General features: G+C 38.8%; 1 protein-coding gene and 1 long non-coding RNA gene across 4 annotated transcripts; one reads left to right on the plus strand and one right to left on the minus strand.

Moving 5' to 3' along the window:
• Positions 1-343: 343 nt before the first annotated feature.
• On the minus strand, positions 344-52,017 carry ITGB1 (integrin subunit beta 1). 3 transcript variants are annotated; one of them, XM_039478901.2, is made up of 17 exons: positions 51,933-52,015; positions 30,361-30,427; positions 27,344-27,429; positions 24,852-25,074; positions 23,172-23,342; positions 20,672-20,910; positions 18,110-18,265; positions 16,440-16,535; positions 16,055-16,144; positions 14,134-14,274; positions 13,775-13,974; positions 12,014-12,252; positions 11,573-11,795; positions 10,380-10,612; positions 8,537-8,703; positions 7,219-7,299; positions 344-1,652 (listed from the first exon to the last, which is right to left on the minus strand). In XM_039478901.2, the coding sequence occupies exons 2-16, from the start codon at positions 30,425-30,427 to the stop codon at positions 7,225-7,227; spliced, it is 2,406 nt and encodes an 801-aa protein (XP_039334835.1). In that variant the 5' UTR covers positions 51,933-52,015; the 3' UTR covers positions 344-1,652; positions 7,219-7,224. The 3 variants fall into 3 exon arrangements, with proteins under 3 accessions (XP_039334835.1, XP_074261353.1, XP_039334836.1); XM_074405252.1 differs by lacking the exon at positions 51,933-52,015 and adding an exon at positions 51,049-51,066; XM_039478902.2 differs by lacking the exon at positions 7,219-7,299 and having other exon boundaries at positions 51,933-52,017.
• A 101-nt stretch (positions 52,018-52,118) lies between these two features.
• Positions 52,119-53,084, plus strand: LOC141585479 (uncharacterized). Its single transcript, XR_012519033.1, has 2 exons — positions 52,119-52,610; positions 52,826-53,084. It is a non-coding gene; the product is annotated as an uncharacterized LOC141585479 (long non-coding RNA).
• The last annotated feature ends 19,005 nt before the right edge of the window (positions 53,085-72,089 follow it).

The raw sequence follows: 72,089 nt of genomic DNA on the forward strand, positions 1-72,089 counted from the left end.
ATATATCCTTTCAAACACAAACCAAAGCCAAATAAAAGTACATTGTTCCTTATTTTCCTATCAGAAAAGTTAACGATTCCCTATATATAATCTTAAACAAAATAATACAATTTCCAGCACCTACTAAGGGTTCTAAGATGATGTTCATAAAGTTAATTCTGCTTAATATCAGGATGAAACCTACCTCCCAGCACAGCAGGATAAAGATCTATCCACCATTATACAGAGAGCCCAAGGACAGTCTTCAAGTCTGTATTTTACCATACCACTCTCATGTCCCTGGTACATTTTTTGAAAGAATTATGTTTTAGCTTCATTAAGCGAAATACCCACCAACCAGAAATGCTTTTCCTCAACTTTTTTAATCTATAAAAGTTTCATGCACACAATCTGACAAAATACATCAGAGTCAAGACATCCGATTTAAGTATTTTAGGCATATTTAATAAATAACTTCAGTAAATAGCATTGTAAAAAGTGAACTATTAAAACTAAAGGCACTTAAAAAAAGAATATGACTAGTATGAAACAAGATGGACAACTCAAATGGTGAGAAGTAAACATACAGTGGTCTGTTATGGCACTAATTCAAAAGTAAGACTCGCATAAGTGATAGCTGTTGCATAAGCCATGGTACTTTACATGTTCATTAAAAAGGCAAATTTACAGCTAAAACGTCAAAGAAAAAGTACTGATAAAAAAAGTCTTACCCTCAACTTGCAAACAAATACATTAAAAGATTAGGTGATTAAAAGCACCGATATTAAACAAAATAAAAATAATAAAATAAATTCAACTCAAAAGGTCCCCATTCAGCAAATACTTCGTAAAGTATGGCCTTTATGTAAATAGTGCTAAATCAAGGACTTTTTAGCAGGAAATTGCTCAGTACTTTTATCTAAGGCTTGAATTCATAAAGGGAAGGTGTAAAAGTTACCAAATATTAAGTAACTCTTAAAATGGCACACAGGTTTTAAAGCTATTGGTTTTTCCTTCCTAACTCTGAATTTTTCCCATGGCCTTCATAGATAGACTATTTCAAACCTACTTTACACAGCAACTCTCAACATACTTGTTTTTCAGATATGTCATCAGTCATGATTAACAGGCTAAGAGCAAACTGATAGATTTAAAACAATGCTTAACTAGCTGGCAGGCCATTTACTTTGGATTCTGCATAACTGCAATCTGACATATTTGTAAAGCTAAAAATCAGTTTTAATACATGATTAACAGAAACTCTCATCATGCTCATTACTTTAACTATTGCCCTTTCAATCGCTATAGAAATATCACTTAATCCAATAAAAGCTTGATTTCAATAGTCCAGGAAGAAAAGGTCAAAAGGCACAATGTGACCTTAGCTAACAAGAATAACCATCCTGTCTCAAGTCTTTTGTCAGTCCCTGGCATGAATAACAACATTATTTTCAAAATAATAAAAAAATTTTAAAAATTATACATTTGTACATTTTCAAAACCTGCATATGAGTAAAACCATGGCAATACTGCCCTAAAGCTACCTAACTGTGACTATGAAAATTGCTACTTTGCATTCAGTGTTGTGAGATTCGCACAGGTAGTACTCATTTTCCCTCATACTTCGGATTGACCACAGTTGTCACGGCACTCTTATAAATAGGATTTTCACCCTAAAAAAAAAAAAAAAAAAAAAAGTGAAAAAAATTATGAGTTACTCTACTAAAATCATGTAGCATCATTTTATAAATCAAATCTAGAAGTTGCAGCCATTTTAAGAAGTCATTTCTATTTTATCTGTCCAGATATCACAGTTGTTTCAAAGGCATTAATAGCAGCTTATATATAAAAATGCAAAATGAAAGCTTCGCTTTACAAACCAAATGATGCCCCTGTTATCTGGTGCTATTTCATTACTGAGTCCTTCCTCCACTGGTGGCTTGATTTAAGAAAGTTCTCCATGGAACAGAATGTGCTGTCATCGTGGATTTTCTCCTTTGAACTAGCTTGTAGTGCCTGCCTTAAGGAAGCATCAGCTCCGCTGTCATCACTGTGTGATTCTTATCCCTTTATTGTGTACAGAAGGCGCTTGCTAATCAAAATGGGAATCCTTGGCTTTCACTGCTGGGAGGGAGGTGTCCTTCTGGGCTCTCCTACATAAGTTACCAATTTAGAGAATTCTCAGGTAAGGCTGTCATTGTGTCACGAATGGCACTGAGCCCCACGAAGTCACACTGCCAATTTTGCTTAGAATGCTAGATAATTACCATTCCTTATGAAAAAACTGTTATTCTTCACTATCATATTGGTGAAATGTCTTATTGCAATGCTGTAATTTAGTAAACAGGTCTGAAGTCAAGCCTAGCAAGCAGACCCCAAGCCATAAATGCAAGAGGTCTTTCAAGATCCAAAAACATACTGACAGTGATGTTTTAAGCAGAAAAAAACATGTAATTCCATATCACCATTTTCCTTGAAAATTATCATATATTGTAAGTGCTACATTTTAATACTTGCTATAGCATTCTTTTTTCTCCTGTTCTTATAAATTGAAAGCAGGCTTGAAAGCCAAATGAGACGTGTGACCAAATGACACTTTATCAGAGAAAATTACAGTGAGTACAAATCAAAAATACTTATTAACTACCAGGGAAACTTTTTTAAGGCAAAAATTAAGATTTTAAAATGTTGCTTAGTTTTATATCTCACTACAGAACCAATTGCAGATGATTTTTAAAAATTCATAGAAAGCATCTAAAAGCAGTTTTTGATCTAAATGTAATTTTTGTTTTTAAATTTTATTCATACTTCATTGCAGACTGTATTTGGATTGCCTTTTGGTGCCACAATTTCTGCCCTCAAGGAAGGTGAGAGGCACGAAAATAAGGCACTCTGATACAGTACACAGCAGAGTTACAAACATAATCTGGGAATAGTATGAGAAAAAAGTGATTAATTTTATCTGAGAAAATTAAGGATATTTTCATCATGAAATTGACTATAAACTACTGGTTGATACATAGAAATCTATGCAAAGTTAAGGTGTAGGGAAAAGAATGGGACATTTTAAGTGGAAATATACACAGTTCACAGTTTTTAAGTTGGGGAAGGACAGGTGCCTTGGCTCATGCCTGTAATCCCAGCACTCTGAGAGGCCAAGGTGGGTGGATCACTAGAGGTCAGGAGTTTGAGACCAGCCTAGCCAACATGGTCAAACCTCATCTCCACTAAAAATACAAAAAATTAGCCAGGCATGGTGGCAGGTGCCTGTAATCCCAGCTACTTGGGAGGCTGGGGCAGGAGAACTGCTTGAACCCGGGAGGCAGAGACTGCAGTGAGCTGAGATTGTGCCACTGCACTCCAGCCCAAGACTCCATCTCAAAAAAAAAAGGAAAAAGAGTCAGGGGCATATGATTTGAGATGAGGAGACAACAGAAGAATGGCCCTAGAAGCCTTGCTGTGAAATCTGAACATCATCCTGCAGGTGGGATACCACTGAGGGAAAATTAGTATCCCACCTATGGGATGAAGGAAAAAGCCAGACACTTGTGTAGCTGCCTTCTGCAAGACACCAAATAAACCACTGTGATTTCAGCTCAGCAGCTTGTGTGATACCAGTCAGAACCCGACAACATGCCTCAGCCCTCGGTCCCCTTTCCTCAATATACACCTTGATCAGGTGTTTCAGAAACATGGAGAAACTCAGGATCCCTCAGAGACAAACAGCATATAACGTGTATGACAAAATTGTGCACATCAAACTCTCAGCTCTAGTCCCAACTGAAGCTAATACATCATACAGTTGTGACAGCAGACATTTCAAAATGGGGGTCAGAAAACTGGATTCTAGCGACTACCATCTTAAAAAGCCAGAGCACAAGTAAGTTAGGCTCCACAATTATATCCTATCTGATTGGAGGCTAAGTGCTATTCATTCCTTCAAATATGTTGGGAAAATAAACTATTATCTAATTAACTTTCTTTAAAATAATGTATTTGCTAAATCTAGTATTTAATACTCAAGAATTATAAGGGAAGGACAAAATAATAATAATAATAATAATAATGAAAGAAAGCCCTACACAGATGAGTCCAAAGTGTAATTTACGTGGTAGAACTTACCTTTGGAGAAAAATCTATCTTGTCATATACACAAACATTTGAATTTATTATTTCAAAGTCCATCCAAACAAAAGTTTAACATGCAAGGTTAGAGGTAAAATTAAGCTCACTATCTGCATTAGGCATCATTTTAAATGGAGGTAAACTAAAATAATTCAGATTAGTTTCCATCATTCAGAGTGCAACACCACCCAACCCCAACAAAACCCGCATCAAGAGAACAGGGTTATATTACGGAAGGAAGCCCTCAGTGCTCAGTAAAATGTCACCTTTGTGCTCACTCTGGAATAGCTTCTATAACGTATTAGATATGTAATGCAGAACCGTAGGAGATTTGGGATCCACATTTAAACCTGCATAGCAGCAGATGACAATTTTTTTTTAACCCACTCCAACAGTTAGAAGCTGAGAATGTGATATGTTCTTTTTAACGCTCCTACCTGGGCCAAAGTAACTAGTGCCTGCCCATTATTTCAAAAATATTGATGACATAATTGACGGGCAAACCTCAGTCCATGTCGGAAATTTTTTTTTACAATCCATGATATAATTTCTTGATGCTTATTATTTCAATTTTACTTAGTTAAGTTCTACTTTTTCTTGAGAAAACATCTCAAAATAATCAAATTGCCTGGACTTGAATAATGCAGAGAAATTTTTACCAAACTTTTGCTTCTTGAATTACATTAAATGCTGCTTTTAGCAACATTTTAGCCATATCTACATTATAAACATTAAGTTTAAATAACATTTACTGACAATTTCCTTCAAAACACAATTAAAGGTACAGAAAGGGTCAAAATTTCACCTCTCAGTATGAAAGAAACTTTTTCTCCCATGAAAAATAACCACATGAAATTGTCAGTATTTGACTATTTTTGACCTACAACTAAAGAAAATAATATAAAAGAAAAAAAAAAAAGCCTCGCAATTTCATTGACTAATTAATCAGTTTTCCTCTGAAAATGACTTTCTGTAAAGTACTGAGAACAAGAAAAACGTGTCATCACAGACTAATACAAGTATGTTCCAACTCTCCCATATGTGAATCTGCATATAATTTTCTGCCATCAAATTTAACTTTTAAAAGTCTTATGGTCTACTTAGAAATAAAAATCTGACAAGTTAATGATTTCTCATATTATCAGTACTTCCTATATTGCTTATAACTATTAAACATTCCTGTACTTTAGGCTCTTATTCGTGATCTGTTTGTAAGCACACTTTCAACAGTCAATAAGCTAACTGCAGCACTGGGTTCCATGTATTCAAGTGACTTCCCTACTATGATGTTTACCAACAGAGGCAGTGTTAACTCTGACAGAGGAACAACAAATTGTCAAAACGCTGTAAATCTCTATAAAAGAATTAGCTGGGCATGGTGGCGCACACCTGTAGTCCCAGCTGCATGGGAGGCTGAGGCAGGAGAATTGTTTGAACCCAGGAGGTGGAGATTGCGGTGAGCAGAGATGGTGCCATTGCACTCCAGCCTGGGTAACAAGAGCGAAACTCCAACTCAAAAAAAAAAAAAAAAAAAAAACTGATCTACCTCTTCCTAAAAGGTAACAGGGACTTCTAAAGATACATAACTGCTACCAAGTAGAATATCATAAACAAGAACATGGACTCTGGAGCCCAACTGCCTGGGTTCAAATCTCAGCTCTCTGACTGACTAGCTGTGTGAATTCGGTCAAGTTACATAACCCTTATGTGTCTGTTTCCTCATATGTAAAACAGGTATAAACATCATTCCTTCAACTTTCACTATGAAGATTAAATATAGACTAAGTGTTTACAATCATGCCTGAGACACAATGAGTTTTATGTAAGTGTTACTAACATCGTCTTTAACTGCAAAATAAGGTAGGCAGTGAGAAAATTGGAAATCTTCCAGGCCCTATTACAGTCAGTCAACTGGGAAAGGGAAGAAGAGTTCCCGATCACCAGTCAGGAGAATTTAGTTCTAATCACAAGTAACCTTGGTTATCACTGAGTTTTAGGAGCTTGCATGATTATTTTGAAATATGATGGAAGCATTTCATGAAAATTCAGATAGGAACAGTTTCAAACTTACATTTGAAAATTAGAATCATTCTTACATACACAGACACAGACATATATATAATATACAAAGATATATACATATATATATATAGTCTTCCAGCTTTTAATGAAATTTCAAGTTATATTCAAGAAATTAATCTCAAATCTTCTGAGAACCAATAATAATGGTATTGTAGTTGCATACCACACAAATATCATACCAATTTACATTTAATTTTCTATTTTGCAATTTGGAGTTCGTGATCAGTTTTCACTATCCAAACCTAAAATTTACTCTAACAATTTGTTATTTAAGGATAACACTGGCAGGAGCACAGTGGCTCACATCTGTAATTCCAGCACTTTGGGAGGCCAAGGCGGGCAGATCACTGGAGGTCAGGAGTTCTAGGCCAATCTGGCCAACATTGTGAAACCCTGTCTCTACTAAAAATATAAAAACAAACTGAGCATAGTGGCAGGCACCAGTAATCCCAGATACCTGGGAGGCTGAGGCAGGAGAATCGCTGGAATCTGGAAAGCGGAGGTTGCAGTGAGTGGAGATCAAACCACTGTACCCCAGGCTGGGTGACAGAGCAAGACTCTGTCTCAAAAAACAAAACAAAACCAAAAACAGAAAAAGAAAAAAGGATACTATCATTCTAGGCATAGAATTGTTGTGAGGATTAAAGCTCACAAGCTGATTTCATATACTGGAGTGCATTTGCCGAATACAATTGCCCCATACAATACAGAAGACTGACTCCCTGTGATAGATGAGAGAAGTGAAGTGGCTCAATGCTGTTCTACTTACTAAGTGGAAGAGCTGGAATTTGACCTGAGGTCTGATTGCAAATCACATTCTCTTCTCACTACAATATGGCTGCTGTTTCTATACCACATTACTTATTTTAGTCTTTCTAAACACAAAGTTAACACACAGAAAGAAAAGCTGCAATAGCGATATAAATAAAGCCAGACTTAAAAAAAGAAAAGCAATAGTGATAAAGGGCACACAGTGCAGTAAAAAAAGTAAAAGTTCACATGCAAAGGCAGAAAGTGAAAGAAAATACGAACGGCAATTTAGAGACCAGCTTTACGTCCGTAGTTTGGATTCTTGAAATTATTAATAGGACTCTTGTATATCGGATTTTCTTGCTAAAGTAAAAGAAATAGTTCCTAATGATTTCATCAGAAAAAAAATAGACATTTATAGTGTTCAAACACTATAAAGGGATTTTTTTTTCTATTTGTACCCTTGTGAAATTTATAATTAAAAAAAATTGATAATTTTTTAAAACTCCAGCAAATTGTAGTTAAGTGCAAATAACTCCAATTCATTTACAACCTAAAAAAACCTAAAGATTGTCAACGCTTTCTTGTATCAAAAGATGAATACACAGAGGCTGACATTTGGCTACCCCACCATCTGACTCCATATTTCAAAGCACTAAATGCTAACATAAACTTTCAGTCACTTCGGGCTTTTAAAATTTTTATAAGCCAAGGTTTACTGAGACATAATTTTCATAGAGGAACATATACCTTTTTAAAGTACATAGTTCCATGAGTTTTCAAATACATAAATACATCCACAATCAAGATCATCCCAGGAAGTTTCCTTACAGCCCTTTGCGGTCAACCCATTCCCTCATTCCAGCCCTTAGGAACAACTGATTTTTGCCCATATAGTTTTGCTTTTCCAGAATGTCCCTTAAATGAAATCACATAGTATATAGCAGGGGAATCCAATCTTTTGGCTTCCCTGGGCCACCTTGGAAGAAGAATCATTGTCTTGGGCCACACATAAAATATGCTAATGACAGCTGATGAGCTTAAAAAAGAAAGTCACCAAAAAAAAAAAAAAAAAATCTTACAATTCCTAAGAAAGTTTACGAATTTGCGTTGGGGCCACATTCAAAGTTGTCCTGGGCTGCATGTGACCCACGAGCTGCGAGTTGGACACGCCTGGCATATAACCTTTTGAATCTGGCTTTCACTGAAGGTTCTTTGTCTTTCTATTGTTGTTGTTGTTGTTTTTTAAGAAAGCAGCAGCTTTCCATTGAATAGCTTGCTACACAGGTAACATCATTTAGGATTCTATTTCACATTAGATGAAAAGGCAGATTTAGGATCAAAACTATTAAAGAAATAAAAGTACTGGCCACAGTAACCAGAATATACATGTTTATAATCAATGTTTTGTTTCAATGGGATATATTTAGGATGCTTTCTGTTTTCATTAAACGCAAATTCTTTGAATGAGAAACTTTTGCGGGACCAAAATATTTAAAAGGGAATTTAAAAACCAGCCTGACATTAATAATAAGTAAGTCTTAGGAGTATTACATTTGCTTTATAAGCCACTTTGCTTTTTGCATGTTTTGTAACTTACCGTGTCCCATTTGGCATTCATTTTCTCCTTTTCAAATTTAGCAAATTCCCTTCGGTCATGAATTATCATTAAAAGCTTCCATATCAGCAGTAATGCAAGGCCAATAAGAACAATTCCAGCAACCACACCAGCTACAATTGGAATGATGTCTGGACCAGTAGGACACTCTGGAAAACAAGAAGGTAGTAAGGAGCGCACAAGGGACGGACACAGGCAGAGTCCAGCCACACCCACAAAGAGCTGTGCAGTATCCTATAAAAAACATACAGGAATAAACACCCAAGAGAGTGAATGCACGCTATCCCAAAGAATCTATAAATAGCCTTTGGAACAAGTGAGTTTATGAAGTTGCAGGATACATGATCAATGAACAAAAATCATGTATTTTTCAATATATATATTTCTACACATTGAAAATAGAAATTTTTAAACAGTACCATTTACTACAGAATGAAGAAGCATGAAAAACTTACATATAAGTCTAACAAAATATATGCAAGATCTGCATGTTAAGAATTACTAAGAAATCTTTAAGACTGAAAAAATGGAGAGATATTCCATGTGCATGAATTACAAAATCGAATACTGCTAAGATGTCAATTCTTCCCAACTGGATCTATAAACTCAATAGTATCCCACCCAAACTCCTGGCAGAACTTCTGTTGCAATTAGCAAACCAATTCTAAAATTTACACAGAAGGCAGAGAACGAGGGAAGTGTCTCAAAAACAGTTTTGGAAAGAATAAAGTTGGAAGACTCACATTACCTGCTTTCAGGACAAGCTATAAAGCTACAAGACCACGTGGTATAGCTAACGGACAGACTTGAATACATGGAACAGCAATCAGAGTCAGAAACAGACCTATACATGTAAGGTCACCTGATTTTCAACAAAGGTGGAGAAAGGACAGTCTTTTTCCAACAAATGCCCCTGGCACAAGTAGACACTGATATGAAAAAAACCTGACCCTTTTGCCATACACTAATTCAAAATAGGTTACAGATCTACATGTGAAACCAGAAACTATAATAAACTTCTATAAGAAAACACAGGAGAAAAAAATCTCTAAAATCTTGGGTTAGGCGGAGTTCTTACAGACAACGTAAAAGCAAGATTCACAAAAGGAAAACTTGGTAAACCGTATTTAATCAAAATTGAAACCTGTGGTGTTCAAAACACACTTACAAAAAGATAAGGAGGCACAGGCTGGGAGACAATATTTGCAAAACACCTAGCTGATAATGCAAAACAGTACGAGACTCTAAGAGTCTGGCAGCTTCTTACAAAGAACATATGCTTACCATATGCTTCAAAATGCCATTCTTAGAATTTACCCAAGAGAAATGAAAGCTTATGTTCACACAAAAACATGTACACTAAAGTAGCAAATTCCAAAGAATCTATAAAAAGCTACTAGGAAAACGAAGATTAAAAAAAAAAGTTGCACCTCCGGAGAAGTTAAACAAATTCAACACTTATATATTAACATCCTTTAGCAAATTATCTTTCCCAGTATTCAAGACTAAATCAAGCTCTAATTTTAAAATCATCAATCATAAAAAAGTCTTATTATGCACCTGGTGTCAGGTACCATTCTAAGTGTCTTACATAGATCATTGCATTTAATCTTCAAATTCTCCACTCAGAAAATTTAAAAATGGAACTCTATTTTCCTTATTTCTTGTATGGTTAATTAAATACTATTTTAGGCTTCAAGAGATGAAAAATTTCCCAACTTGAACCTAAAATATTCCAGCTGGAGGCTGTTTCTAGATGTTAGGCCTAAATACGCAGAATCAAGACATAAGATGAAAAGAAGGTTTGAAATCATCAGATTTATACCTGGATTCTCCACAACATGAACCATAATCTCGTTGTTTCCATTCACTGAGTATGTAAAATAGAACCAACAGTCATCAACATCTTTCTCCTTACAGTGGGACACAGGATCAGGCTGGACTGGCTGGGGCAATTTTTCCCGACTTTCTACCTTGGTAATGTTAAAATATGAACATTCCTGTGCACATGTGTCTTTCTTTTCTCCTTTATTGAAGGCTCTGCATTGAACACATTCTCTGTTAAAAAAAAAAAAAATTATATTTTATTATTTCAATAAATATTTACTTAGACATATTTTCCATGCTAAACTCTTGTGATGAAATTGAATAAACAGCTATGAAGGAGGATCTGAACAAATGAAGAGGCACATTACATTTCTGGATGGAGAAATTATGTAAAAATATGCTACTTTCCATAATAAAATATTAAGTTCAAATTAAAACCCTATTAAGAAATAAAAGATAGTAAAACAAATTAGCCCCATCACATAGTAAATGTATAATATAAAAATCATAATAGTTTTTTTTTTTTTTGATGGATTCTTACTCTGTCACCCAGGCCGTGCAATGGTGCGACCTTGGCTCACTGTAACCTCTGCTTTCTGGGTTCAAGGAATTCTTGTGTCTCAGCCTCCCAAGTAGCTGGGATTACAGGCGCATGCCACCACATCTGGCTAATTTTTGTATTTTTAGTAGAGATGGGGTTTCACCATGTTGGCCAGACCGGTCTCGAACTCCTCACCTCAACTGATTCACCTGCCTTGGCATCCTAAAGTGCTGGGATTATAGGTGTGAGCCACTGTGCTTGGCCAAAATCGTAGTAATTTGAATAATATGTTACTAGTATAATAATTCTTCAAGAGGAAAAATCTTTCATTTGGCTCAGCTTTGTCAAAAGATAGTAATTAAATTGGCACTGGTAATGCCAATTTAATAAAGGTTAGCATGTAAATTCAATTATCTAGCAAATTCAGATCAAAATAATAGTACAACTCTCACATGACACACTTCATACCGTGTAATAAATACTAGCTGTTGAGAAAGAACTTTTAGGAATTAAAGAGTAGGCTTCCACATGGCAGGCATTTTATTTATACTATAATCTAATATTGGCACTGTTTTGGTTCTAGTAATAATACAGGCTTAGGAGAGCCAAGAGGAAGTATCAACTATTTCAAGCAATTAGGAAATACTTACTTATGCTCAGCACAGACACCAAGGCAGGTCTGACACATCTCGCACGTTTGCCCTTGAAACTTTGGATCTGTACACTTACAGACACCACACTCACAGATGCCCCGACCATTGCAGATCTGTCCGTTGCTGGCTACGCAAGTACTAGTATCCAAAGAACAGTCACACGCACTGCCAGTGTAGTTGGGGTAGCATTCACACACACGACACTTGCAAACACCATTTCCTGCAATTAAGCATATGATTTCTCAAAATAATAGTAAAAACATACAATCACAGTATTGACTGAAAAGTACAATAAGCAACATGTGAGAAAGTGTATCTAGGGGCAGGGCTGACCCTCAAGCTACCCCTTTTTTACTTATGCACCAAGTAAACTCTTAAGATTTTTTTGAGGCATTAGATGGGATCACATCTTACAACCACTTTGAGCCCTTTACTTACCTCCACAAATTAAGCCATTGGATCTATCACAGTTGAAATTATCACACTCGCAGAATTTGCCAGAATAAATTTCATTTGTATTATCCCTCTTCCTACAAACACACTGTCCACAGATGCACTCTCCATTGTTACTGCAGATTTCTGAACTGTTTTCTTTCCTGCAGTAAGCGTCCATGTCTTCACTGTTGACTTCATCTGTGCTGCATTCACAGTGTCTACCAACACGCCCCTCGTTGCACCTGAAGAAAGATTCCACAATTGCAATCGCTCAAAACAAAAATAATTTAAAAGAGAGGAAATAAAACTATAAAAATATCTCTTCGAGCTACCAATCTATTAGATGGGAGTGTCCATGCCACACGTCACAGATGTGCAGTGAAGTGTACACACATGTGCAAGCAAGGACAAATACACACAGGCGCACATGTACATCCCAGTCACTCAGCTTCTACAGAATATATGCAAGAGTCTAGGAAAAAAATCTCTTCAGGAAAGTAACAATTTTGGTGAAGAAAAAAAATGTATCTAGCAATAAATTATGAACGACACAGGTGGAAAGGCAAAATAAACTTAATTTTAGAGTTACGTTAGTTACATTTTTAAATGGTATGCTATTACATTTCCTATTCTCGGTGAACTGTCTCTAAATTTAAAGCAACAATCTATTAACCTAAATAAGTACAATAAACACATGCAAAACAAAGTGTACAGAAGCTGAAAAAAACATACTGTGTATACCACTTAAAATATAACTAATATACTATTTAAAAATAAATTTATCCTACAAGTGCGGACTTTTCAGGATCCCTGTGTATTTTCAGAACACATAATGCTCACGCACACTGAATGCACTGATTCTCTATCTAGTAAAAATACAAGCAAAGAAAGGCAAAGTATTTTCAAGATAATCTTTTTGGTTAAATGACATTTTACTAAAAATGGGCCTGGCATGAGTCAAACAGGATATGCACAACATGGAAAATTTAAAAATTCTAACATTTAAATTGTTATTTAGCACAGACAATGAAAAATTGATAGTGAGCTACAGCCATGCATTTCTTTCATGGTCAACAGCCCTTCTAAGTCTAGTTATTTGGGGCTGACACTGGATTAAAACACTTTCCCCTCCTCCTATTCTTTTATGGAAAAGGCTGTATTCAACGTATACTCAGTTCTTATTTTTCAATTAAAAAAAGGAACCACAGTGTGAAAATAAAATCTGAAGTAATTTCGTTAGTTTTCTTAATATTAGATTCTACATGCTAAAAATACCATTTTCTCTTTATTTTACAACACATTATTCAAAAAAAATTATTCCAACAATACAGAAGTACGTGTAGTACAAGATAAACATCTTCTATTGCTTCACAATTCCATTTCCCAGATGAAATCGCCATCATCGGTTTTACGTTTTTTCAAAACACTTTTCTGTAAATGTATTTTACACAAGCTTATTTTGTTCTAGAAAATTCAGATTGCTCTCACATGAGAGAAATGCTATGTTAACAATTTGCTGAATATACTTCTTTCATGGCTATAAAAGCGTTTATTTTAAAGAGTAATTAAGAAGAAAAGGCAGGAAGGAGTTTCCTATAAATATCACACGTAAGATCATCGAACTGATCTTGTGGTAAGCAACCATGGTTAGAAAAAACATTTGCTCCAAATAGAGAGAGATTCTTGGACATCCCAAAATATGACCTGCCTCTACTCTAAACCAATGTAGCCCTTTCTGTCACTATCTGACAATGACCAGCTTACCTGCATGCGCCACACTCAAACGTCCCGTTTCCTTCATGACACTTGGGACTTCCGGGGATGCCTTCGCTCTGGCATTCACATTCACAGATGTACTGAAGAATAACCTCTACTTCCTCCGTAAAGCCCAGAGGCCTAATTTTAAAGGTGTCAGAATCCTTTTTTGGACATTTATTTGAAGTTATGCTAATTTCAAATTGAACCTTGAAGGGAAAAAAAAGATCAACAACCAATTAAGCAATTTAAATCTACTAAAAATATTTCAAAAAGCTTCTCACTTAACATTTCTCAAAGTATAAACTAAATCTGCTTATAAATAAGCAAAGTCTTCTTTTCTATAGAAAATGCTTTCTACAACGTACCTCATCTCCAATGGAAATATTGGAACATTTTCTTCCATTTTCCCCTGTTCCATTCACCCCATTCTTGCAGTAAGACTTGTAACTTATTGTTACTCCTTCTGATAATTTGCCGTTTTCCAAAATGACTTCTGAGGAAAGGGACTAAAAGAATGCCTAATTATATGCAGGAAAGTCAACAAAATGCTACTTGAATGCATAAAACCAATGGATAAACTGCTCAGAAAAAAAAAAATAATTTCCATAAAATATTTACAGGCCAAATCCAACTGAGTAACTAGAAAACACAGACCCCAGAGAAACAGGTTTTAATTAGTAAAGATCCAATCTTCAAAATAAAATACACAATTCAAAAGAGTATTCCTGTTTTAATCACTGAGTTAAAATACTCAGGATCACACAGTACAGAGGGCTGTTACTAATTAGGAGGAGTCTTAAGAATGCGGAATAGGCCAGGCGTGGTGGCTCATGCCTGTATTCCCAGCACTTTGGGAGGCTGAGGCGGGTGGATTACCTGAGCTCAGGAGTTCGAGACCTGCCTGGGCAACACAGTGAAACCCCATCTCTACTAAAATACCAAAAAAAAAAACCAAAATTAGCCAGGTGTGGTGGCATGCCCCTGTAATCCCAGCTACTTGGGAGGCTGAGAAAGGAGAATCACTTGAACCTGGGAGCCAGAGGTTGCAGTGAGCCAAGGTTGCTGCACTCCAGCCTGGGCAACAGAGCGAGACTCCATCTCAAAAAAAAAAAAAAGAATGCGGAATAAATAAATGCTGTTCTCCCCATTGGCAAAATGGTGTTTCTGTGGTCCTACCCCTCCAGCTAACTATGGACTAGGGTACACAATCCACAATGCAGTCTGGGAACAAATTTGCTTAAGGAACCATTGTAGCCCAGCCAAAAACCAAAAAACAAAATCCCGCAAGAAGGAGGGATTCAAGCCAGTGCTTGTTCAAAGTATAAAACTATTCAGGGCAAATGGAGCTGGGGCAGTGGCAAGCTATCTTTTGTTTATACCGGTGAAAAGACAGGAGTTAGGAAAATTATCCAAGACCGGGGCGGATGGAAAAGCTGCGGACAAGTGGAATCTTAAAAACCTTTGTAAAAACCCCTCCAAATCAAGCCTTTCCAAAGCATTACGGTACTCCATGGCATGAAGTAAAAATGTTTAAAATTCAAGCTGCCAAAGGGTTAGAGGGACGGGGGCTGACAGTGGTGCATGCAGCACACAGGGTTACCGTAGTATTACAACTGCCTTCAGATTATTTAAATGATTATTAATTAGAGCTAACTGGGCATGATTAAAGTATACTGAATTATGCTAAAAAAGGAGAAGCCAATTCCTCTTTAATTTCAATTCAACATCCTCCCATCTGTGGGTAGAAAAAGAACACTATAAATCTTTTTTCAACTGGTGAATCACGTTTATTGACATTTTTTACAGATTTAGTGGTATATGTATATATTAATGTGTGTGCCTCCTGAAATAGAAAACTATATACTTTGAATATATAAGAAGAGAAGAATTGTGTGGGGGAGGGGGGAGTTTCTAGCATAGTTCATCAAACTAGGTGACTCTATAAAACATATTTTGGGGAGAAAAGAGATTGGAGAAATCCTGTAAAAGTTTAAATGTAAGCTATGTTTTACAATTGCTTTCCAACAAGGAGATCTCTTCCTTAATGATAAACAAACAGATATTTGGAAATATTTCCCACATACCTTTATCATATTTTTGCTTTGTTTAGGCTATGAATCTGCTTTTGTAAGACAATATGTATAAAGCTTTTCCTCCAGATACAGAATTTAAGTTTCTCTGCAGTCCTTTGAGTTTGCCAAAGTGTGCACGAAGTTTCATTTTCTTTGAACAAAGTATTCCCAACAGGGTATTGTCTAAAACTGATCTTATTTAAGATGTACTCACATTGTATGCATCAATGATCAACTGAATTACATTGCTAGAATTTGCAGATAATGTTCCTACTGCTGACTTAGGGATCAAGTTTTTCAGTTCCTGAAATTAAAAGATAAAACATGTAAAATACAACTACTATTCATTCAACCAATTAGCATCTACTGAGCAACTTTCATCTTTAAAGGTCAGTTCCCATGTTTCCTAAATAACTTTAGGGGTGAAACCTAGAAACCAGTTTTATGATATGTGATTAAAAATTAATATAAACCATTTTTGTAAAATCCAGTTTGCCTATCTGGTTGCAACTTCCCACATTTCAATTCTAACATGATTTGTCTTTAACAACTCAACAAAAAATACTTAGGATTTTGTTATTTTTATCTCACACATTTACCTTGTAAACCGGCTGAAATTCTTCAGTAACTGCAAAAATCGTCTGAATATTATTTTCACTGAGTTTCTGGACAAGGTGAGCAATAGAAGGATAATCCTAAGAAATCAAGTAATACAATTTAGTACGTAAATACACCCTTATAACCTATTCCAATTTTCAATCTAGTCATACATACAAGATTATACGTAACTCAATTACAAGACTGCTTTACATAACTAGATTACATAAGTAATCTATATATAGCTAAGACTACATCTAGCTGCATATATATAACTAGATTTTATATATATAAATAGATTATCAGACTACTTTTAAATAACAGTATCATATGTAAATAACTGCTGAAGGGAACAGTGTGTATGTGAATTGCTAATCCTCTTCTCTGTACCTTCATGTATGAACAAAAATTTCCATATGCAAAAAATTTTAAATAGTAAAATTATCTATGTATATTAAATACAAGGACAATGAGATTAAAGAATAACTAAATATTCTGTTATCTACAACTTAAGAAAAGACCAAAATTCACCATTTGGATTTCTTTTAGAACTTGAATGATTTGCCAATAATTATTTTCAATAAAGGCCAAGTGACTGCTTTTAAAAATCGTCTAAGAGTATGAGACTAGATAAACTACTTATTTAGAAATAGTACTGACTGTGCTATTTATTTAGAAATAGTACTGCTGTGGAGTGGAGTTGAGGCAAGGAGTGAAAGTGGCATGTAGGCATCCCTTTCCCACCCCAGTGAAGCCCTCGTCTGAGCAGAAGGAAGCAAATACAAAGCCGCAGCTTCACAAACAGCAACGTTAGCTTTCCCGTGCTTTCTTTTCTTTTCTTTTTTTTTAAATTGTACTTTAAGTTCTGGGGTACATGTGCAGATCTTGCAGGACTGTTGCACAGATACACACATGCCATAGTGGTTTGCTGCATCTATCACCCCGTCACCTACATCAGGCATTTCTCCCAATGTTATCCCTCCCCAACCTCCCCGCCCCCCACTGTCCCTCCTCTAACCCCTGCACAACAGACTCCAGTGTGTGATGTTCCCTTCCCTGTGTCCTAGTGTTATTGTTTAACACCCGCCTATGAGTGAGAACATGCAGTGTTTGGTTTTCTGTTCCTGTGTCGGCTTGCTGAGAGTAATGGTTTCCAGATTGATCCATGTCCCTACAAAGAACACGAACTCATCCTTTTTTATGGCTGCATGGTATTCCATGGTATGTATGTGCCACATTTACTTTGTCCAGTCTATCATCGATGGGCATTTGGGTTGGTTCCAGGTCTTTGATACTGTAAACAGTGCCACAATGAACACGTGTGCATGTGTCTTTATTATAATAGAGCGATTTATAATCCTTTGGGTATATACCCAGTAATGGGATTGCTGGGTCAAATGGAATTTCTATTTCTAGATCCTTGAGGAATCGCCACACTGTCTTCCACAATGGTTGAACCAATTTACACTCCCACCAAGTGTAAAGGTGTTCCTGTTTCTCCACATCCTCTACAGCATCTATTGTCTCCAGATGTTTTAATCAGGACTCCTACTTACCAAAATAGCAAAATCGTCAAACTGAGAAACCCCAAGCCAGTCACCCATAAACTCTGGGTATTAAACATTAAAATCCAACATAAACACATTTGCTGTGTAAGGAACTAAGCACTTACATAATAATGGCTCATTGTGTACATATTGTTTTCCAGGTGACATTGTCCATCATTTGGTAAAACAATGCCACCAAGTTTCCCATCTCCAGCAAAGTGAAACCCGGCATCTGTGGAAAACACCAGCAGCCGGGTAACATTCCTCCAGCCAATCAGTGACTTGAAAAGAAAAGGATTTTAATTTTAAAACACTATTCACAGTAATTCAACAAAAATCCTTTAATTTTCATACAGGCTACCATTGTATTTTTAACCTAATTCTGTATTTTCTCTGTATCTTCTCTCTACACAATGCTAATTATCTTGCTGAGAAATGCACAAAGCCCACTGAATGAAGCTCTTCCATCCCATGTACAACTGTATCTTGCCTGACCATCCATATCTCTGTTCTTTTTAAAAGCTGTTTTGTTGTTGTTGTTGTGGTGGTGGTGGTGGTGGTGCTTATCATCAACTCTCCAGGAGCTAGCATGCCTGCACACTGCTTAGCAAGCAGTAAGCACTTGAGCGTTTGCTGAATAAATAAATGTGTCTCAGCATATCCTTACCTTACCCCACTGCTGCTGTCTTGTCCCCATCCCCCTATCTCTGCTATGCCTTCTTTATCAGCCCACCATATGAGGCTTCCCTTTTTAATAACAGAAATTATTATCTTGTTTAATGATAATTTCACCCATTCGAACTTCTCAGTCAGTACTGTTTAACTGCTCATTTACTTTATTCTGGACCTTTTCCAATAAACAATTTAAAGTAACAGTAAAATCCTCTTCTCACTATGGCAATTTTATAATTATAAATTATATAATTATAGTAATTTAGTTTCTTTAGTTAATTTACTTAATATATCTGTTCATACCTTCATAAGACTGTAAAGTCCTTTAAGGTAGGAATCACATTTATTCACACTGGCAATTTTCCAAAAGTGGAATGTCTGTCTCTTTTGCATCTAGAGACATGGATCAGCATGACCAACACAGAAAAATAGCCACAACCAAAGGTGCTCCGGCTTGTTTGACCCCACAGGTTAAAGCCTAGCTGGAGGCAGCCCAGAGAACACTCTGCTAACAAGCTGCTAACAGGTTCACAAATCAATGGCTAGTAAAACAGGTGTAAGGCCAGGCACTACCTGGAATGCTACTTGCTTCCGCTATAACACAGGGACTAACCTTAAATTGCAACCACTCCAGTCAAAAGTCAAAAGTAACAACAATATAGGAATCAGTATTTGCTGAATGCTCATTGGTACTTTATGGAAACTGCTGCATTTTAACTTAACAAAAGCCCTGTGAGGTCAACACTATTATCATCCCTTCTTAAAGGGAAGAAAACAACCCTAGAGAGGCTAAGTAAATTGCCCAGCATCAATGGCAACAGAAAAATTATTATGCACATTCCTTCACTTATTGAGTATCAATCAGCACCTTGGCAAAAACTGACTGAAAAATAACCATTTAAGAGGCCTCTAAAATCAAAGAAGGCAATCTAGAGAATGGGGGCACTGGACGGAACAAAAATGAGACAACAGTAGGTACTCAGGACAAACTTGATCTCATGATGTTTCCTAGTTTCACCCTCAGCCACATCATTAAAGTGTCATCTCAAAGTAGGCAGCTGCTACATGGATCATAAAATGCCAATTACTGGTCCAACAGGGATGGGCTTGCTACTGAAGATCTTACAATTAAAATTACAAGTATTATATCACTTCTCAAAATACATCTATTCATATAGCTTACAAACTAGGGCTTAAAAATTCTTCCTTTTTGAATTACTAAGACACAAGAGAAAGATGTATCTTTTGAAGACAGTGAGAAGAAAACTGACCAAAGAAAAATAATACAAGATATTCTCCCTTTGAGCAGTTCCAAGGTTCCTGGTGATGATGCCTCAGATAATAACATCAATTCCATCTCTGGTACAAAGCCAGAAAGTTAGTACACCTGGGCTTTTCTCAAATCCAGACCACCAGCTACAGTACAGTGAGGTTGTCCCACTGTTTCAAATGGTTAGCATTCCGGCTTTTAAAAACCTGCATGAGGCCAGGCGTCGTGGCTCACGCCTGTGATCCCAGCACTTTGGGAGGCCGAGGTGGGCAGATCACAAGGTCAAGAGATCAAGACCATCCTGGCCAATATGGTAAAACCCCTTCTCCACTAAAAATACAAAAATTAGCTGGGCATAGTGGCGTACACCTGTATTTCCAGCTACTTGGGAGGCTGAGGCAGGAGAACTGCTTGAACCTGCAAGGTAGAGATTGCAGTGAGCCAAGATTGCACCACTGCACTCCAACCTGACGACAGAGCGAGACTCCGACAGAGCGAGACTCTGTCTCCCAAGAAAAAAACGAGCCTACATGAATAAATTAACTGCCTGGTTTGCATAAAGATTAAATATGCTTTTATAAAGCACTTGTATAGAGGCAATTTATGGGATTACTTAAATTACTTCCCTAAGAAAATCAAATGTATGAAAATTAAGGTCACTTTTTCTACTAACATAGTAAAATCACACTTAAAATTCACATACATAAGAAAACAATATCCCCTTATAAGAAATGAATGCACTTACTCCACAAACAGCAACTTGCATGATGGCATCAAAACCACCTTCCGGAGAATCCAAATTTCCAGATATGCGCTGTTTTCCTACAAGTTCATTAAATACTTCTCCTTTATTAGTAAGACTGAGCACATTTTTGTAGCTAAATGGGCTGGTGCAGTTCTGTTCACTTGTGCAAGGATTCCTGAGCTTAGCTGGTGTTGTGCTAATGTAAGGCATCACAGTCTTTTCCACAAATGAGCCAAATCCTGTAAAGAAAAAAATGGTACATGGATGGATGGATGGATGGATGGATGGATGGAAAGAGATTTGCATTTTTTAAAAAATTAATCTACATGTAAGTGATTATGGACTGAATGTCTGTGTTACCCCAAAATTCCTACTTTGAAAACCTCATTCCCAACATGATGGTATTAGAAAGTGGGTCCCCTGGGAGGTGATTACATCATGAGGGCAGAACCCTCATGAATGAGATTAGTGACTGACACAGTTTGGGTACTTGTCCCTGCCCAAGTCTCATGCTGAAATGTGATCCCCAATGTTGAAGGTGCAGCCTGGGGAGCGGTATCTGGGTCATAGGGGCGGATCCCTCATGGTTTCATGCTGTTCTGACCATAGTGAGTTCTCACGAGATCTGGTGTTTAAAATTGTATGACACCTCCCCCTACCTCTTGCTCCCGCTCCTACCATGTGAGAAACCTGCTCCCCGCTTTGCCGTCTGCCATGATTAGAAGTTTCCTGAGCTTGCTGATGCTAGTGCCATGTTTCCTGTAGAGCCTGCAGGACAGTGTGCTCAGTCTTACTAAGCCAATCAAATCTCTTTTCTTTATAAACTACCCAGTCTCAGATTTTTTTTTTTTTTTGAGACAGAGTTTCGCTCTTGTTACCCAGGCTGGAGTGCAATGGCGCGATCTCGGCTCACCGTAACCTCCACCTCCTGGGTTCAGGCAATTCTCCTGCCTCAGCCTCCTGAGTAGCTGGGATTACAGGCACGCGCCACCATGCCCAGCTAATTTTTTGTATTTTTAGTAGAGACGGGGTTTCACCATGTTGACCAGGATGGTCTTGATCTCATGACCTCGTGATCCACCCGCCTGGGCCTCCCAAAGTGCTGGGATTACAGGCTTGAGCCACCATGCCCGGCCTTCAGATATTTCTTTATAGCAATGTTAAGAAGAGGCTACCACAGTGACCTTATCGAAGAAGCCCCAGAGAGCTGCTGTCCCCCCCTGCTGCTATGTGAGTACATGGCAAGAAAGTATCATCTATGAACCCAGAAGAGGACCCTCACCAGATGCTGAATCTGCCTTGATCTTGGACTTCTCACCTCCAAAGCTATGAGAAATAAATTTCTGTTTTTCATAAGCCACTCAGTTTAACAGTATTTTTTACAGCTGTGCAAACAGACTAAGTCCTAAGTCAACCTTTATATTTTGCCTCCCTACTTTAAAAATAACTCACATTCATTTTCTTGGCATATCAGCCATCAATAATGGCATGTTGAAAAAATGAATAAATGAATATTCTAGAATCCTGGCCATTTTTAAAAAGATTAATTTGGGAAGAGCTTCCTATTACCATGGTCCTTGAATTATGCTTACTCAATAAAAGAATATTTTAAGCAAGTGCTATTTTTTGTTTCCACTAAAATAGAGCTAATTTTTGAAAGGCAGCTATAGGCCTCATGACTGTCAAATCTTTCTACTATTCTGTAGGTAAACCTCTGCAGGAATAGGAGTGGAGAGAAGGAGGCAAAAACAAGGTTAAGCTGAGGATGCATGAAATGGGGAAAATAAAGTTTGGAGAGTGGATCATCATCACATGAAAATCTGGGTCTAAGGTGACATGAGACTATACAGGCAGGTACAGTCACACTAATTAGTAATTAGATAAAATCTGGGTACTCAACACGTTTATAAAATAAGTCAAAAGGCCCAGGCGTGGTGGCTTACACCTGTAATCCTAGTACTATGGGAGGCCGAGGCAGGTGGATTACCTGAGGTCAGAAGTTTGAGACCAGCCAGACCAACATGGTAAAACCCCATCTCTACTAAAAATACACAAAATTAGCTGGGAGTGGTGGCAGACGCCTGTAATCCCAGCTATTCAGGAGGCTGCAGCAGGATAATCACTTCAGGAGGTTGAAGGTTGCAGTGAGTTGAGATCGCGCCATTGCACTCCTGCCTGGCCAACAAGAGTGAAATTCCATCTTAAAATAAAATAAGCCATAAGATAAATGAACAAGTTCCTGTGAAAACAAGCATGCAAGTCATTATCTATGAGGTATAATCTGTGTCAAACAGTAGCACCCCATGACAGAGGAACAAGGTGGCAAGAAGGATTACTAAACATGTGACTATAATATCAGTTTCCACTCACAAAAGGCTAAAAACTGGCATGTTTATCTCACAAGTACATCGTGAGGGACAAAGGAAGAAAACATAAAACCACCTTTGAGAATTGCTAAGACTTAATAAATGAAAATGATCAATGTTCCCAACATTCCTACCAATTCTGAAGTCAGAAGTAATCCTCCTCATTTCGTTCATCAGATCTGTTCCAAGGCTTTTTACATTTTCTAAATCATCTTTCATTGAGTAAGACAGGTCCATAAGGTAGTAGAGGTCAATAGGATAGTCTTCAGCTCTCTTGAATTTTAACGTAAATGTCTGTGGCTCCCCTAATTAGACAAAAGATTAGAAAATAAAACTTGCCTGCCGGCAGTCAAATGCAAATGAGAAAAATCAAATAAATGTGATTTACATGGTAAACACAATAAAACACGTTGTCCTCATTTTTATAAAAACCTGGGAATTCTGTAAGTAACTCAATGGGTATGAACTCAATTTCATTAAACAAATACTTGAAACACCAGGACTTCAGGATGCAAAAATAAAAAAAGACATCCCCAATCCACAGTGGACAAGACAAACAAAAAGTCGGTTTATAACAGAAGAAAACAAATAGAACACCATAAATTAGTCTGGAGAGGGCAAAGCAGAACACATATAGGGTACAACTGACTTCCTAGACACCGAGGTTGTGAACTCTGTTCTGTGTGTAATGGGATGATGCTCTCTGAAAGTGAATAACATGATCCGATTTTCGCTTTAGAAAACTTGGAAGTTTAAAAATAAATTATTGAGGCAAAGAGACTGATCTACAAAAGAAATCCAGAGAGAGATGATGAAGGAGATGAGACAGATACAAGAGATGTTAACATAATCTACTCAGAAAATATAGGAGAAAGAAGGTTTGGATGAAAATGTAATTATAACTTGTAGTTTTCTCTATATAGATTTCTAATAGGCAGCTGGAGAAACGGGTTTGGAGCTCAAAAAAAGTCTGTGTTGCTACAGCATACAATTGGTTTTAAAGCCATGAGAGGAAAACTGACATGCAGGTGGACTACAAAAACTGAGAAAGAAAAAAGACACAAAAAGGGGCCTGGAAAGCAATGGCAAGAGACACAAGGAAAAATACCAGGAGGGTATCACTGATCAAGGCGAGAGCACTTCAAAAAGTACAAAGTGACACTCGGTACAGAAGGGTTTTTTTTAAAAAAAAAAAAAAAAAAAAAAAAAAAAAAAAAAGCCCTGACAAGGATCTCCTAGGTCTGCGGGCTGAAGGTAATGGTGGAGCAGGATGAGGAGGCGAGGCCTGATCTGGCTGAGGAGGGGCCGGGAGGGAAGTCAGGGGACAGGGCCACTCACCATTCTTCTGACAAGAAAGGCTGGAAATCAGAAAAGAGATGAAGAGGCCTTTTTTTTAAAAATTCATTTTTAGATGTGGGACTGACAGACATACTTACAAAAACCTTAACAGCTTAATAATACTAAACAAATACAAAGAAAAAACATAGGTTAAAATGTTGATTTTATAATATATTATGTAGTTAGAGGATGGACACTTTCATTTTTAAAACTCACTAACTCTAATTCATAATTTCTGAATCTTTAACAAAATTTACTTTCAACATTAGGCAACATTTAATATCATTCCAAGTTTATGTGTCTTACAACTGCTGTATCTGCATAAAGTTTTCTAAAATTTAACCAAGTTCATATTTTTGAGTGCCAGTCCACATGTAAAAACGAGCCTTCAACAGAAACTGGTCAGATTTGCATAAAGCTGGTGTCAAATGCCTCAAGTAGACACAGAGGTTATTCATAGCACTGGGCTTCCATACCTGATCTTAATCGCAAAACCAACTGCTGTGGTTGGATCTGAGTAATATCCTCTGGCTTGAGCTTCTCTGCTGTTCCTTTGCTACGGTTGGTTACATTTTTATTTTTCTTTATATCTTTGGAGCCTCTGGGATTTTCTATGTCATCTGGAGGGCAACCTTTCTTTTTTAAGGCTTCTAAGTCATCACATCGTGCAGAAGTAGGCATTCCTTCTTGTAAAAATGTCTAAATGACATATAAAACACAGGTATAAGTATAAATAAGAAGTGTAATGGCCAAACCTTTTTACGTAATGATTGCAAATAAGCAATTAAGTTGCAAAATATTAAATCACATCTAATGTACCTCAGTTCTGCCTTTGAAACAAAATGCTCACTTTATCCAAACTGCAAGAAGTATTCTTGTTTAAAAACAATCATTTCAAAGAAAAGTAATACCTTTCCCAGAACTGACCCAAGTGTACATATTAAATGCTTTATTTTGTAATTCAGAGTATCTAAAGCAATCTTCAGTGAAATCACTAATTGAGCATGGTTAATAGCTACTAATAATATATACATATAACCCAGGTATCAGACCATTTCTCCGAGATTTCTTTAGAAAAGTCCTTACAAAGCCTCTCGTATTACATGGCACTCTCCCTCCCCGTCACAATATGTTGAACAACACAGTGTTTAGGGAAAACAGATGAGCTTTAAAAAAAAAAAAAACTCAATTAATTATGGCATTTTTAAAAAGAAGAAAACGAAATTTAGCACAGATTAAGTATTCCCACAGGTTTGAAAAACTTCAAGTATTAGCTATTATTGTAAATAGATTTTTTTAAAAAATTTAAAAAGCAAAATAGTAATTATATGACAAGGATAAAGGTCCTAATGGCAGATAAATTGCAAAAAAGAAAAATAAGATCGTAATAGCACATGAATGGCTATTTGTAGTAGTAAAATTTCTAGAAAAGACAGAGATTTTAAATGTGCTATCCTCAAACAACCTAGGCAGAAATAAAAATTTAATCAGATAACTGAAAAGTACTTTAGTGAATACAAAAACAGTGCTGTTAAAGATCTATATGAAGACTTTGAATAAAGGTGTTTCATGAAACATGAAAATGGGGGAAAACAGTGACATTATATATAGTATTTATATATTAAATATCCATTTAATGGTGCTGTAGAAAATAACAGTAAGTGAAGATATTTCAATTAAAAAATACACAGTAGTTTTTATACAGGAAGTTTTAAGAGAAATATCACACTAATGAGAGTATTTATGTAATCAACAATTGCAAGGGAATATCAAGAATCAGATAATTCAAAGTTGCACACTTTAATTGATTAAACCTAAACTACTACCTATCAAAACACAAGATCCTGATGAATTACACATTTCTAAATAATAACCAATCCAGGAAACTTTACGTTCATGACACCCAAATAAAATTTCGCTGAATATATTCAGAAAGCCTTAATCTTAACAATTATGCTCCAGCCGGGCGCGGTGGCTCACGCCTGTAATCCCAGCACTTTGGGAGGTTGAGGCGGGTGGATCACGAGGTCAAGAGATCGAGACCATCCTGGTCAACATGGTGAATCCCCGTCTCTACTAAAAATACAAAAAATTAGCTGGGCATGGTGGCACATGCCTGTAATCCCAGCTACTCAGGAGGCTGAGGCAGGAGAATTGCCTGAACCCTGGAGGCGGAGGTTGCGGTGAGCCGAGATTGTGCCATTGCACTTCAGCCTGGGTAACAAGAGCAAAACTCCATCTCAAGAAAAAAATTAATTAAAAAAAAAATAACCCCTTGACCTTCTGATATTAGTTATCCATCCTGTGATAAATTATACAACCTCAAAATGACTTTTCCTTGCCTACTGTTCTGACTTACTCATTCACTAATTCATCGACTCATTGAATATTTAGTGGGCTTTGTGGAAGGCACCATATTTGGAAAAATATAGAGATGACAAAAGTGAATAAAATCCAAACCCTCATTAACCTCAAAGAACTTATATTGGATGCAAATCAATTCTAGTAGATTAACTCAAATATAATTCGGAAGGTTAATTTATACCTACCCACAAAAAAGGGGAAATCTAAAACAGTCAAACTAAATGACTAGGATTTCTTTGAAAGTTCTCCAGTAAAAATATAGTATGTGCCACAAAGGTAAGCTACGTATATATGTATTTTATAACTGTTTAGCAGCCACACACACAAAAAAGAGGAAATTAATTTTAATACTTATAACATTTTAAAATATACAAAAATTATCATTTCACCATTTTTTAATACTAAGTCTTTGAAATCTTGCATTTCTCCAAAACTTAGAGCAATTCTAATTTATTAAAGTCCTCGATAGCCACCTATGCCTAGCAGCTACTGTGTAAGTATTGATTTACATAAAAATTAATCTGTACTTCCCAAGGATACAGCACTGAGCCACACTAAACGACCAGGGAACAAATGGAAAGGACTTGAGGAACAGCTTACTTACTGAATTTGTGCACCACCCACAATTTGGTCCTGCTTGTATACATTCTCCGCATGATTTGGCATTTGCTTTTAAACATCTATTTTCATCTGTCAGAAAGAAGAAAGAACAGAGTATTTTACTTGAAATGTCAGAGAGAAAAATAGTGAAAAATCAGGATCACAATGACAATGCAATATATGTAAATGTCAAATATGAATACTATGACCTAGATAGCATCTAAACTAGACCTTCCCCAAAGAGAGCAGCATTTTTAAATTTAATTTTTAATTTTTGTGGGTAAACAGGTATACACATGTATGGAGTAAATGGGATATAAAACAGGCATACAATGCATAACAGTCGTTCAATAGTAGACGGTGTATTCATCCCCTCCGGCCTTTATCCTTTGTGTTACAAAGAATCCAGTTACACTCTTTTAGTTATTTTCAAATATACAACTAAATTATTATTGACTATAGTCACCCTGTTGTGCTACCAAACACCAGGTCATATTCATTCTTTCTATTTTTTGGCACCCATTAACACTCCTGATTTCCTCCTCACCCTCTCACTACCTTTCCCAGCCTCTTGTAACCATCCTTTTACTATCTCCATGAGTTCAATTGTTTTCATTTTTAGCTCCCACAAATAAGTGAGAACAATGTGAAATGTGACACCATGATTTTGGATCACCTTGGCACTGAAAGCCACATAGAGACACAGTTATCTTCCCTGTCTTCTGTATCAAACACTAAATCCTTTTTTTCAAAGGCATAATTCAGAATTTATCATTCTCAGTTGCCAAAAATGTCATGAGTTTTTTAAAAACTGGGTAAAGTTCTTGTCATTTAACTCATTTCACCATACCCACAAGAATCTTAAGGGCTTTCCCTTCGTTTTCAGTATGCTAACTAATTGGAAAGTCCATATTCATCTAATCCATAATCCCATTATTTCTCAAGCTCTATGTTCAAAGTATGTTTTATGTTTCTTTGCATCAACCTAAGGAAGAGTATGCCTTCTACTTGGTAAGCACTACTACGGACTGTCTCCAACCTAACTTTACTGATTACAGACTCAGCATATGCTTCTTATACAAAATCTGGAAAACACATAAGAGCATAAAGAACAAACTAAAACTTACTAAGAACTAAAGAACAAACTAAATCTTAACTAAAAGAAAACTGTTGCTAACATTTTTGCTAACATTTCTTTCCAGTCTTTTTCCTACACAGATAAATAGCAACGAAGCAAGCATATATGTATTAGCAGATGTATTATTTACATGAAACTGAAGACACACTTTATATATACAGTTAACATAGTTATATACACTGTTTTTAATACCTTATCCTAAGTGTTTTATTCTGGTCATTACAAATTATATTTTTAAATCTAGCTTTTAATGATTATGTAATATTTTAATATATGAGTGTACCCTATTTAATGCTGGACAAATTTAGATTGTTTCCAAATGTATGTGTCCACAGTTCACACATGCTTGCTAACATACACATACAAACGCCCCAAGTACACATATACACATACTGTACTACATGCACACACACTGATGACCATTCTTACATATAAACCTTAGTACACATCTGATTCTTTCCTTGCAACAAATTCCAAAAGAATACTAAGTTGAAGAGTATATTAACATTTCTAGAATTCTCAATACACACTAATTTCTATCCAAAAATAACATACAATTGACCCTCTGTATCTGTGTTTCCAAATCAGTGGATTCAAGCAACCACAGATCAAAAAGGTTTGGGGGGAAGAAAGGGTCAGTACTGAACATGTACAGACTTTTCTTCTTGTCATTATTTCCTAAACAATATAGTATAAGAACTATTTACACAACATTTACATTGTATTAGGTATTATAAGTAATCTAGAGAAGATTTAAACTACACAAGATGGTATGTGTGGGTTATATCAAATATCATACCATTTTATATTAGGGACTTGAGCATTTGTGGATTCTGGTATCTGAAGAAGGTTCTGGAACCAATTCCCCATGGATCCCATAGGGCAACACATACAATCTCCCACAAAATGGCAGTGTACAAATACCATTTTACCACACTCCCAACAAAATAAAGTGCTTAATATTAAAAAAAAAACTGTTGCTGATTTAACAAGTAAGTGTAAATTAGAATATCAATTCAGTGGTCAAGCCTATCAATTTCAGGTTTTACAACTAACCATTTCTTTTATAATTTTCTGTTATGTCTTTTGCAAATTGTTGTTTCTCAGTTTTTATTGGATTTCTACACACATTAATGAAGTTGAACCTCTGTTTAGTTTCTCATCTTGTTTATGATGTTCTGCCACATAATGTTTTTGTTCTTGTTGATTTTTTGTAATTTAAATTTATCAATACTTTTATGGTCTCCTGCTTCATTTTTACTACTTGTAGTAAGTCCTTCTAATCTTGGTATCAAACTGCTCTATGCAGTGTACTTTTACATGATTTGGAGGACAGAACTGAGTACCCATTATTCCAGATATGTAAGTACATCTTTATAGAAGGGTTAAATATATTTTCAGCTTTATTTTCACTGCACTCCTAGATGATGCCAATGTTTTGCCAGACTTTTTGATTAAAGAGTGAGAATGTCTTCTAGAAAGTCAACTGTTCTGTTTTTCACTTTTTAGATAATAATGGGCAGCTCATAATCTTCCATTCTAAACATTTACTTTATTTGCCTCTAAATGTACATGCCTTTGCCTTCCTTCTGTTCACTTACTCACTGTCACATTCTCAAAAGATCTTCATGCACTGTATTCAATCCCTACCATTTTAGTACTTCACCAGTCAACCTGCCTCCCATCATCCTGGGTGGCAGGGGTGGGGGGAGCCTGACCATGAGGGATCCTGCCCTTTCTCTGAGGGAGATGGGGCCACTGCAGGGCCTCCAGAAGGTGCACTATGGTACGACTTAGGTTCTCCCATGAACCTGACCGGTCACAGAGTGAGTGACACAAGATAAAGAAATAAAAAGACAACTAAGAAAACTTTTGGTTTTTACCTGTTTGGCCGAACACACAGCAAACTGAACTGATCAGTCCAATCCAGAAAATCAGTTGTAAATTCATCTGAAATATAAAATATGCCTCATATTAATAATAAAGAAAATGAGAAAATGCATTGAATAGAAAGTATTCCCCCATACCTTATGTTGTTGCTCTTACAAATATGATGTCTCTCAAACTATTTCACTCCGGTCCCTTTCCACAAACCCTTGCCAATCTCCCCCCACAGCTGGTTCCCTCACCTTGCACCTACACTGCAAAAATAACTTCCATACCAGAGCCCCAGAACCCATTCATGCCTTTCTCTAAAGCAAACCGAATATATTTTAACATTGACAGTGCTTAAAAAAAAAAAAAAAAAAAAAAAAAAAAACAACGGAATGTTAGGTATTCCTCAACACCATAAAAGCTACTAAAATCTCAGCCCATTCAATCTCTATCTCCATGATCTCCTGTGGCTCCCAGGGGCCCAAATCAGCATATCCAGATGCCTCAGTTACCTTAATGCTGAACATTAGTTTTCAAAAACCTGATCAAGTCATCCCCCTGCTAACAATGCTTCATCAGTTTTTATTTCTCCTCAGGCTAAGACCAACATCCTGTATAAGACCCCATATAGACTTTTGAACTTGATCTCCTATTACCTCTCTTTTTTAAGAAAATCAACTTCTGCCAGGAGCAGTGGCTCACACCAGTACTCCCAGAACTGTGGGATGCTGAGGGAGGCAAATCACTTGAGGTCAAGAGTTTTGAGACCAGCCTGGCCAACATGGTGAAACCCCAGCTCTATTAAAAATACAAAAATTAGCTGGGCATGGTGGTGTGTGCCTGCAGTCCCAGCTAGTCAGGAGACTGAGGCAGGAAAATCACAAGAACCCAGGAGGCAGAGGTTGCAGTGAGCTGAGATACTGCCACTGCACTCCAGCCTGGGTAACAGAGCTAGATTCCAGGTCAAAAAAAAAAAGAAAAGAAAAGAAAAGAAAATCAACTTCTGTGCATGGAATTAGTAAAATATTCACTTTAATTTCCCAGAGTGTCCAGAATCCCACCCTCCCGCCAAAAAAAAAAAAAAAAAAAAAAAAAAAAAAAGAGGGCATAAGACAAAACTGGAAGTCTTGTCTTCTAGAACTTCTAACAAAAATATCAATATTCTACATATTAAACGTAACTATCCTAATTTCCTACTATTACGTATATATGTAAGTATTTTCCCTGAATCAAAGCTTTCACACTGATATGAATCTATATCTTTGATTTGGTCAAAGATGGCTATGGCGACTGGTTGCTGACCTGATCCCTTAACTACTTACTGCTGTTGGACTGGCAGCCAGTCTAATAATTACATATAAATATCTGTCCCTTCACAAGTGAAAATAGAAAGTTTTTTAACCCAACAAACCGATAGCAGATGGCCGCAAGAAACCAACTGGTAGTTCTGTGAACTGGTACAATTTTTTGGGAAATAATTTGACAATTTACATCAAAACCCATTTAAAAAAATCCTATCCTCTAGTAATCCAGCTACTGGGAATCACTCTAAGAAAATAAGTCAATACATAAAAGGTGACACACACACACACACACACACACACACACACACACACACACATTCGTTACAGTACTCTAGTATATTCACAAGAGCAAAAAATGTAAATATCCTATATCCAATAATAGGGAAATCTAACTGCATCAAGTTTATGGACTATTAGACTATACAATAATAAAATGCAGCAACATTAAAAGAGTTATAGAATAATTTTGGATGCAAAGTACACAATAAGATGAGAAGAAACTGACTTTCTCAAGACAGCAGAAGAAAAAAAGAGAGGAACATAAAAATAATACTAACAGTTTCACCTGAAGATAATAAAGTTATATATAATATAAAGATGAGGGCCATTTGTTTTGCAAAACGTTAGTCTTCTTTCTTTCTTTTTTTTTTTTTTTTTTTTTTTTTTTTAAGACAGAGGCTTGCTCTGTCTGCCAGACTGGAGTACAGTGGTACAATCTTGGCTCACTGCAACCTCCACCTCCCAGGCTCAAGCAATTCTCCTGCCTTAGCCTCCTGAGTAGCTGGGATTACAGGTGTGTACCACCAGGCCCGGATAATTTTTGTATTTTCAGTAGAGACAGAGTTTCACCTTGTTGGCCAAGCTGGTCTTGAACTCTTGACGACCTCAGGTGATCCGCCCACCTCGGCCTCCCAAAATGCTGCGATTACAGGCGTAAGCCACCATGCCCAGCCCTTCCTTTTCTTAATGAAAACAACTGTAGCACAGTTTAACTGTGCGATTCTTTTTCTTGGTAAATTTCCTTTAATAAGAAAACAGTTCACTGAATTCCAAATTAACACTATTTCTTTTACAGACCTCCATCTTCAATGGCTTACACTCCAGGATGCTATTCCCCTACCTCAGAGAGAATGCTTTAAGTTGTGCTCTGAGCACCCGAGAGAAAGGGGCTAAGAGTAACGTGAAAAATCATCCACTTCTGCAATCGTGCTCAGCCAAGCAGGTTGTTATGCCTGAGCTTGCAGTTTTGCTTACATATCACTTGTGACTATATCCAAGAGACCAGCAAAATCTGAGTGTCACAGAAGTGTGAAATGCCTACCAATTCACCTTTCAAGGCCTGCCTAAAAGGTTTAATGTGTGATAAATCCATTAGACTATAATCCTAAGCAAGTCAACTAATGTTATCACAATTCCAAAGCTATGACTACAGACACCTGGAACATTAAAGTTCCTGAGAAAATGCATTACTGTGATTAATGAAGCATGCAGGCCGTTTCCACACAAAGGGAGCAGAACAAATACTTGTTCCATATATGGACAGATACATGTTTCTTCAGGATACGAACTCAGGCTGTTTAATAATCCCTAGAGACTGCTTTGAGAAATGTGTCAACATATCACACATTTCAGACAATCATCACTAAGATGAAGCTATTAGGTAACAGAACATGTGTCCTGACATTCGAGGCCACACAGCTTTAAAACACAGCTTTAAATGTCACTGTCCTTTTCCTTCTATAAACCTTTACAAGGCAAAAAAAAAATCAACCTTCTGAAACCCTGGTGCCTCTGGAAGAGCTCCAAACCCAGAAGCAGGCAAAACAAGGCTTCAGTGCTGAAGAACAGCTGAGAGAACAAGGCCAGCAGCTGGAAACCAGTTTAAGGACAGATGTCAACGCTCCTGTGACTAGAGGGGCACTGGCAAGAAACAGAGAGGCACTGCCATTGGATAATGATGTCTGTAAAAGGCCAAGCTTTCTCTCAAGGAAAGGGAAAGGCCAGAGGATGATGTCAATTAAGAACACAGAAGAGCTACAGGACCAGGAGGCAAGCCACAGACAGCTGGACAGGAAAGGGGAGGCAGAGGGCCAGGCAGCCTCTCTTGCAACACTGCCAGCCTTTCCTTCTGCCGGTACTGGGCACCCACTGCACATGCAAGGCGAAGGGAAAGGAACAGGCGCCTGGAGTCCTATGCTGCAAAGCTCCCAGGGCAGCACTTCTCTCTTTTTTTTTTTTTTTTTTTTTTGAGATGGAGTTTCACTCTTGTTACCCAGGCTGGAGTGCAATGATGTGATGTCGGCTCACCGCAGCCTCCGCCTCCTGGGTTTAAGCAATTCTCCTGCCTCAGCCTCCCAAGCAGCTGGGACTACATGCACGCACCACCATGTCCAGTTAATTTTTGTATTTTTAGTAGAGACGGTGATTCACCTTGTTAAAACCAGGATGGTCTCGATCTCTTGACCTCGTGATCCACCCGCCTCAGCCTCCCAAAGTGCTGGGATTGTAGGCTTGAGCCACCATGCCCGGCCGGCAGCACTTCTCTAAGTGGGCCTAGGAAACAACTGCATTGCGTTTACCTGGATGCCCACACCAGGCCTAAAATCCAGTCTCTGAGCATGGGGCCTGGACTCCGGTGATTCTTTTGCTGAGAAAAGGACTTGAAGGAATTTCCTCCCAACGACATTCCATATAAAACAGACTATGAGGGGACAACAGGGAAAGAGGCCTTTCACATGCTGTCCTAATGCCAACGTTTTGTCTCCTCTTCATCATCAAAGACCTAGAAATAGTTGTCTACACTGGTCTCCATTTCCTACCTACCTTCCCTCTTCTCAACCCAGTACCTTCGTGTGTCACTTAACAAAGAAAGAGCTCTGAGAAATGTGAAGGCAATTTTATCATTGTGAACCACTGCAGTGCACTTACACAAACCTAGACGGTCCGGTCTCCTACACACCCAGGCTCTACGGCAGGCGTCCCCAAACTGCGGCCCCTTGAGGCCATGTATCCGGCCCCTCGCACAGGAAGGGGCATCTCTTTCATTGGTGGTCAGTGAGAGGAGCACAGTATGTGGCGGCCCTCCAACGGTCTGAGGGACGGTGAACTGGCCCCGTGTGTAAAAAGTCTGGGGACGCCTGCTCTACGGTATAGCCTATTGCTCCTAGGCTACACACCTGTCCAGCACTCGACTGTCCTGAAAACTGCAGGCAACTGGAATGCTGCAGTAAGCATTTGTGTATCTACATAGCCAGGCATAGAAAAAGCACAGAAAAAGTATGGTACAAAAGATTTTAAAATTGGTACATCACTATTACCCTGAATAGAGCTTAGAAGCTGCTTTGGGTGGGTGAGTGAGGCGAGTAAGTACACTGCACAGAACACTCACTGAACAGGGCATTACTGACATTACTATCACAGTTCTGTGGACACAAATACGCACACTACATTAGCCTAGGCCTACACAACTGCCCAGAATCAGGACCATCAATGTCACTGTCTTGGGCCTGCACATCCTGTCTCCATGACACAAGGAGGTGTCATCTCCCAAAAGATCTTTTTCTAGACCACTTCCTGAAGGACCTGACTGAGGCCATTTTAACCTTTTTTATAAGAATACTCTCTCAAATAACAATAAACAATATAATGCAGTAAATAAAGCAGTAACATAGCTGTTTATTATCAAGTATTATATACTGTAGTTAATTTAGATGCTATATTTTCATAGGACTGGCAGCATAGTCGATTTGCCTACACCAGCATCACCACAAACAGGTAAATAATGTGTTTCACTATGACATAACATTACCAGGCAACAGGTGTTTTTCAGCCCCATTATAAACGTATGGGACCACTGTCATGTTATTGTTGTCACTGATCAAAACGTCATTATGTGGTACATAACTATATAACTGATGTCCATGCCTGAGCATGTATGTGAAACTACTCTTCCAAAAGAGCCTTATCTTACTCTCTGCCTTCATTCATTCATAAATTTTTTGACTCACTACAATATGAACTTGAAGAAATACATGAGTTTACTACCAAAGAATTGACATAAAGCAACATGTAACACTATTTACCATTGTTTAACACACTCTACTCCCTTGGAGTCCACTGGTTTCCCCCAGTCTTTCTGGAGGTTCCTCTTTAGGCAGCAACTCTGTCAGGTTTTGAGCCATATCAGGAAACACAAGGGTCACTGCTTCAGGGAACTTTCAGTTCGAGAACAAAAATACCAATTATTGTGATACGATAGTTTCAAGGACCAGTTTAGAGGCAGTTTAGTTTACGATAGTTTCAAGGACCAGTTTAGAGGCACCAGGGACATGGCAATGATTCAGCCAGAATTGAAGGCACATAGGAGATGGGTGTGGAGACAAGTGGAAAGAAGATATTCCAGACAAAAAGTCTGCACATACAAAGCCATGAAGTCCCAAGAATTGTAACAACTCCTTCCTAATCTTATTTCTAAGCATATTCATTTGCACACCTCCCTGCAACGCAAAATTGGAACTGTCTCACTTTTCCCTCTCTTTATAGAAAAAAAAAAGACTAGAAAAATATATGTTTTTGTAGCTACACCTTGTTGGTCGAATGAGTGGTTATTTTATCCTTAAAATTTTCTATCGTTAAGTATAAATTAGATTATCTTATAATCTTAAAATATCAAAAAGGCCAAAAGGAATCTTGAAGAATTTCTGAGACACTGAGTTGGAAATAACAGGAAGGAAGACCAAGCAGGCAGGAGGAGCTACATTACAGACAACCTTAAATGCCATCCATGCTAAAAAAGTTTAGATTCCATTCTATAAATAGGAAGAGAACTGAAAAAATTTGGGCAGGCTAGTAACATGTCTACATATACATGGCAGAAACTCAGTAGAGAAAAGGATGGGGGCAAGACAGGAGCTCAAAGACAAATAGGGAATTTACTGCAAAGGTTCAAGTGAGAGGTGACAAATGTCTAAATTCAGGTAACAGCAACAAACAAGATGATGAACAATGATTAGAAGGTAGCTAATGAGGCATCTGCTAGTTACTTGGAGAAGAAAAAGGAATTTACTTTTAAATAAAGAAGACGTAAGAGGGAGAATGGGGTTGGGGGAGAAAACGAGGTTATAGAAAGGTAGATTGTGAAGTCTAGGGAAGATGCCTATTGGGACGCTAAGACGTGAATCAGGATCTCAGGAGATAAGTCAGTTAAGAGTCACAGACATGAGGGTTGTCATAATATAGGTGTCAACATTCTGAAAATGGATGCAATTGGGAAGAAAAGAATACTTAGGAAGAAAGGAGAGCTGGGGACAAATTTGAAGAGGTGAAGACACAGGAAAGAGAAAAGGTAAGTGATGAAGGCAGGCCTCCTTGGAGAAAAGAGGGTGGTATCTGGACCCCAAGGGGGTGGATCACCCTAAGCAGAGATATGGTACCTCTCCTCTAAGGCAGAGCAGGAGGTGAGAAAGCAGAGAGAGCTCACTTACGCACGACTGTCTTTTCTGAAATAGAACCACTACTAGGAAAAGAGGTAGGGCTTCGGGGTTGCAGAAAATTAGAAAGATGCAATAGATTACAGTGAGAGCCTGCAATGGTGAGACTCCACCAAGTATTGGACACTTAATTTATGCAGGCACATCTATAACACTCATTTTACTTCTAACTATCTGCTAGCATGTCTTCACTGATGGATTCTAGGCTGCAAGGAAATAGGGCCTGGGTGTATCTTATTTGTAGTTCTCATCTAGAAATACTTGGCACAAAGTCCATGCTCAAAAATCTTTGCTGCTAGGCATGGTGGCTCAGGCCTGCAATCTCAGCACTTGGAGGGGCTAAGTAAGGTAACAGGACTGACTGAGGCAAAGAGTTCAAGACCAGCCTGGGAGACAGAGTGAGTCTCTTTCTCTCTCTATCAAATAGCATATAGAAAAATATAACTTTAAGATGACTTTCCTCTTGAAAATACATACGTATTGAGGGTTATAATTTTTGTCAAAAAATGACATTAGAAGTTCTTAGAGAAGCACCAAAGTTGAATAAATTTTCAACAAAATATAACTGAAGTCTATTTTCAGATGTTATTCGGGTTAAGAAATGTGTTTTAGGATCTACTTGCCAGTTTCTCTTTTTGATCCAAATGTATGATCTGCCCTGATAAATAACAAGTTATCATATCCCTCCTTCCAAAAATAAAAGTGAAAACTCATGGCATTATGCAAAATAAGTGTACTTTTTCATTCATAAATAGATCGGGCATGCCTGGGGAATGTTCTCTTTGCATAAACAGCAATCCATCATAATTAGTACCCAGGTGTGCCAATAAAAAGACATGACATGATAGGTTAGCAAAGACCAAAAAAGTGAGTTTCCTGAAGGGAGTTCCTTGTTTCTAATCAAAGAAATTATACCTGCCAGCATTCACTGCCACCTTATATTAAGGGGAAAGAACTCTACTGGTGTCATATGAGCAGCCATTTAAAAACTGGAATCTAAAGTGATTCCTCAGTGGGGCAACAAGGATGGCTGTTGATGTACTATGACCTGGTAGGAGAAGTAAGGCATATGAGAGAAGGAGGAAAAATCCAACCCTATCTTCCACGGCATATTTAATCTTACTTTATTCGGTGCTAAATCAAATGAAGTAAGCCTTGTACAAGCTGTTATAAATTGCCTTTAATAATCTGTCCTGGGCCGGGCACGGTGGCTCACGTCTATAATCCCAGCACTTTGGGAGGCCGAGGCAGGCAGATCATACGGTCAGGAGTCCAAGACCATCCTGACCAATATGGTGAAACCCCGTCTCTAATAAAAATACAAAAATTAGCCAGGCATGGTGGCAGGTGCCTGTAGTCCCAGCTACTCAGGAGGCTAAGGCAGGAGAATCACTTGAAGCAGGAGGTGGAGGCTGCAGTGAGCCCTGATTATACCACTGCACTCCAACTTGCGAGGGAGACTTCATCTCAAAGAATAAAAAAAAAAAAAAAATCTGTCCGGTCCTATTTTTTTCCAGGTACTTAAAATACAAGTGCCAATAAATAAATGGTTCTTATGTATTTGGGGGGGGGGGGGAGGGACAACTTATTTTCCTTTTCTGCAGATATTTCAAAAATTCATTCATCTTTCCAGATGAATCAAGGTGTTTTTAAAGGAATTATAGATTCCACATCCAAGTAGAATTCTCTTTAATATGCTTTCTAACAATCAGATTCCTGACAAATGTATTTGTGAAATAATAAAAGCAGCAAAACCGTACATGTTTTATATTAACATGGCAGACAAAACATAAATATTCTAAACACTAATATCACAGAGACCCTTAAAAAGAAGATTGTGGGGAGGGAATAACATACCCAATACAAATAGAAATAGGGAGGAACCTTTGAGGTTTACTACGGTTTGAAGGTAACCCCAAGGTTCACGCACTGGAAACTTAATCCCCAAAGCAGCAGTGATGACAGCTGGGACTTTTAAGAGGTCATTAGGTCATGAGGGCTCTGCCCACATGGATGGATTAATGATATTACCATAGGAGTGGGGAATGGGCGCCTGATTAAAGACCGAGTTTGGCCTTCTTCCCTTCTCTCACGCTCTTGCCCTTCCACCTTCTACCATGAGATGATGCAGCAAGAAGACACCGGATAATACACTTCCCAGCCCCGAGAACCATGGTATAAATTACCCGCTCTGCGGCATTCTGTTGTAACAGCACAAAGACTAAGACAAGGTTCTTGTATCACGAGGAAGGAAATCGCCCTGAAAGGACTAGAATACGAATTCTTTGTTTTATTAATCAAACGTAACTACCAACATGATTTCGTTCAGGGACTGCTGCTCACTGTGGATTACTGAAAAAAAAAAAAAAAAAAAAGACTGATTTCTCAATTGAGAGGGCCAGACTAGGCACAGGCAAGAAAAGTATAATACACTAAGTTTTGATGATTTAAAGTAATTCATAACAAAAAGTTATTTCATTTAGAACTTTAAAAAATCAGACTTTTATTTCAGCACCTTCAAATAGATATTGGAGGACATAATAATAATAATGATAAAATAATAGCATCTATCTCCTCCAGATAACTCTATGAGATAGAGAATAGTGTCTTTGTTTTACAGCTAAGGAAACAAAACCACAGAGAGACCAAAAACAACCTGCAATGGTGGAATCAAAAGTTGCACAGGTGGAATTGAAACCTGACCATCTGAATCCAGAAACTATGACATGACTTCATTAAACTGTAATTTTTTGAAAGCCTAATCACTGTTTAAATACAAAAATTAGAATGCCCTTCTAGTGTTAGAACTGACTCAGAACACAGAAATGGAAAGGGCTTATAATGTTCTATGAGTTTATTTCTTGGACATCTGAACTTAATCGAGGCCAAGAAAAGTTATTTTAATTGCCATATTTCATAAGTACAGACAGAGGTTTTGTGTCTTGTTCCTATAAAAGAATTTCATCTTAAGGTCATTTTTTGCCATATGAAAATTTATCTAAGGGGTCATAATTCATTCCTTGAACAATAAATAATCTTAAACATCACCCACAAATAATCTCATTTTAGTGCTTAACCCAAATACGTGCAATTGTTTCCACTGTCAAAAATAGTGTATAATTGTTTTAATCTTCACTGTAAACTAATCTTTATCCATAAAAGTGTGGTTTTATACCCTGTTCAAACTTTTAAATACACACTCATTATTTATTAATTTTTTAACAATGTTACAAATCATTTAGCATTTTCTTTTACATTTACAAATACAACCTTTAGAAACATTTTATGCACTATATTTGTAGAAGTTAAACAATCACACTTTAGAAAAAAATTCCCTTAAAAAAAATATAACATGTTCATTTCAGAGTTGAAAAATAAGGTACCCAAAAGCCAACTCAAATAAAAAGAATACACAAAAGATTTCTCCCTATAAAAAAAATCTTTCTGCAAGGGCACATTTTAGTTCAATACAATTAATTAAATTCAAGTCAACAAATATTGATTGCATACTTACCATGTATCAGATATCTAAGTGACAGAGCTGGAATATGAACCCAAGTGTGATTAAAAGCCTGAGTACAGTAAGAAAAGTTTAAAGATCTCATTATTTAAATACTTGAAATCTTTTGACCTTAACAGTAGAAAAGATTCTGGAGAGAGAGAGAGATCCAAGATGGCTGATCACTAGCAGCTCGGGATTGTAGCTCCCAGTGAAAGCGCAAAGAACGAGAGGACGCCACACCTTCACGTGAATTCTTGTTGCTCACGCACCAGGAGATTCCCAGCGGAGGAGCCCCACGGGTTGCCAGCGCGACTCTTGTGACCGGCGAGGCGGTTTTGCCGGCGCCTTGGAGCGTCGGTTCTTGGTGCAGAGTCAGAAAAGCACCATCAATCTTAACGCTGCTGATTTAGTTGCTGCAGTGGGTTGCTCAGATTTCGGCGCTGAGAATCAATAAGTTGGACGTCCACTCAGAAACCCAATTACAAAGACGGTAATTATAAAGACCACAGATGGATAAATCTACAACGAAGGGAAGAAAACAGCCAAAAAAGGCTGAGAATACCCAAGATCAGAACGCCTCTCCCTCAGCAAAGGATCCCAGTTCCTCATCAGCAACGGAACAAGGCTTGATGGAGAACGAGTGTGTTCCAATTACAGAAGCAGGCTTCAAAATGTGGATAATAAGAAACTTCTGTGAATTAAAAGAACTTGTTCTAACCCAATCCAAAGAAACTAAGAACTTTGAAAAAAGGTTTGACGAAATGTTAACAAGAATACACAATTTAGAGAGGAATATAAGTGAATTGATGGAGTTGAAAAACACAATACAAGAACTACGTGAAGTATACACAAGTTTTAACAGCCGAATTGATCAAGAAGAAGAAAGGATATCAGAGGTCGAAGACCAACTCAATGAAATAAAACAAGAAGACAAGATTAGAGAAAAAAGGATAAAAAGGAACGAGCAAAGTCTCCAAGAAATATGGGACTATGTGAAAAGACCTAATCTATGTTTGATAGGTGTACCTGAATGTGACGAAGAGAATGAATCCAAGCTGGAAAATACGCTTCAGGATATAATTCAGGAAAATTTTCCCAACCTAGTAAGGCAAGATAATATTCAACTCCAGGTAATACAGAGAACACCACAAAGATATTCCTCAAGAAGAGCAACTCCAAGGCACATAATCGTCAGATTTACCCGGGTTGAAATGAAGGAGAAAATACTAAGGGCAGCCAAGGAGAAAGGTCAGGTTACCCACAAAGGGAAGCCTATCAGACTTGCAGCAGATCTCTCAGCAAAAACCCTACAAGCCAGAAGAGAGTGGGGACCAATATTCCACATCCTTAAAGAAAAGAACTTTCAACTCAGAATTTCACATCCAGCCAAACTAAGCTTCATAAGTGAAGGAAAAGTAAAGTTTTTTGTGAATAAGCAAGCACTCAGAGATTTCATCACCACCAGGCCTGCTTTTACAAGAGCTTCTGAAAGAACCACTACACACAGAAAGGAACAAACAGTATCAGCCTTTCTAAAAAATACCAAAAAGAGCATCAAAATAATGAAGAATTTACATCAACTGGTGGACAAAATAGCCAGCTAATATTAAATGGCAGTATTAAACTCACATATATCATTGTTAATTCTAAATTTAAATTGACTAAATCCCCCAATCCAAAGACAGACAGACAATTTAGATAAAAAACTAAAACCCATCAGTATGCTGCATCCAGACCCATCTCACATTCAAGGATACACAGACTCAAAACAAGGGATGGAGAAAGATTTACCAACCAAACAGAGAGCTAAAATAAATAAATAAAAAGCAGAAGTTACAATTTTTGCCTCTGATAAAATAGTTGTTAAAGCAACAAAGATCAAAAGAAGCAAAGAAGGACATTACATAATGATAAAAGGATCAATGCAACAACAAGAAGAGCTAAAGATCCTAAATATGTACGCACCCAATACAGGAATACCCAGACATATAAGACTAATAAAGAGACTTAGACTCCCACACAATAATAGTCGGAGACTTCAACATTAATATTAGACAGATCAATGAGACAGAAAATTAACAACGATATCCAGGACTTGAACTCTGATCTGGAACAAGTAAACGTAATTAACATTTATAGAACTCTCCACTTTAAATATACAAAATATACACTCTAATCAGTACCACATCATATCGACTTAGAAGTTTAAACGAAATGTTGGTTGGCTCCTTGTTTGTTATTCTCTTCCCTCATTTTATTTTATGTCTCCATTATTAAGGACAATTATAGGCATACCCATATTTAGACTGCATTCTAGCCCGGGCAATAAAGCAATACCCCCATTCTCTCTCCCTCTTCCTCTTTCTTCCTCTTCTTTATTCTTTTTATTATTCTTTTTTTCTTTCTCAAAAAAAAAAAAAAAGATTCTGATACCTATAAAGGTATATCATAAATGTCTCCTAAAAATTATAATAAAGTTGGATTCATCCCAAGTCTGTTCTACCATCATTATTTTCTATATCTGTTTTTAAAAGGGAAAAAAAAATAAATAGGCCAATAACAAATTTTAGTATTTAAAAATCAATATATTCCAAAAAAGAACACAGAGCCAAGCTGAAAGACATGAGGTTCTTCCCACTTATCCCACATAGAAAGTAATAAAAATGGGAAAAACCTGAATGGAAGAAACTGAGATATCTTTCTGAACTCTATACCATTTGAGGGTGACATGCGGAGATGGGTTCCTCCCATCACAAGGGCACCTTTCCCCTTACAGGAAGAACAATTTTTTCCTTCTGTCTGGCAGGAAGAGGTGTGTTGGTGACTAGAGAGGTGTTTATGGCCCAAATATTAATAATAAGCCCTCATTAATGATTAACAAAACTTAGCAGAAAGAATTTAAAAAAAAAAAAAAGAAGAAGAAGAAGCCATGAAAGAGAAGAGGCGAAGGGGTCCCAGACAAAGACGTAACACCTCATTTGAAGCCCTCTTCTCCCCTCCCTGGCAATTACAAAAGTAACCTGAATTAGAAAACCATCTAAAACGCACTACTCCCACCCAGAAGAAAAATGGCTTTTCAAAGAGCATTAACCCCCTTGTCACACAATGATAATACTAGCCTGAGGCTTAGGGGCTCTAACAATAAAGGTTTGGCTGCACCAAAGCTACAGGTTCGGCGGGGCGCGGTGGCTCAAGCCTGTAATCCCAGCACTTTGGGAGGCCCAGGCGGGTGGATCACGAGGTCCCAAGATTGAGACCATCCTGGGCAACATGGTGAAACCCCGTCTCTACTAAAAATACAAAAAAGTAGCTGGGCATGGTGGCACGTGCCTGTAATCCCAGCTACTCAGGAGGCTGAGGCAGGAGAATTGCCTGAACCCAGGAGGCGGAGGTTGTGGTGAGCCGAGATCGCGCCATTGAACTCCAGCCTGGGTAACAAGAGCAAAACTCCGTCTCAAAAAAAAAAAAAAAAAAAAAGCTACAGGTTCACAAAACAATTTGAAATCTGAGAACAGCTCACAACAGGGCTAGATATTTTAATTATACAGTAACAGGCTGAAGATAAAATTCATCACTAGTGATTCAACCCACCTTCTCCAGGAAAATTAGAATATGAAAGATCTTTATCACCACCCAGTCTATAAGTGTAAGGGAAAGATAAATAATGGACATAGTGTGCACTGGCAAACAAAATGCCTAAAAGATAAATACGTTGATGATAAGGGGAGGTAAAGCCTGGGAACTTAACACCTAGGAAAGACTTCTACAGAACAAAAAGTGAAAGGAAATCAGTGAAGAATCTTCTTTAAAATAAGAGAAAATCTAGAACTCATTATGCTCTTGAAGGAAGTCAAGAAATCTCAAATAAATCTTGACAGTGATCAAAGAGTAAGACCACAAAAGCTGAGGAAAAGTATATACAGAACTAAGAAGAAAATTTAGGCTGGAATCCTCTACAGAAGTCATAAACACGAAGAACAGAATCAACATAACAGGAACATCACACAAAATTCAAATAATCATTCAAGTCAATCAGATCATCTAATGGTGATCTGATAAACAACTGGTACAGCACCACCACCAGCAACTCCCACTGCCCTGAAAAAATAATATGGGAAACGGGGGGAAAAAAAATGAACCACTTAATTCAAATGGAGGTAAGAGGGCACAAAATTAACAAGACTTCAGAGGGTGAACTTAAAATAAAAGCAAAAAAATACCTTTTAAACAAAGCTATTAATCCATAATATAAACGGCTGATCCACAAAATGAGCTAAAAACCTGCCTTAAATCTTCCCAGCTCTTCCTTCCACTCAAAAAGGTAAGATATTATTACCTAGCAATTGACTAGTTTTCAAAGCAGACTAGTAAGCTGTTCCTTCTTTCCACACTCAATGTCCATGGACAAAATTTTTGCCTTTCCCTGTGAGGAGGAAAGAATTTGGGAATGGTTTTTGGTTGAGAAAGTTTACTTTGGGGAAAGTTGACAAAGATAAGTGCGAGTGGAGCTAGCAAAAGAAGATAACCATCCTGGCTGGGTGCAGTGGCTCACCCCTGCAATCCCAGCACTTTGGGAGGTCGAGGTAGGCAGATTACCTGATGTCAAGAGTTCAAGACCAGCCTGACCAACATGGTAAAACCCTATCTCTACTAAAAATAAAAATTAGCTGGGTGTGGTGGCACATGCCTAGCTGTAGTCCCAGCTACTCAGGAGGCTGAGGCAGAAGAATGGCTCGAACCAGGGAGGTGGAAGTTGCAGTGAGCCAAGATCGTGCCACTGTACTCCAGCCTGGGAAACAGAGTGAGACTCCATCTCAAAAAAAAAAAAAAAGTTAACCATCCTGATCAATGGTAACAATAAGCACCTTATTGCAAGACTTGTTCCCCATAATTTCAATTAAGGAGAATTATGTTCTCAAACTGCATAATTATATGCAGTTTGAGAACACTTTTTAAGCAGATCATTCCAAAATGCTACCTTGATTAAACTAATTCTGGCCACTTTGTGTGTGTCTCTGTGTGTGTGTGTGTGTGATGGAGTTTTGCTCTGTCGCCCAGGCTGGAGCAGTGGTGCAACCTCAGCTCACTGTAACCTCCACCTCCCAGATTCAAATGATTCTCCTGCCTCAGCCCCTCTGAGCTGGAATTACAGGTGCCCAGCATCACGCCTGACTATTCTGTGTTTATTAGAGATGGGGTTTCAACACGTGGGCCAGGCTGGTCTCAAACCCCTGACCTCAGGTGATCCACCCACCTCTGCCTCCCAAAGTGCTGGGATTACAGGCGTGAGCCACGGCACTTGGGTGATCACATCTTTTGTCACATCTTCTTCTCCATCCTGTCTGTGGTGGAGTGCATACAGTATTTTAAATATATGATAAATGTTTTAAAACCATGATAAACATAGGAAGAAAATAGTTTCTCATTTTACTCATCAGTAAGCTGTGAATAACATCTACTATAGGATTGTTGGAAAGATAAAATATGACCATGAATATGAAAGCTCAACAGCTCATAATTTACTTAATTACTAAATTTGCTTTTTGTTCTCCAACTCATTAACTAATCATGGCCTTCTAAAACAAGAACCCCAGTGACTTGTGACTCTTTAATAAATGTTTCTCAATCTTTTTAATCCATGCTTTAATAAGTATAAACCTTATTCTCTATTGTACTTTGTTAGTTTCCCATTATACTACTAAATGCGCTTTTTCAAACTCCAATTTCCTCCTCCAATAATCAAATATAACCCCAGACTACCCCTTTAAGAAGCACTGAAATCATAATATGAAGAAAATCAAACATAAACCATAAAATACTGTACACAGAGGAAGAACTAATCATCTTCTATTCCTAATTTCATAGATTATAAAAGCTTCAGTTATTTACACATTCATTCAATAAACATTTATACAGGTAAATGTGATTTCCATACTTCAAACAAATGGAACATGATTAATTTTTACATGTAAATATTTTCCTCATCACTCCACTGAAATTATACTCCCTACACAAAACAAAATGCTGTTTTTCTTCTACCTTTTTGCTTTATTGCCTCTTAACCTCCTCACCAACCACAATCAACTTAATTAACTCCTCCTCTGGTTCCAAAACAGCCTTGAGAGTGCCCAGGAGGGCAAATGACAAACCTTCAGTGATGCTCAATAATACAGGGTTATTTCTATTAAAACTTCTATTATAACTAATTGTATTCATGTCTGTGTCTCTCATTAGGCTAGTGTTGGAGGGCAAGAATCCAGGCCTTCATCTGATATAGCCTTCATATAATCTTCCGATATATATGATATGTGGCCAAGTACTATCTGCGAAATTAGACTGGATTCTTCTTATGCTGTCCCTTGAAGGTGGCATCCATCAGTCATTCAACCTTCGCTCATACCATTCCAAGCTCAGGCTTCATCTCCTACACAACGTATTCCAAATCCACACAAGCCAATGCTGATATTTTTCTCAAATACTGTTAGGGAATATTATCTGGTGCAGTGCATTGTATACAACACTCTGGTATTTATGTTTTCCTGAACTGAACACAACTTGTCCCAACTAGACAATACACTCAACATCAAAGAGCATGCCAACTTCTTGATTCATGCCCAGTTAGTAAAGCATTTTTCAGGTTACTGGTACTCAATGTACTGACAGAATAAAATGTAATGTACAGCTGAGCTACATCCTGATGCAGAGCTGTAAGTGACAGATGCTGCTGGTCAGCATTGGCAGGTATCCTTAAAGGAGTACGTGGCACAGTGGCACAGCGCCTACTCTGGTGATACCCAAAAAAAAAAAAAAAAAAAAGGCTGCTCATGGAGAGAGAGAGAGAGAACTGCACTCTACAGTACTTACATCAGGCAGCAGCTATCCTCCAACTCCTGGAACAAGAGAATGAGAGAACATGCAGACTGCTTTACAGGGTAGATGTCGAAATCAATGCCCTGGAAGTATAGTACTCAAAGGTCACACAAAAATTCAGTGGCACAGCCTGCACTGACATCCAGGTTTCCTGCCTCCCAATCAAGAAGCCTTTACTACATCAAACTGCTTCTTTCATAATGCATCTGAAAATAAATTACCACACGTATGCCAATCACTGGAAAACCCCAGAAATACCTATGTCTTTCATAAAAATGTCACTCAAAGGCATTAGAAGTTCCGAGAAGAACCTGGAGAAGGTAAACGCTTTTCTGGAGTCCTCTTCCTCTACCCACCCACCCTGACTGTGCAGTGTCCCCAGGTCCTCCCTCGGCCTGTTGTTCATTCCAGATCCTCCTGTGGTGTTTGCATGCACAACCTATAACTTCAACCAGCATTTAACAGACTTAAGAATTTCCAAATTGAAAATTCCCAATCAGACTTTTTTTTTTTTTTTTTTTTAGCTCTCAATATGTGTATTCAACTGCACTTTGGACATCTCCACCTATGTCCCATGGTCACCTTAAAATAAACTCGGCCTCATAAGGTCATCATTTCCCCTCCCTTTAGCCAACCAGCACCCCCAGCTTAGTCCCCCTCTCACCTCAGTGAACAGCACCTCCTAGCCAGAAACCAGGGTCACAGTGGGTTTCTTTCATTTCTCTTATCAAGTCTTGTCAATTCTCTCTCCCAAATACGGTAGTTCTTAAACCCCCACCCAAATCATCCTCCATTCTAGGGATCTGCAAAGCTTTCTGACCATTCACCTTTATCACTAAAAAAATTCTCAGCATACATGTACCCAAAATATACACAATTTAAAAATTCAAATACATGTACTTCTATAGCAATATAGGAAGATATAAATCATAATCAAAATTTTAAACTTTAAAGTGATGAGATTAACAAACATAATAGTAGACCTAAGATTCTCTTCCTATACTTCAGTGAGCCTCTTTACGCATCCCTGGGAATTAGGAATCTGTGCTTTGAAATTGTATGTAATGAGATTGGTCCTATAAGAAATACATACATATATACGCATGTGTATATATGTGCTTATATACTTACGTATCTGTATCTGAGGCAGCTTCTTTTCTCATACATTTTATGAGGTGATATGCACATGCTTAAACATATTGCTAAATACAGTTAACTCTATCTTCTAAAGCCACAAACCAAACAGCAAGTTTAAAGTTAGCTGACCTCTAAAAACTCAACGCCACTTTTAAAACAATAACAAATTTACAAAGTATAGTTTGGCTCCTTTTGTACACAGCTCCTGAAAGAAACATTTCTTTCACCTACTAACAGATGTATTTGAAGACTGCTAATATTCTGACTTTTAAGGACTGTACCACCTTTAACCTGGGTACGTACCATAATATTCTTTCAGTTTTCCACAGCTATAGACACTCCTAGCATAATTCTTCAGCATCCAGAAGATAAATGTACCTTTCTGTATCTTAACCTCTCTACTCCATACCTCCCACCTCTGAAACAACCAGCCAAACACTCAGAATCTAAAACCAAGTCAAAGTAAACACTAATACGATACAGATGTTTACATGTTTACCCGACATAATCCTCTAGGATTCCCCCCATAAACTAACAGATCCTAACTCTCTCATAGAGTGAGGAAATCTGCTAAAATCTAACAGAAGTCCAAATGAATCCTTTCAGATATATGCATCTTGTTCATATCTAGAAAGTTACATCCTTGGAACTCAAAAGTTCTCTGAAACTTTTACCAGTTTACAAGATGTCTCAGTTTATCACACTAGCAACATAGTTAAGAGCAAACCAGAGCACCTACAGAATATTAATATTTTTTCCAGATAGAACATTATACTACTCTCCGCTATAAGCCACAACTTACTTATCAATAAGCCAAACAATAAAGACATCACAATCAGTGGCAAGCACTCTTAGGAAAACTGGCACCATGTTGTTTGACCGCAAAATGTGACCAGATGTCCCCACTGTCACTCCCAGAGTTAGGAAGTGAACACCAATGTAGAATTACATTTTCATTCGTAATGGTAATTTGGGGCTGACTTAAATTATAGTGACCAGAAAGCTAAGAAGAAAGCTGTCTAATTGTTAAAATTACTAAGTCCAGTGGTTTTCAGAATTGTTGATTCCATAGTTTTCATGTAGAGAATGTTGAGGGTATCAAAAAATAACTTTAATATAGACCTTCCCATTGTTAAATAAAAAAAAAAAAAATCACAAACACTTAAAATTGTAGGTCTAGGTCTGAAGTCAACATAGATGCATTAAACAGTCTATTTGCTTTGTTTACAGAACTAAAGTATTAACTACATTCTTTGTCCTTTTAACCAGCATTCTACTAACATCTTCCACCTTCATACTCAATTTTTGGCTAAGTAAAATGGCTTTCTCCCCAAATGCCTGTATGAAAACACCAAAACTGTTTTTTATTTAACACTTCACCATCTTCAATCATTTATGTAATATTAATCAATGAGCCAACATTATTTAAAAATATGAGAATTACAGTGAGACTCTAAGTCCTGACCCCTCTGGGCCTTGGTGTCCACAAATGAACAGTTAACTGCCAACTGAAGTTCTTAATCATTTCTGAAAGTGGTTTATTACATAGCATATTTTTAAGGGCATATGTCGTTTAAGAAAGATGTCTAACCTAAATTCCCCTAGCATGTTATTTTTGTACCATCAAAACTACAATAAAAATAAAATAAGAACCTAAGAGCCAGGCTTAGGGACTCACACCTGTAATCCCAGAACTTGGGAGCTAGAGGAGAGAGGACTGCTTGAGTTTGGGGCCAGCCTGGGCAGCATAGTGAGATCCTGTCTGTACAAAAAATAAAAAGAGTGCAGGCGCCTGTAGTCCCAGCCACTCAGGAGGCTGAGGTGGGAGAATAATTTAAGCCTGGGAGGTTGAGGCTGCAGTGAGCTGTGATGGCACCTCTGCACTCCAGCCTGGGCGACAGAGACCCTGTCTCAAAACAAAACAAAATAACCTAGTAATTCTCCCCACCTAAGTTATCCACGTGGCATGTTGGCCCAAAGAAATTACTAATGATGTTACCAATCACCTTCCGAGATATTTTTAACATCTTTTTACTGTAAAAGAAGGGCTGAAAAGGAGTCAATATTCATTGAGCATCTACTCTTAAAGTGTCTTACATTTTGCATTTGATTTTCACTAGACTATCGTTAGAAAGGTTACTCGTGGTTTAAACGTGGGCTGCCTCCTCCAGGAGCTCCTGATGACCACAGGCAACTTACTTTTGCTCCCTGTGCTTCAGTTTCTCACTCCGAAAATGGGAATATAAACAGTACCGACCTCATTAGAGCGGTTCCAGAATTAAATGAGATAATACATGTAAAATGCCTAGAGCTAAACTTGCCCTCACTGTCATTATTATAAAAATGAATAATTAGTGTAGATATGATTGTTCCTATTTCACAATGAAACGGTACCTTAGAGAGTGCTACTAATCATACAAATGACTGCAAAGTTTTTGACTCAAAACCACGAATTTCAAGAAATAAAAGTTGCTTAGAGTAGGAGTCTCATAGATACAATTTATGAAGCCCAAGAAATAACACGCGGTAAAATTAACACTAGACACAGGCCGGGCTCTCAGGCTAGCGGACGGGGTCTGAGCGCGGGGTGAACGTGGCCCTGCGTCCCGGTCCCGGGGTGCCCGGCAGGGGCTGGCGACTCTGCCGGGCACTCGCGTTCACAAACACGGGGAGGTGACGGCCCCGACGCCACCGCTCCTCTGGTCCCCAGCGGCTCCGCGAGGCCGCTTTCCGACCCGGCTCCCGCCTCCGCCGCCCGCGGCGCTGGCCCCAGGGCTGCCTCCCGGCAGCGGGAGGAGAGCAGACCAGTCCCCGCTGCGGGCGCGGACAACCGGCTCGACGCCGCTCCGAGGACGGCAGCCGGCGAGACGGGCAGACAAAGGCACGGGACCCGTCCAGGGGCGCGCCGAGCCCCGGGAGACGCAGCCGGGCGGGAGACCGCAGGTGTCGGGGACCGCTCGGGCCCGCTCCCCCGCAGCTCCCGCAGCCCCGACGTGACAGCGCCCGAGCCGGCGACCCCGCGCTCGGAACGCGGCCGGGGAGGCTCCGCGCCCGGGGACTCGAGGCGGCTGGAAGAGCCAGGCGGGCGGCAGCGCGCGGACTTCCTCCCGGGCGAGCCTGGAATCCCGCCCCAGCCCCCACCCGCCGGCGGCGGCCCCCGCCCCCACGCCCGGCACAAAGGTCCCGGCGCGGCCCGGCGGGCGGCCCGCAAGGCGGCCGCGCACCGCAGCCCCGAGCCCGCGGCCCGCGCCCCCACGCCCGCGGCCCCCGGCCCCTACCTTCTCCGCGCGGCGTCCGGACGCGGCGCCGTGGGCTCGGGCCTGCTGCTCCGCGGCTCCCGCTCCGCCTCTCCCGCGGGCTGGCCGGGCCTCCCAGGTCACTGGCGCGGCGGGCGGCGGCGGCTCCTCCCCCCCGGGGGCGGGAGGCGGGGACGCGGCGGCCCTGAGCCGCCCCCGGCAGGAAACCAGCCGCGGCCCCGCCTCCTCTGCGCGTCCGATCCCGCTCCCGAGGCCGCCGCCGGCGCCCGCTCCCTCCGGAAACGCATTCCTCTCCCGCCGCGTCAGCCGGCCCGGGGCGAGGAGGAGGCAGGAAGCGCTGCCGGGACAAAGGAGGCGGCCCGCGCGGGAGCGCGCCTGGGGGAGGCCGCGGCGCGCCTCCGTGTCCTCCTCCGCGGAGGGCGGGGCGCGTCGGGTGCGCCCTGCAGCCCCGCGCGTTCCCGGCGTCGCCTCCTGGGCCGGGTTCGTTGGTTCCGCGTCCGTGGAGCCGCGCGCCCGGCCTCCCTGCCCGTCCGTCCACGGAGCGCTCGTTCTGAGCCTGTGAGATCCTGCACCCGGGAGACCCCCTCAGTCCCAAGGCAAATGGGGACCTGAGCCCCCGACCCTGCCGGGCTCCATGGGGGCAGAAACAGCGCGGCCCTTCTGGAAGGGAACTGGCCGAGCCAGGCCTGCTCTCCTGGGGTGAGGATGCGCTTGCGCGTGTCTCAGAACGGGGAAGGCTTGGGGAGGCCCATGGGTGCCGCGAAGGGTGAGGGTGGGGAACGTTTTAGAAAAGCTGGTGAGTTGGGGGCTGCTTTTGATAGGTTCATCTGAAAGTCCATTTATGGGGAACAGGGATGAGAAGGAAAAGTTTGATCCTGTTTCTCCTCACTTTTTTTTTTTTTTTTTTTTTTAAGCTCTTGGAGATGGGGGCTGGAAACAACGTTTGAAAGAGAAGGAAACATTCATTCTGAGAATGGCTGGGCACATGTCGATTCCATGACTGAAGTCCGTACCAGCCAACATCATACTGAAACCCCGTAATTCAGTATATGCTGCTGGCGAGCTGCTATCCTGGTAGCAGAGTGTTGGGGGCTTTACTTGCTGAGCTGCAGCACTCTGTTAGAAAAAGAGCTCAAAAATTATCAGATTTATTAAACTGAGAAGTAGTGTTTATCTTGTAGGAGATGAGGGGCTGGGACACCCATTTGGCTGCTGCCAATCTAAAATATAAGAGAAAATGAAGCAATAACATCTTTCTAGAAAATTTGCACATTACTTACCAGCAAAATCTATTGGTTAGCCAATCTCTGAAGACCTCTAGAAAATGAGCACGATTTTTCTGACTTACTGGATGTTCAAGCTTAAGAGACTAAACGATGTTCCTATATTAATATATCAATAGTCAAACTGCCATTAGAACTCAACATTCTTGAATTTTAAAGGTACCGGTTTTACCATTGTTCAGAATTCATCAGAATTGGCCCAGTCTCAGCACAGGAAACTGTATAGTTCAAAAGCATAATTGGTCCATGCCTGATTTGTACTACATTTCCCAGAATTGTTTCACCTGTGTGTGACTAGAGGAGGCACTGGCTAATCTTTGCTGCAAGAACATTATGAGGTTTACATATGCACAACTCTAAATTAGTTCCTCAAGGGCAATTTGCTGATCTTTTTAACACCAGTGTCAAGCACTGTTGGAAGGACACATAATAGGGGCTCAGATAATATCTGATAAATGAATAATGGGTCCTTTTGCTCTCCTGGGACCAAGCTAGAGCACCTGACTAAACTGACCTGTGAGGTAGCAGTTTGTGTACAGAAGTCATGAATTTTGAGGAAAAATAAATTTTGTTCTCTAAGAAAAGCAGTGATTGGTCAAGAGTATGAGTCTACTTGTGATTTCGTATGAATAATGGGTGGACAGTGAGTTAACTATGAAATTTATGAAATACTCTGAGCAAAGGTTGGTCAGCATATGTGCTAAACAGGAAATCCTGGTAAGTAGCAATAGTGCAAGCCACATTGCTAGATCGTATCATGATATTAGGTTGCTGCAAGGTCTACCAGATGTCTCTTGCCTTCCCATGTGTAAGGTTGACCAGATAGTTCTCACCTTTCCATGTCCGAAGTCAACCAGAGGGCTCTTGCCGCCCCATGTCTGAAGTTGACCAGATGGCTGCAAGCACCAACCTAATAGAACATCATTAGTATGTTGAATTCAAGACAAATCCATGCCTTACCTACACTGTCTCCCAATTATTATCAATTGTCGTCTTCTGTCTCTTAAGTCATTATTATAACAAATAATTAAAGTTGGTGTTTCCTTTAGTTTTGTCACTGGTGATACTACTATGTGCTCTTCAGAATATATCTTTATTCATCTACCATTTTCCAAAGTAAAATTTCAAAGTTGCTCAGCAAGAAAGATGTTACTGGATGCCCACCCCTTTTCACTCTTGAAAGTATATTCCAGTATAGATGATAAATTATATGATCACTCTATAAATAAGACTATTCAGACAATAAGGAATAAGAAGAATAATTTTAGAAATTCAGGATTCATAAGGATTTATTGCAGATCAGGTTCCAGGTTTATAGGTGAAAACTGATTTCAACATTGATAATAGTAAAGGAAAAATGTGAGTTGCAGCGTGGGAGTGAGTATGAAGATTTAGGCAGTTCCTGTGTGAAGAAAATGCCCTACTGGGAGATATTATTAAGAAAAAAATCTTGACAGTACCCTGGCTGATCAATGGGACTTGGATTTTAAATATCATTGTATAATAAATATATGTGATGACTTTGGAGCAAATTGATTAAACAGTCCTTAGAAAAGTAGTCTTCAGCTGATTTTCTAAGGACTGTTTCTATAGACTAACCTAGATATATTTCTCATCTGTCACTTCCAGTTACTTTGAATATAACTCCTTTAGGTATTAAAAAAAGAAAAAGATAAAGGGATAGGGATGGAAGGAATAGAGGTCTTTGATAACATCCTACAGTACTAACATAGAAGTGCTTCTGAATCATTAATAACTCCATTCCTTTACCTGAGAAACTAAAATCAGTCTTAAAATGTGAATCTGCTACTCAGGAGGCTGAGGTGGGAAGATTTCTGGAGACCAGAAGTTCAAGACCAGACTGAGCAACGTAGTGAGACCCCCACCCCCGCCACCAGCCCCAACTTAAAAATAAAGAATAAAATTAGCCAGGTGTGGTGGTGCATATGTGTAGTCCCAGCTGCTTAGGAGGCTGAGGCGGGAGGATCACTTGAGTTCATGAGCTATGATCATGCCACCGTAGTCCAGCCTGGGCAACACAGTGAAACCCATATCCAAAATGTGTGAATCTGTGTGTATTGGTGTAAAGCAGCCCTAGGAATTACTGACATTTTGAAAAACAAGAAGGGGTGAGACAGTCCTGCCAGTTCCTCCTTTTTCAGTCTCCAAATGTATAAATAACATGCAAATAGTCTTATAATGCAGAGAACCTGGAAGTGTATTGACTTTGCAACTTTTTTTTTTTTTTTTTTTTTTTGCTTGTGGGCTTCAATTTAGTGAACAGTCCTCAATACTCATAACAGAGTATTGCCAGAGGAACTGTAAAAAATTAAGTTTGCTATCAGGCAACCAGCAACTGACTAGGTGTGGCATGTGTCAGTGTATCGAGCAGGCTGTACTGAGGCTTCATTTCTTTGCTTAGTTGAAAGTAAGGTGGAAAATGGCACAACAGTCTGGCCTGATGTGCAACGTGTCCCCTAAAGCTTGGGCTAGCCATTCAATCTTTTCCTCATCTAGGCAGCTAACAGTGGCTAGACTATGGCTTTGAATATGGGTCACAGATGAGTAAGGCTTTCGCAGCTGGTTCTGCTTCCTGTTCTCCATATATAGCGGCCCCATCTTTTCCTTTGCGAGTCCACACAGCATTGCCTCCAATGGGTGTGAGCATTCCTTACCAGCATTCAGATACTGAACACTTTTAACAGCCTACAAGGAACAGTGTTTTAGGCAGCTCTTTTCAAACACTGAGTTTCTTCAGCTGTGGAAGGGAATGTGCCTTCCCACATAAGAATTTTCAAAAATGCCTAATATAAGCAATTGAATAGCACTGGAGTTATTTTTAGGAACCAGGGTCACTCTACAGGAAATGATTGTGTTGCCAATGCATTACAGCCAGTGACTATAAAAAATACTATTTGTTTCCTCATTTAACTGCTTTGGAGCATCTTGAGAAAAGTTAACATTTGCAATTTTAAGTTAGGAACAGCTCAATTTCAGGCCAGATTCATTAGAAAGCAGGAAGGATAGCTTTCAGTAAAAAAAAGACATTAGGTGTAAGTAAGAACACCTCCCCTGAACCTCCCTCCTGCCTCCCTCCCCCATGAAACACAAATTAATTTCCACAACATATGGTCTTAGAGTTCTCTTGCCTCATAACTATAAACAGGATACCATGAAACCCCTAATTCTAGATAGAATTTTACTTTTACAGATATATCTGCATTGTTGTGGCTTGAATGGGATCTCAACCACAAAACATTAAGAATAACTATTTTAAGCACTTACACAATTACTTCTTTTATAGACTAAATGCTTAAACAAATGCCTTTTTGGTTGCCCTGGACCTGTGAGTCGTATATTGATTAGTCTTATTTAAACAATATTTAAAATATCAGATAGTACTTCCAAATATTTTCTTATAATGTGATTTTCACTGCAAATGCAAGAGGTAGAACAGAAAAAGCAGAATCTTTCATGATCAAACCGTCCAACTAAAGTGTGCTGTTTATGTTTACTTTTCAAGGTAAGATAAACCTTCAAAGAGAAATGAACTTTTTATTTCAAATTCCAATTTATGTATTAGGACTTAAATGACTTCAAATCATATCTAAAAATCAGTCTAAAACTGCTATAAATTTTCACTTAAATTGAGAATAAAAATAAATAAATGTTGAGTATATTTTCTAATAATATTCACCATGCAGCATTGGGAAGAACAAGTTCTGTGATGCTTCTACTTTAAGATTTCTGCATTGCTGTTGGCTGATGTCAGGCTGCTCCCTCTGATCACAAGAATTCCCTATTTAGAACTGCTTATGGCTGCCTGTGGGGTAATGTTTCAAGTTGAAAGAATTTTGCATTTTGTATTATTTTATTGTACTAGAATGAAATAATCTTAATCTGAAAAGTTTTGATGGTTTAGCTCTTTAATATTTTTGTATTCCTGACTCTTCTTCATTTAGCTAAGTTTATACTGAAGTCCTTAATTACTCTTCTCCTTTTATGATAAAAATACATCCTTCATTATCTATAATTTTCCAGTGGCTTCCATATGCCAAATGTCAACTAAACTATTTTTCTCTTCTAGTCAGACCACTGACTTGTGGAAAGGAAGCATTTCATTCGAAATTTCACCAGTAAATGTTGTTGATGTGTGATAGCTAGCTCACGGGATAGATGGAACTGCATTCTTACATCTAAACAATTGTCCTCTGGTTAAATAAATCCAAATGCCTCTAAGGAATAGAATAATCATCTGTTTTAAATAAAAATGAGTTAGACGAGTCTAACAAGATGCACAGCACACTGTGGTATGTATTCCCTTGTGTGAGGTTTTCTTTTTTTTTTTTTTTTTTTTTTTTTTTTTTTTTTTTTTTAATGCAGAGTCTTGCTCTTCTCGCTCAGGCTGGAGTGCAATGGCACGATCTCGACTCACTGCAACCTCCACCTCCTGGGTTCAAGCCATTCTTTCCTGCTTCAGCCTCCTGAATAGCTGGGATTACAGGTGCCCACCACCATGCCTGGCACTTTTTTTTTTTTTTTTTTTGTATTTTTAGTAGAGACGGGTTTTCACCATGTTGGCCAGGCTGGTCAACAAAATATTTTTAATAGTATCCACATTTGTCTGGGTGTGGTGGCTCATGCCTATAATCCTAGCACTTTGGAAGGCCAAGGCAGGTGGATCACCTGAGTTCAGGAGTTCGAGACCAGCCTGGTCAACGTGGCGAAACCCTGTCTCTACTAAGAATACAAGAAATTAGCTGAATGTGGTGGTTTGTGCCTGTAATTCTAGCTACTTAGGAGGGTGAGACATGAGAATCACTTGAACCCAGTAGGCGAAGGTTGCAATAAGACGACATTGCGCCACTGCACTCCAGCCTGGGTGACTAAGACTTTGTCTCAAAAGAAAAAAAAAAATTGTATCCACATTTTATAAGCAAAGAAACTGAGACAAGAGGTGTTTAATTGCATAACTGGTAAGTTACAGAACCAAAATTGGAACCGAGTTAGTCTGGCTCCAGAGACTGGAGTTTATTCTCTCCATTTTGCTGTCTCCAATCTCTGTATAATTTTGCAGAGACAGTGTCTGCCCTGTTCCAGCTCCACTGTGACTAGGAAAGCAAGTCTGTAATTCTGGTGTTTCAAGAATAAGAAGTCAAACCAGGCACAGTGGCTTATGCTGTAACCCCAGCTACAAGGGAGGCTGAAACAGGGGGATCACTTTCCCCGGTAGTTCAAGGCTATGATGCATCACTGTCTTTCCATCTGGATAATAGAATAAGATCCTATCTCTAAAGAAAAAAAAGTGTTTTTTGTTTTTTTATATTTTGAGATGGAGTTTCTCTCTGTCACCCAGGCTGGAGTACAGTGGCATGATCTCGGCTCACTGCAACCTCCGCCTCATGGGTTCAAGTGATTCTCCTGCCCCAGTCTCACAAGTAGCTGGGATTACAGGCACCTACCACTATGTCTGGCTAATTTTTGTGTTTTCAGTAGAGGCGGGGTTTCACCATGTTGACCACGCTGGTCTTAAACTCCTTACCTCAAGTGATCTACTCGCCTTGGCCTCCCAAAGTGCTGGGGATCACAGGCGTGAGCCACCACACCTGGCCAAAAATTGTTTTTAAAGAATAAGAAATCAATATGTCTGCAGATGTGAGCCATGCTCTCCAATATTGATATTTTCAATAGTAATAAAGTGTTTTCATCTCTACGTTACTCCTTGTCTGTCTCTTAATTGACACAGAACTGAGTTGTATGGGAGTGCTATAAGGCTCCCTTGATCCTTCACCAACTACACACACACACACACACACACACACACACACACACACACAGAGGATGCTATGACATTATCAGAGTTATATATCATTGCACACAGGCATGGCTGAGGTTTTTCAGTTGTCATCCAAAATTTGTCAATTACCTATTTTTTTATCAGAGACATTAAAAATTCTATCTTTCCTAAGGGCAATGGCCATATCTTGTGTTTATAATGCCTAACATAGTGCTTGTATGTACCATTATGTTGTCTTCTTTGCATTTAAAAGAAAATCACCACCCCTCTTTGACATCTAAAAACATCTCCTTCCCTACTATATATTAATCACAACACTGACCTTCTTTCTATTCCTAACCTCATTAAATTTATTCCTTTCCTTAAGTTTCTGTCCTTGCCATTCTCTCTGTCTGAAATGCACTTTACATGTCTACATCTTGTTCAGTCAGATCTCAGCTTGACTATTACCTCTGTACAACTCCTGTTACTCAATCCATATCTGAAAAACTCACAGTTAACATCATACTCAATGGTAAAAGACTAAAAGCTTTTCTTCTAAGATCAAGAACAAGACAAGGATGCCCACTCTCACCAGTTTTATTCAACATGGTACTAGAATTCCTAGACAAAGCAATTAGGCAAGAATAAAAAATAAATGGCATGCAAACTGGAAAGGAAAAAGTAAAATGATGTCTGCTGGGAGATAACATGACTTATATGTAGGAAACCCTAAACATTACACATACACACATATACAAGCTGTTAGAACTAATAAATGAGTTCAGCAAAGTTGCAAAATACAAAATCAAAACATAAAAATCAGGTTTTTGGTATATAAACAATCCCAAAAGGAAATCAAGAAATCAGTTCCATTTACAATAGCATCAAAAATAAAACAGGCCAAAAAGGTCAAAAACTTGTTCACCGAAAACTATAAAACATCACTGAAAAAAATTAAGGAAGACAAGGAAAAGATATCCTCACGGATGGAAAGACTTAATGTTAAGATGTCAGTGTTATAGTGATCTACAGATTCAGTGCAATCCCTATCAAAATTTCAATGGCATTTTTGCAGAAATATAAAAATTTATTCTTCAACTCATTATGAATCTCAAGGGACCCTGAATAGTCAATTTTGAAAAAGAAAAAAACACTTTCTGATTTCAAAACTTATTACAAAGCTACAGTAATTAAAACAGTGTGATAGTGGCATAAGGATAGATATATAAACCAATAGAACAAAAAATGAATTTAAAAATAAACCTTCACATGTCCAATGATTTTCAACAAGGGTGCCAAGACATTTTAGTTCCCTCAACAAATGGTGCTGGGAAAACGGATATTCACCTGCAAAACAACGATGCCTATCCATCATGTATAACATCAACTCAAAACAGATCAAAGACCTAAAGTTAAAACCAGAAACTATAAAACTTAGAAAACAACAGGGGGAATGTTTCATGGCATTAGATTTGGCAAGGATTTCCTAGACATGACACCAAAAACAAAAAACAGGCAGCAAAAGAAAAATAGACAAATCAGACTTTATACATTTTTTTTTTTTTTTTTTGAGATAAGAGTCTCTTGTCACCCAGGCTAGAGTGCAATGGTGCAATCTTGGCTCACTGCAATCTCTGCCTCCGACGTTCAAGCAATTCTCCTGCCTCAGCCTCCGGAGTAGCTGGGATTACTCACACCCAGCTAACTTTTGTATTTTTAGTAGAGATGGGGTTTCACCATATTGGCCAGGCTAGTCTCAAACTCCTGACCTCAAGTGATCCGCCCACCTCAACCTCCGTAAGTGCTGGGATTACAGGTATCAGCCACCATGCCTGGCCTAAACTTCATAAAAATTTAAAAGTTCTGTACACTGAAAAGAAATAATTATCATAGTGAAAGTGCAACATACAGAAGAGGAGAAAATATTTGCAAATTATGCATTTGATAAGGGTGTGATATCCAGAAAATACAAAGATCTAGAACTCAACAACAAAAAAACTAACAACTGAATTTAAAAATGGGCAAAGGACTTGAACAAACATTTCTCCAAAGAAGATAATCAAATGGCCAAGAAACACATGAAAAAAGTTTTCAACATCACGAATCATTAAAATATGCAAATTGAAACCACAGTGAGATATCATCTCACACTCATAAGGATGGCTGATTAAAACAAAACAAAATCCCAGAAAATAACCAGCATTAGTGAGGATGTGGAGAAATGGGAACACTTGTGCTCTGTTGGTGGGAGTGTATAATGGCTCAACTGCTATGGAAAACAGTATGGTGGTCCCTCAAATAATTGAAACTAGAATTACCATATGATCCAGCAATTCCACTTCTGATATATACATAATGTGGCACACACATTCAATGGAATATTATTCAGTCTTAAAAAGGAATGAAATTCTGACACGTGCTACAACATGGATGAACCTGAGGACATTATGCTTAGTGAAATAAGGCAGCCAGTCACACACAAAAAAAGACAAACACCATCTAATTCCATTCATATGAGGTACCTAGAGTAGAACATTCATAGAGGCAGAAAATGGAAGTGTGATTGCCATGGGCCGAGGGACTGGGATGATGCCATTTGATGGGTTTAGAGCTTTGCAACATGCAAAGCATCCTGGAGATTGGTTGTACAACGTGAATGTACTTAACACTACTGAACTGTATACTTAAAAATGGTTAATTTGATAAATTTATTATGTGTATTTTGCCACAATTTATAAAATAACCTATTTCCTACTTTGGTAGGAGGAGACTTAAAAACATTAATAACCCAGAAGCATTGAGGACATCTAGTATCAAAATTGTGGTCCATTGGAAATACCAACATGGTGCTTGGATAATCATGGATTTGAAACTTAAAATAGGAAGTGAACAAGATGGATTACGTGTGTGTGCGTGTGCATGCGCGCTTGCGAGAGTGTGCATGCGCGCTTGCGAGAGTGTGCATGCGCGCTTGCGAGAGTGTGCATGCGCGCTTGCGAGAGTGTGCATGCGCGCTTGCGAGAGTGTGCATGCGCGCTTGCGAGAGTGTGCATGCGCGCTTGCGAGAGTGTGCATGCGCGCTTGCGAGAGTGTGCATGCGCGCTTGCGAGAGTGTGCATGCGCGCTTGCGAGAGTGTGCATGCGCGCTTGCGAGAGTGTGCATGCACTAGAAAACAAGGGAACTCTTTAAGATTGGTTTGGTTATATTAGGACATGGGCCCAGCTTTAAAAGACTCTTCCACTGTCCAAAATGAGAAATTGGACATCTAAGAGGAAAAATGACTGTGATTTATTCAAGCACATTACACTTATAAGAACTCATGCGTTCATTATTTTTAAAAAGTAAAAACATATAGAAAAGATTTTTTTAAATTTTTAAAATTTAATTAAATTAATTATTTATTTTGAGACTGAGTCTTGCTCTATCGCCAGGCTGGAGTGCGGTGGCTGCAATCTCGGTTCACTGCAACCTCCACCTCCTGGATTCAAGCAATTCTTCCGCCTCAGCCTCCCGAGTAGCTAGGACCACAGGCACATGCCACCACGCCGGATAATTTGTGTATTTTTAGTAGAGACAGGGTTTCACCATGTTGGCCACAATGGTCTCCATCTCTTGACCTCGTGATCCGCCCACCTCGGCCTCCCAAAGTGCTGGGATTACAGGCGTGAGTCACTGCTCCCGGCCAGGTTTTATTTTTAAACCAATAAATAGGCCAGGTGTGGTGGTTCACATTCGTAATCCTAGAATTTTAGGAAGCTGAGGTGGGCAGATCACTTGAGGCCAGGAGTTCAAAACCAGCCTGGCCAACATGGTGAAACCCTATCTGTAGGAAAAATAAAAAATTTAGCCGGGCATGGTGGTGTGTTCCTATAATCCTAGCTACTTGGGAGGCTGAGGCAGGAAAATCACGTAAACCCAGGAGGCAGAGGTTGCAGTGAGCTGAGATTGGGCCACTGCACTCCAGCCTGGGCAACAGAGTGAGACTTTGTCTCGGAAAAAAAAAAAAAAAAAAAAAAAAAAAGAATGAATGAAAATACGAAGAGAAGAAAGGATTTAAGAGACATAACTATTAAATGCAATAACTGGAAATTATTTGGATCCTGATTTGAACAAACCAAGTATAAAAAGACATTCATGAGATAATTGGAGAAATTTGCGGTATGGTCTGGGTTTTACATTATATTTAGAAATCATTACTTTTTTGCTGGTATTATGAGTATGTAAGAAAATGTCAGTTTTTTAGAGAAATAAGGGTAAAATGACATGAAAAATATTAAATAACCAGAAATCTCTCAGAGATAAGAAGAAAAAGTTGGATGAAGTAACCATGAGAAAACATTAATAATTGTTGATCTTGAGTGACAGACATATCATGGCTCATTACATGTGTCTCTACTTGTGTATTTATAAATTTTCATAATGTAGAGTTAAAATTATATGTTATGAATGCCGCATTTTAAATGTACAGAAATTAAGCTGGGCACGGTGGCTCACACCTGTAATCTCATCACTTAGGGAGGCGGAGGTGGGCGGATCACCTGAGGGCAGGTGTTCAAGACTAGCCTGGCCAACATGGAAAAACCCAGTCTCTACTAAAACTACAAAAATTAGCTGGATGCGGTGGCGGGCGCCTGTAGTCCCAGCTACTCAGGAGACTGAGGCAGGAGAATCGCTTTTTTTTTTTTTTTTTTCCGCTCATCTCTCCTCTGAGGAAGAGAGAAATGTACATTGCAGCAAGCCCCGCATGTCAGCCCTTACTTCGTCCAGAGGCTGGGTTTGTAGTCACACACACACGGCATGGTTCTGTCCCCTTGAGCTGCTGTCTTATCCGTCAGCTTCCTCCTGCCACCCCCACCCACCTCCAGCCAAGCCCGTCAGCAGCCACAAAGGGCAGGAAGCCAGGAGATCTGCGCCTGTGCCTCTAAATCAGGAGGTCATGCAGGACCGTGGAGTCCACATTACCAAGTAATCTACATGAACATGGCGTTCAGGGCCTGCAATATTTAACCCACGGTGCTGCAAAAATTACCGTGCGCCATCCATTTCTTTTAAAAGTGATACTAATTTTAGTTTTTCACTTATGATTAATAGAGTAATATATATTTATTGTAGCAAAAGTTTAAAGGCACAGAAAATAATTTAGAAAAATTCATATCACTCATAAACATATGATTAAAAGCATCATGGATAATATCAGATGTTTATAGCTTGAATTTTATTTTGCTGGGGGGATGTAGAAAACGTATATAGATTGAATGTATTTTAAGGGGATTTTTTTGAAGTTTTTATTTTCTCCTTTATGCTTTTCAATTTTTTTTACAATGAATATTTTATGTGTGTTACTCTAAAAGATGATTCAGTCGTGTCCATTACTATCCTTTCAATAAATTTATGAAGGTGGGACTTCTGGGTCAAAAAACATGTTTTTACGGCATATGGTAAGTGAGACTTTGTGTCTATTTCCTCTTCCATTAGTGATACATAAAATGGGCTTTCCCCTTTTCCCCTAATGGCCTTGAGAAACATTTTTGTCATCTTTAGTATTTACTGTTGAAAATTTAGAAAAGAAAGATGTGTATAAGTTTAGGAAATTGCAATCTAGGGGAACGAAGGTTGCAGTGAGCTGAGATCGAATCACAGTGCACTGCAGCCTGGGTGACAGAGCGAGACTCCATCTTAAAAAGAAATAACAATAAATGTACAGAAATTTCAACAAATAAAATTCCCTTCATACTCTGTATTTCCTTCTAATCTTACTCTAACTTATGCCTTGAATAAATTTGCCCACTGCACTTAATCTTTTCTGTTGTTTATCTTTAAATTGATGGAAACACTGTATAGTTTAATTATAATTGAACAATTATTGCCGTATACAAACATTAATACAAATAATATGAAGGGCAATTTACATGCTCTAACTTTAGTTGTTAAAATTATGCATTAGTGAAAATATAAATTCATCACTTCATCTCTGCCCCTGCCATACATAAACTCTCAGTAGCAGAAAATGAATTACGGGCTATATTTGAAAAATGTACCTACCTCAAAATAATCCCCCTTTTCGAGCAAGCAAATTCTTATGTTTATCATCAGAAGTTTATGTGCAATATATTATTATCTTATACAGCAATTTCTGAGTTTCAGGGGGAAATACTTATTTTACCAAGGACTCTGGCTTTTAGTATGAAACCAATATAGCACAACATCAATAGTACTCTTATAGACATTAAATAATATTTGGTGATTATATCTTTATAAAATCTACTTTAAAAAAATGATACAGTGTGTGGCACAGACTATAAAGTGTGTTCACACTTACTAGAAAATTGTCCTCTATAAGTGTTGAATTTTCCTCTTGAGTGAGTGGTTCTGAGTCAACCAGAGAGGAGAGATGTAAATGTTTTACAAGAGTGAGTGCTAGGTGGTACCGAGAGACTTACTAATTTACACATAATCTGCATCGATAGTTAATTGTGGAAAACAGAATTAGCATCAAAGTCATGTTGGTATATTGGAAAGTGGGCCTGGAAAAAAACGCAAAATGGAAAACCCAGAAACGATAAATTATAGCATTAATATAAAACGATTTACATACACTCAAAATAGGGACCATCTGTCCACACATTTAACAGAGACCAGTGAACTCGGACAGTGTAGAGCCATTGACAAATATCAGTCTGAAAATGACATGCTTGTAGACCCCATTAATATAGAAATTGCAGCCAAAACTTTCTATAGTAATCACGAATATTCTCAGATTCTAAAACTGCACGGACAACTTACCACTAACTTGCATCTAGCCTCCTAGAAATCCCATTCGTGCAAAAGTCTATTTTAGAAAAATAATTCTACGTTACATCTTTGGTACCGTAACCATTTCCTCTTTATTTCTTTTTATATTTCAAGTCACCTTTTCCCACCCTTCCAAACAGTATTAAACTGGAGTAAGGAAAGTGAAATAGAAGCTGCAGGTTTCTGCAAAGGCTTCATATGCCACTGTAGAACATTTGTAAAACATTTGCATCTCTCTGGTTGATTCAGAACTACTCATTAAAGAAGAAAATTCAACACTTATAGAGGACAATTTTCTATTAAGTGTGAACACACCTCATGCTCTGTGCCACACGCTATATACCATTTCTTTTTTTCATATACCATTTTGACCATTTGAGTGGGATCCCAAAGCACCCTGGCAGGCTAAGAAGCCTTTCCCAGAACAGCATGATCTGGTGTCAAAGCTTGCACTCTGAAGTCAGGCAAGCCTGGAATCTCTTTCTGATTTTTAACACTTCCTCTCTGGGCCTTAGCTTTTTCATCTGTTACATGGAGGTAGCAATAGCCTCTTTCTCAGGGTTCTTAGGGATAGTAAATTAAATGAGACAATATATGTAATGTAAAAATTAACTGAAATACTAGATGTTATGAAATGATGGTGCTGGTATGTACTTTAACTCCTTTCTTTGAAACACCTTTGGGATACCAACAATATGAGCACCTTGGGTCAGTCTCACTGGCCTGATTGGGCAGTGACAGCTACCCTGGGGTCTTGGTCAGTAACCTTTACACTCAAGACATTATTACTTTCTCTGTTCTGTCATTACTGCTATGCATAGCACTAATCCCTTCAAAAGAATGAGACCTGTTTAGCTTGGTAATAAGGATTCAGAGAAGAACTACAGAGATTAAAGGGTAAAACAGTAAAAACTAAGAGAAAAAACTAAAACTAGTGGACTGACTGAGGCCGGAGTGCTCAGGACTGGCTACTGGGTTATTATGTAAAGTAAAGCCACTCGACCGTTTTCACTTCCGCGCTCTGAACAATATTCAATCTGCCAGGGTGCACCTGAGGACCCACACCCTACTGATGAAAATTGGCATGGGAGGAGCAGGTCTTTAAAGAAACTACACTTGAATTTAATCAAGAAGCTAAAACTAGGAGAGAGGAGCAATAAAGAAGGCAGGAAAACGTTAGGAGTCTAGGGCCGAGTGCAGTGGCTCACAGCTGTAATCCCAGCACTTTGGGAGGCCGAGGTGGGTGGATCACAAGGTCAGGAGTTGGAGACCAGCCTGAGCAACATGGTGACGCCCCATCTACTAAAAATACAAAAATTATCCGGGTGTGGTGGCACGTGCCTGTAATCCCAGCTACTCGGGAGGCTGAGGCAGGAGAATCGCTGGAACCCAGGAGGCAGAGTTTGGAGTGAGCTGAGATCTCGCCGCTGCACTCCAGCCTGGGCGACAGAATGAGATTCGATCTCAAAAAAAGATAAAAAAAAAAAAAAAATAGAGTCTAACAGTAATTCTTGCTATTTGAAGCCTAAGTTGTGAGGGAAATCTTATTTTCAGAGGAATTAGAAATCTCTGATTGACATTCACAGTTTAGCTGCTACAGTGTTCACTAGTCTCCGGCAACTGGAGTAGAAACTGGAGTAACTGGTTTTTTTTGCTGAGGTGTGATCAGAATTTCTGCAGACGGGTGCTCAGGATTGAGTTAGTAAGCGGATCTAAAAACAGCCTGAATGTTTTCCTTTAATCACTGAAAACAGCAACTTGAATAAAAGGCAAAAAGCATTATTTTCATGTGAAAAATCTCCCATCTCTAGAGGAAAAACAGTTAAATTTTGGTGCCTGTGATAAGAATAATTTAAAAATGATAGTTCTAATACAGAAAATGGAAGTTTACCACAAATTAAATATCGAAAGGTAAAATTGTTAAGTGTGTGTGCGAGGGACGGAGGCTCCAGCCAGTGTAAAATTGTTCCAGTAAAAGATAAAGCTTTAGGGATGGTTGACCAGGTGGCAATTTTATGTTTATGTACAGAAAACACCTGACACTTGAGATAAATTAAATGCATTTAGACCACTTTGTCAATGTCAAGTATTTGAAGTAAGGGGGAGGCCGGTGTCCAGCTCTTCCGCTTCGCCTCAGAGGAAATGAGGGTAGACCCAACCCTTGAAATCTGTCTGAAAAAAACAAAGAATTGTTGAATAGCAATGAGTCTCCGAAGTTTTGGAATAAGCATCTCTGGAGATCTTTACAAACAGGCTAGAGTTTTATTTGCCACTCGATAGTTAATTCCAACTTTAAGCCCGAGGAACATGTGAAATGATTTCTCATCCTGCCCAGGACTTTATCATTTTCGGAAATGTAGATGCTCATTACCTTGGGTTATTAAGGAGAAACATTTTTGCTGGCACTAGGCTGGCAGAGCAGAAAGTACCTTCTGTCAGATGTTCCAAGAAACACTTAACAATATTATTTGGCATAAAAGATTACACACAGTTGAGGCCACAGCTTTTTCGCAGGATGACTCATCTAAAACAGGCCTACAATGTAAATTAGCATCAGCATCTCAAGCATAGTAAAAGCCTTGCAGGTGGTCAGTCTGGATATTATGCAAAAATAGGTGGGAAGGAAATCACTTTTGCTGTTATCCCATTTTGATCAGATTCTAATGTTACCAGTGTCAAGTTGAATACTTGCCCTTCATTTTGAAATTCTGAACTTACTATAGCTCACTAAAAATAAATTCTTTTTTTCCTTTTTTTCTGCATATCTAAATCTTACTGTCATTTATAAAATAAGACAATATTGGCCAGGAGTCGTGGCTCACACCTGTAATCCCAACATTTGGGGAGGCTGCGTTGGGAGAGGATCACTTGAGCCTAAGGGTGCCAGACAACTTGGGGCCACATAGTGAGACCCTGTCTTTGCAATAAAATGTTAGAATTAGCTGTGTGTGGTGGTGCCTGTCATTTATCCTATACTCGGGAGGCTGAGGTGATCCCTCGAGCCCAGGGGCTCAGGACTGCAGTGAGCTATCATGGTGCCACTGTGCTCCAACCTGAGTGACAAAGCAAGACCCTGTCTTGAAAATAAAAAAGACAATATTGCAACTACTTACAAGTAGAGTTACAAATTGGGTTTGAGCTTAGTACAATATCAAATTTTCAAATCCCAATTTCAATAGAAAATCTTTAATTGTGGGCAGTGTTTTCCCAGCACACATTGATAAGTTTCAAACAGTTTTAGCTCATCAGTCCCCAGCATTTCTAGTCATGCATAAAAATTATTTAAAAATCTTTCCTGGATACTATTGTTTGTTCACTTGGAAAGTGTACTCATCGGTAGCATTCTAGTTTTTTTCTTCTTGGCAGGACTTCTGGACTAGAAATACGTACTAATCACTCTTCTCTTTCCTGATTATGAACCTTGGAAGGGCAGAGAAGTTGTCCCAAAGTGAGGCTGGGAAGGGGAAAACGAGTATGTGAGCCATCCCAAAGAGAGGAAATGAAAACAGCAGGCAAAAGCGAAGGCAGGAATGACAGCTAGGATGGCTCAAAAGCTAAACACAGGAGCTCTTTCTCCAAGAAAGGACCAAAGGAAAAGCACAAGTTTTTAGAGTCGCTTAGACATCAGGTCTGTGGTTATGACTTTAGAACTACCCAAGCACATGTTAGGGACTTGCTAAGCCTTTTCCATATATTATCTCATTAAATCTTCAAGGTAGACCTTGCCAACCCCATTTTATTTTACTATTGTTTTTTAATTATATTTTTTGTAGAGACATGGTTTCGATATATCACCCAGGTAGGTTTGAACTCCTGGGCTCAAGTGACCCTCTTGCCTTGGCCTCCCAAAGTGCTGGGCTTACAGGTGTGAACCACTGTGCCCAGCCACCAACCCCATTTTAGAGAAAGATTTCAACCCACCTATGTGCGGCTGAAAGCTCCTACTCATAACCACGTTACCAAGCTGCTTACCTGCAGGCTAACTCTTTTCTTGCGCCATCTTCCGTGTTGTTTCTTAAATGTTCTTTTTCCTTTATTCCAGTTGCTTTACAAGCTAGAACTTTTCTTCTTACAGCTCTACACCCTGACATTTATTTCCCCTCTGATCATGCAAATGTTTCCAATTCAAGTAGTAGAAAATGATCGATTCTAGCATACGTCTCACTGTTTTAGACCACATAACCTGTCAGTGTGTTGATACTTCTTCTCACTGAATAGACTCGTATTGCCTTTTTATTTGACTTTCGCCTTTTTCCTTTAACAGTTGATTTCCATTTGAGATTTTGAAACCCACCCAATAGTCCCATAGATAGTTGTTATTTTTAAAAAATATATAAACATAGAAATTGACCCTTCTGGTCTTAAAGACTGAAACTTGTATTTTTTTTTTTGTCTGAGTTCCTTCTCTAAGAAATGAACTTCAGAACTTCAGTCCTGGCCAAAAAAAAAAAAAAAAAAAAGTATCAAAGAACTAGAACGCCCCAGATCATCACATCCAGACGATGAGAGAGATGCAGACCCCTGATTCATCATGATTGCTCCCTTGCCTCTTCCGAGTTCCTATTTTCTTATGCATTGTTACATTTCTTCTCTGCTGTGTAACCCCTAGTTTTATTTAGCCAGTGAGGGAGATGGGTTGGAGACTCCTCAGCTGCAACACCCGATTAAGGACTTCTTGGCAATTCTTGTCTCAGTCATTGGCTTTCTGTGCAGAGAGCAGCAGGACCTAAACAAAACCCTTGGTGTTTTGGTAATAATTTCCTATAGAAGTTTTTTCAGGTGCTTCAAATTGGACAGATGTTATCTTCTTTCAGATATGTTTTAGTGTTGTAGTTTTCCCTGTCACAACTGAAAAGATTAATACCATTTCCAGGGGGATTTTTTGTTCTCTGATATATTTTACGGAAAGCGTTTTTAATACTGATTATTGGGTATAGTTTGATACACACTTAAATTTAGTATGAATTTGGATTCTGAGAGCTTTTACTCTGCTGTTTTAGGCATGCCTCAGGTGCTGTTTTCACAAGGTGATTTTTTTTTTTTTTGAAACAGAGTTTCACTCTAACTGCCCAGGCTGGAGTGATCTCAGCTCACTATAACCTCTGCCTCCCAGGTTCAAGCAACTCTCCTGCCTCAGCTTCCCAAGTAGCTGGGATTACATGTGTGTGCCACCATGCCTGGCTAATTTTTATATTATTAGTAGAGACAGGGTTTCACCATGTTGACCGGACTTGTCTCCAACTCCTGACTTCAGGTGATCTGCCCACCTCGGCCTCCCAAAGTGCTGGGATTACAGGTGCAAACCACCGCTCCCAACCTACGAGGTGATTTTTGCTGATAATTTTGAGGCTATCAGTCAGGGCTAGAGTCATCAGACACATCTTAGTGCTATTTGCCATCTTCCTTTTTTACGTTTTGTTGATACTTTAGTTGTAGCTTGTGCCAGAATCAATTAAATACCACGAGCAGGGAAATCTTTGCTGTTTTATGTCAGCACCATGATTTAAACACTTAGATGCTCATACAGCCTTTATATGTTGCCTGAAGGGTGCTGACAGTCACTGTGATACAGCCGCACTTCCTGACAACCCATCACCGTATATTACATGAATCATCCCGACGGGCATTGTTACAGGGTATCACTGTGCCCTCTTCTTGCCGCATACAGACCTCTATCGATCCCACTCCTGAAGGCAAATGGATGATGCCAGTGCAGTAACAGCACTGTTATTAAATAGGCTGCTTAAGTGTTTTTATCTCAATTTAATTTTACTGTGCTTTACAGGGAGAGTTACAATCGTAAACCACAATTAAAATCCTGATCATAAGGTACTCACTTTTTTTAGACAGCATATTAATGTCTATACAGCTTATTTTTAGGATGTTCTAGGGTCATGTGTATACTGAGCAAAATAAACAGCAGGCTGAGAGCTCAGAATGTGCAGCGCTTTGGCGTGACTCCTGGCTTGGCCCAGGCTAGTCACTTACCCCTTTTAAGATACCACTGAGGCCAGGCGCAGCAGCTCACGCCTGTAATCCCAGTACTTTGGAAGGCTGAGGCGGGCGGATCATGAGGTCAGGAGATTGAGACCACCCTGGCTAACATGGTGAAACCCCATCTCTACTAAAAATACAAAAAAAAAAAAAAAAAAAAAAAGCCAGGCATGGTGGCACGCACCTGTAATCCTGGCTACCTGGGAGGATGAGGGAGGAGAATTGCTTGAACCAGGAGGCGCAGGTTGCAGTGAACCAAGATTTTGCTACTGCATTCTAGCCTGGATGACAGAATGAGACTCTGTCAAAAAAAAAAAAAAAAAAAAAAA

The sequence above is a fragment of the Saimiri boliviensis genome, chromosome 8 (genome assembly GCF_048565385.1).
Source record: "Saimiri boliviensis isolate mSaiBol1 chromosome 8, mSaiBol1.pri, whole genome shotgun sequence".
Classification (NCBI taxonomy): Eukaryota; Metazoa; Chordata; class Mammalia; order Primates; family Cebidae; genus Saimiri; species Saimiri boliviensis.

Excerpts from the sequence above, each read along its gene's own strand:
- ITGB1 (XM_039478901.2), bottom strand. The coding sequence starts at position 30,427 with ATGAATTTACAACTGATTTTCTGGATTGGACTGATCAGTTCAGTTTGC. Across the intron at positions 27,430-30,360 it reads CTGTGTGTTCGGCCAAACAG|ATGAAAATAGATGTTTAAAA; the intron begins GTAAAAACCAAA and ends TCTTTCTGACAG. Across the intron at positions 20,911-23,171 it reads TACTTCTGACTTCAGAATTG|GATTTGGCTCATTTGTGGAA; the intron begins GTAGGAATGTTG and ends TTTTCTTTACAG.